We start from the raw sequence: 72,089 nt of genomic DNA, 5'->3' as shown, positions 1-72,089 counted from the left end.
TCTTGCACAAATAGTACACTAGTAGTTTCACTTAATTTTATGATTGAGCTTTCTCATAACCAATCAATAAGTAACTTATCACATAAACTTAATCATGATCAATTTAAACATGAATGACCTATCATGAGCATAATATTTTTGAGTAAGAAATATGAAAATATTTTTCTTAAACCAAAGAAAATTGGAACTTGAATAAGAGAAAGTATGAATTCTTTAAAGTTTTTGTGTGGAAAAGATGGGTTAAGGTATGGGGTATTTTAGGAGTAGAATAGGTAGTACTTAACTTTTAAAATTAAATAGTTTATACCTTCACCATAAATTAGGAGATTAAACCAAGATTTGTAACCTCCATCATAAATTTGGAAGTTATAGGAAAACAAAACTCTCTCCAATCACTATAAAATCCCGTAGGAAAATATGGTTCAAAATTTTTATTTTTTTTTGGTTTTGTGAAATTTTTTGGCTAGGATTTAATACCAAAAGCTTAACAAATTCAATTTTGATGCCATATTTCTGCCAAAATAATTTAAAACCAGTGAAATACTAAACTTTGCTTAAAATATTTATTTTAGAAAATAAATAAATAATTATTTAAATAAATACTAAAAAAATATGGAGTATTACATTCGATTACGCTGAAATCAAAGCAGTATAGCACAACAATAAACTTATGATAACAATAACAAATTACATGATTAACAAAGCATGATAAGAAGAAGGGATTACCTTTGGCTTGTGTTCCCTTGTTACTCATGTTGGTTTGTTTTCTACTCCTCCTAGTTTATGTTGTTGTCTTTTTGTTTAGGGGAGAATGATGAAAATTTTTGGAGCTTCTAGATCTATGGTTACTTTTGGGAGTTAGGTAGAAGTTGATACAAGATATTATGAGTTAATCATAGGAGTTTTCCCACTAAATCAGAGATTTTGAATTATTGAAAGATAATGAGCATCTGACTTCATTGTAGACTGTTTGGTTATTGTACAAATATTTAACGGTTTATTTTTTATGTGTGTTTTTATTTGATTTTTTAATTTTAAGTAGTTAGGCGAATTCGATTTTAATGACTGATCTCTGATTTTTTTTTTCAATCTCTTATTTTATTAAATGTTATTTGCTTAATTTTTTAGGGGTAAAATAGGAGTTTTTATATATTCTAGTGTTGTCACCTCTCTTGACATATAGAATAGAGATAGATGTATTCTATATGTGAAGAGGATAGGACACCAAACTATTAACATTCCTATTTTACACTCACTAATTTAACCAAATTACAATTCTGAAGTAAATTTTTTAAAAAAACACACATATAAGAAACTAACTAATTCATTTAAAAACCAAAACAAAAAAAAACCACAAATGTTAACCACCAAAATATGGTAGTTCCCTACTCCTTCATTTCCACTGCTTTCTCCTTTCAATCATCGCAAATTCTCCCATCCATAATTTGAAAAACACACCAAACTACCTACAACACAAAATAGAATACAATACTTAATCCAAGACCAGGTAATTACGTAGCATAAAGAAAGTGATTCAATGAAATATACATAGAACGTTATTCATTTTTTTTGGTGTGAAATTTGTGCATGGTATTGTCACAAGCCAAAGAACGAAAAAAAGAATTGATTACTAGATACATCATTCAATCGCAAGGTAAAATCTTAATTCTCTCACTTGCAACTGAAACACCGGTGAGAAGGTTAGTGTCTAATTGCAAATTGTTTTCTCACTACTATCGAATTGTAAACCAAAAGTCATTTCAAGCATCAAACTATGAAAATTCGAGCATTTTAAGCATGAAACTATAAAGATAAGCTTAAAAAGTTAAGAACTTCAACAAAATGGTAGATTGAAAAACACGATTTTTTCCTTACATCTGAAGATTGGTATTTATTATTATTGAATATTTAATCAAAGGGGTAAAGATTTCACTGTCTCAAGCAAAAAAAATTATGAAAAAAATATTTTTCTTTCTTTTGAAAAATAAAGAAATAAATTATTGAAAAAGATTGGATGGGATGGTGACTTCATTTTTGTAACATATTAAAGTAACAGCTAAACAACAGTAAAAAAAAAAAAAGGGAAAAAACCAACTGTGACTGACCTTATAAAAAGTCGCCAATCTCGATAAATCATCAAAATTTAAGAAAAGCCCAGATTTTGAACAATGACATTTGCGGAAAGTATGCTGCTTTGTTTCATTAATAGCTGAGTATTTGGTGTTTGGGGTTTCAGAAATTAGAAAGACGAAAAATTGGGGTTTTCTTCGGTGGGGTGATATGAGGGGCTGATGTTAGGTGTGATTAATGAGAAAACCGGATATCCCACTCCAAGGCACGAAAACTACGCTTTCCTATTAGTTTAATTTCGCCCCTCTAGGATCACCGGGTTACCACGAAATAACTAATGAGATACAATGGAGAGAACAATCCACTTAGATGATCTTCTAAGTGAATCAATAAGAACTTGTGTTTAGAGTTTGTGAAGAACACTCAAAAGAAGTTTGCAAAGTTTCTCTTACGCAAAGCAAGAAGATTAGAGAGTATTGAAAATTCTAATTTTATTCTAACCCCCTCCTCATAGGAATCACAAAGGTTATATAGAAATTATACCCTTCATAGACTAGAGTGGTTACTTTCAATACCCTCATTTTAATCACTGATTAAGCACCTTTAATCCACTGATTTAAGGACCCTAAAAGTCATTAAATGAAAACGTACACATCACAACGGTTTAAAACCGTCAAAGCATCTTTTCACGTTCCAAGGCAGAAGACATGTCGCGACTCGCGAAGAAGCTCACGAGTCGCGAGGCCCAGGTCGCGACCCGCGACCGGTCTTCTATTTTCATTTCCTTGTTTTCAACGTGCCTTTGCCACTTTGTGTACTCTAATCTTTTGAATACTAGACCTCCTCCTCTTCTAGTATAAGACCATATGAGCATAATAAACCCATTACCCTATAAATGTTCCGACAATCCTCCTCCCATTTATAGGGTAATGTTGAAAAGTTTTCAACTTGCTATAAATCACAAACACCCATGTTCATGCATCATGGAAATATCTAACGATTGAATTCCCATTTAGTAAAAGTAATCTTTACAATAATTTAGATCATAATGATAGACAAAGCTTTGAATCATATAACCACTACAAATTATTGAAGATACTAATTACACATGAACATGATGAACTTGGTTCTTTTAACCTCCAACACCTATGAAGCCTTGGTGTTTATATCCATTCATAAGCGTTCCAAGTCAAGCCTTATGGAGTTTTTAGGGTTTTTATTTGCTAGAAACTAAGAAATATATTATAAACTATGAGATTTGTTTAGTACGTAATTTTAAATACGTTGTATATATTTTCAGAAGAGTTGTTAGATTTTAAAAGTGCTGTAATTTCAGAAAAGAAGTATTTTTGGAGTTTTTAAGGATTTTTAATTGCTAGAATAGTAGTACTATACTAGGAATTAAAAATAACTTAAGTTTGGAACATAAAAACGATTTTTAAAACGTGTTTTAAGGGGTTTTGATCGTTTTAAAGCTGCTGTAATTTTTGGTTCAAGTTATTAATGTTAGTTACTTTATTTTCTAGGCGGAGATTACGTTGTAGGAGACTTTTAATGATTTAAAAGTGGCCTATAGGCTAGTATATACAAAGTACGTACATTACTACGTGCTATGTGGTTTAGAAACATGTTCTAAGGATTATTAAAATATATAGGGACCTATTTGTTCATATATGTGATTGCTGGAATTTATTTGACATGTTATATGCCTGTGTGCAACATGTGATCTAGAAGTGATTATGTTATCAAATTATAATGTTTGTATGGAATTATTGATGCAAGCATATTAAGTAAGTTTATTTATTAATTCGTGTACGAATTCATATAAGTTAAAGTGAATCATGTAATGCATGTATTCTTTGAGTATTATTTATTATCTTATGAGGATCGTGGACGTTATTTGGTAAGTTACAAGTTATACCTATATAAAAGTAAAGTATATTGTTGGCTAGGTTCAACAAGTAAGTGAGTAAGGAATAGAAAGGAATTAAGTAGTCTTGGATTGTAAGTTGTGATCACTTGTTAATCCAAAGGTAAAAGAAGTTATGTTATGAATGTTTGTTTATAAATTATATGTTACTTGTCTGTAAGTGTCAACACAAGTATTAACATTTAAATAACGTAAAGTGTAATGAGAATAAGTTATAGGCTTTAGACTGGTGCACGTCTAGAGTTGGACACTAAGGGTTGGAGTACATGGTGGTAGCCTATCGCTTTTCTAGGAATGGATTGATCACCATCCCTCTTTCAGTTCAAAGGTTCCCCGATATCGCAGGTCATTTCTAGAATACGTGGTAGCTCCCGTATTTCATATTATTAGATAAGTCAACTCGTCCAATAACTATTCCATTTAAAGGAAGAAATAAGGTTTAGAGTCTAGTTTAGTAAAAGGTGTCTGCAAGTTATTATCTGCTTATATTATTATTTATCCTTGTATGTTATTTATGTAGTATCATGTTTAAGATTATTTATGTCTGATATGTAGTGCTCAGCTTTGCTGATTACGTGCTTGTTTGTGTGTGTGATCATGGCATTGCCTTATTGATCTTGTGACGATCCTTCTGGTGAGAAGAGTCGATATTGCATTGACATTACAGGTTCGCAGATGTGCATCACATTGGGAATCTGGAGTGGAGAGGCTATTTATATATCTAGCATCGTTTAAGTTCTGTTTTCGTAGGAACATCTTTATTTCAGTTTGTGATTTGTTTAAGTTGGTGTGTTTAAGTTTCAAACACTTGTCTTTTATTTAGTGAGTTTTAATAAAGTTGGTTTTTAGTAAATTGTTTTCCGCTGCAAAATTCTGAATAAGCCGATACGTTATCACACGGGCGATAATGCCTGGGTAATTCTCTATGTTTTATATTATAAAGTTATTTCTAGAAAGAGAGAATTATCGGGGTGTTACAACTAGATAAGTACTATCCTCTTTGAATTTGAGATCTAACGTTGTATTAGACATCAAATAGAGTTTATTTTCCTTCACCATAGGTTAATCAATAGGCTTAAGACTTATCCCTTTGTTCATTTTGTTCACTAGTTCCCTTGACAACAGTTTAGTAAATGTATCCGCCAAGTTCAAACTAGACCGAACAAAATTAATAGTTATACAACTATTCCTTATCATTTCCCGCACATATCTATGTCTAACTCCAATGTGCCTTAACTTGCCAGTGTAGACTTCGCTATAAACTTTAGCTATGGTTGAGCACTATCACAATGGATAGCAAGAGGTGACATAGGTTTGACCCATAAGTCAACCTCGCTCAACACATTCCTTAGCCATTCCGCTTCTTGGCAACAAGAAGCCAAAGCAATGAATTCCGATGCCATAGTGGAATCCGTTATACATGTTTGCTTCTTGGATGCCCATGAAATAGCACCTCCTCCAAGAAGAAACACCCAACCACTAGTGGATGAATAATCTTCCTTATTGGAAATCCAACTAGCATCCGAGTAGCCTTCTAAGATAGAAGGTTCTCTTTTGTAAGTTATGACATAGTCCAAGGTCTTATTCAAGTACCTTAACACTCTTCTCAATGCTTGCAAATGCAACATACTAGGATAACTAGTATACCTACTGAGCTTGCCAATAGCAAAAGCTATATCCGGCCGAGTGCTAGTCATAGCATACATCAAGCTTCCAATTAAGCTTGCATACTCCAATTGTGAAATAGGAGTACCACTACTCGGAACCAAGTGAATACTAGGATCCATGGGAGTAGCAAAATGAGTCGAATTTGACTCATTAAACCTCTTGACCACCTTCTCAATATAATGAGATTGTGATAAAGAAATCGACCATTTCCCTCTCATTATTCTAATACCTAGAATAACATCTGCTTCACCCAAATCTTTCATGGAGAAGTTAGAAGAGAGAAAGACTTCGGTTTTTTCCACTTGTTCCAAATCAGTCCCAAAAATAAGCATATCATCAACATATAAGCAAATTATAACTCCTTTACCATTATTATCAAATTTGCTATATACAAAGTGGTATCTGGGAGCTTTAGGTTATTTAAGACTTATAGGCGCCTAACTAGCTAGCTAGCTTATTAGTTATTTAAAGGAAACCTTAGAATTGCTCCTACTTATTCATTTCGAAAACTTAGATATAGAGTACATTTTTTTTAGGCTGAAACTTTTTTTTTACCGGAAATTTTTTTTCGGAAAGCCTAGAGTTCGAAATTTTTTGACCTTTCGAAAAATCAGAGGGTCCGAAATTATTTTTTTTCGGAAACCATAAAAGCTTCGGAAATTATTTTTTTTCGAATATTAAGTCCGAATTTTTTTTATTTGTGAAGTCGAAAGTTTTTTTCTTCGAAAATTCATAGGTTCGAAATTGTTCTTTTATTTTTTTTATTATTCGATTTTTTTTTCAGGCACTTAAGTAATATTATTTATAAAAGTGTCTGCATTATTTTTCATGCCTTTAAAGTTATATTATTGCATTGTGAGAATGGGTAGTATAGGAAGGGCATATAGGATAGCAACATTATATGCCTGCATCAGGAAGTTAGTTCAGCATCATTATTATTTTCTTCCCTGCAAATAGTGCATATTGTCATTTCTTCATGTGATGATGCATTATACTATTATACTTTCCTGTTATGATGCATGAACATTATTTTTCCTTCCTGCTAACTGTTTACATTTTCTTGCCTGCAAAGTATTATATGTTCAGGCCTTTGTTTTTTTTACCCCTATTATCTTGTGGGAACACGTTAGAGAGAGTGCTAAACCACTATGGTTTATTGTGTTGTAGCTCTTCAATCATGTCTGCTAATGTAGGAAGCTATTTTAACCCCATAATCTTGAGCGACGACGAAGGCGATGAGTTTCAGGCACCTAACGACCATAGAGAGTATACAAATCTACACGGGACGATGCGATGCATCTTAAGAAGAGGTTTGCCTAGTGATGATGAGATGATATTAGAAATGGACCATGCTCGAGGCACCACTAGGGAAGATATCTACCATGCTTACTTCAGGTATGAATCGGAGACTGAACCTGAAGAGGATGAGGATACCATACCCATTAGAAGATCAAAGATATAGAGGAAATTCATTGACTATGATGAGGATGGGGAAGAAGAGGACTTTGAGGATGCTACATTCCTGCCTGATCAGTATAAGGAAGCCGAGGATAAAGATAGCAATGTAGTGCCATAGGTTATACATATACCTATGTTTTCTTTTTTATACAGATATACATAGAATATTAGTCATAGGAATAATGTTGGAGGTGTGCCAACAAGGACAAAGGTGTTTTATAGAGTTATTATTTTAGAAAAATATAGATACTATTATGTTATTTTTACTTTATAAAATTTTTCCCTTTTATGGGAGAATAAAGATATTATTTAGCTTATTTGAGTGAGTAAGAATTTATTTTGGGCACGTGATGGGAATATTTTTTTTATTTAAATTTTCATTATGTGATCATATTTTTTTTACTTGCTCAATTCTACTTCATGTTAATATGAATATATTTTACGTGAACAGTTATGTGATTATTAGAGAACACTTCATGTTGAAACTTAGTGGAATTATTTGTTGATGCGATCTTTAATGATCAAATCAAATGTTGCCTTATTAGATGACTATGTAAGTTATACTGGAACCTAAGTAGAGTTATATTACTTTCAGGTCCCAGAGTAGAATGGCCAACAATACTGATTTAGCTGCTGCTATTCGCCTCTTGGCGGAGAAACTGACTTAGGAAAAGGTTGAACGTCAGAGACTGCTGGAGAAATGTTCGAAAGATTGGCCAAAGTGAAACCACCCTACTTTAAGGGACAATCTGACCCTACCTTCTTAAAGAATTGGATTAGGGAATTCGAAAAGCTGTTCGAGGTAGTGAACTGCCCTGCTAATATGAGAGTAGGTCAGGCTGTGTTATATCTAAAGGATGAGGCTGACCTATGGTGGAGATAAAATGGTGCCAGATTGAGTGCTGTTGAGGGATTCAATTGGGAAGCCTTTGTTGTTGTTTTGAGGGGAAAGTTTTACCTTGCCTTCATGAGAAAACAAAAAGCTCAAGAGTTCATCAACCTTAGAATGGGTAGTATGACTAGTTCTGAGTACTATAGCAAATTCATAGCCCTGTCTAGGTTTGCACCAGAAGTTGTAGCCACTAAGGAGCTTAAGGCTCAGAGTTTTGAGCAAGGGTTAACTGATGAAATTCAATTGGGACTAGGAGGTGAGACCTTTACATCCTTAGATGTGGTGTATGGGAGAGCTTCACATATCTATGGGTTGCAATCAAGGAGAGATAAGAAGAATGGGATAGTTGGTGAGAAGAGGAAGGATGTTAATGCTGGGGGAAACCAGGGGAATTTCAAGAAAAACCGAAATGTAATGGGAATTTCCAAGGGAGAACATAACCAGGATAGTCGCAAGGGAAACCTGAAGAGTGCATCACTACAAGTTTGTGACAAAACCATCCTGGGAAAGATTGTAAGGGAGTTAGTGACTGTAACTATTGCAGAAGAAGGGCCATAGGGAGTAGAGTGCTTTCTCCAAGCACGGTAAAGATTGAAGACTCAAGGAATGGTAACAGGTTAGATCAGGTCAACCAGTTAGGGAACCAGGGTCCTAAGCCTGGAGGTCAGCAGAATAACCAAGGAGCTATAGTAAGCCTGCGAGTAAGAATCCTAACCAGAATAAACCTGCAGGAATGATGTTCGTGATGAGTCGTAACAAAGCTGAGAAGTCTGCTGATGTGGTTACTGGTAATTTCTCTATTCATTAGTCTTTGTTAAAGCTATTTGATTTGGGGGCACTTATTCTTTTATATCGTCTTCTGTCCTAAAGAGTCTGGGGTTAGTAGAAATTCGAATCAATTGACTTTCTATTAGTATTCCTACTGGGAAGTTAAAGTGTACAAGCTTCAAAAACCTGCCTTTGAAGATGGAGGTTTTTCCATCTGACTTATTGAGAAGACCTAGATGTGATTCTTGGGATGAACTGGTTGAGTCTTTACAAGGCAACATTGATTGTGAGTTCAAAAGGTAGTGTTGAGAAACCTTCGGGAAAATTGACCTCCTATAGACGTTTGGGAAACCTAAGAAGTTTGGAGTTATCTCTGCTATGCAAGTGCAGAAGTTGATGAGAAAGGGGTGTGAGCTATTTTCTGTAGCGTGCAAGATGTGAGTAAGGAAGCTGAGTTAAAACTTGAGGATGTTCCGATAGTAAATGAGTTTATGGAGTATTTCCGAGTGAAATTTCAGGTATGCCGCCTGCAAGAGCTGTTGAGTTTACCATAGACTTAGTTCCTGGAACTGCACCTATATCTAAGGCACCTTATAGAATGGCACCTCCTGAGATGAGTGAGTTAAAGACGCAATTGCAAGACTTTTGGATAAAGGTTATATCAGCCATAGTGCATCCCTTGGGGAGCTCCTGTTGTTTGAAGAAAAAGGATGGGAGTATGAGGTTATGTATCGACTATAGGGAGTTGAACAATGTTACCATCAAGAACAAGTACCCTTTGCCTAGAATAGATGACCTATTCGACCAATTGAATGGAGCGAGTGTGTTCTCGAAGATTGACTTACGTTCGGATATCATCAATTGAGGGTAGCGATAAGGATGTACCTAAGACTGCCTTTAGAACGGTTATGGTCACTACGAGTTCACTGTAATGCCATTTGGGTTAACCAATGCTCCTGATATTTATGGACTTGATGAATAGGATCTTTCATGAGTTTTGGATAAGTTCGTAGTGGTTTTCATTGATGACATTTTGATATATTCGAGGAATGAAACGAGCATGATGAACATTTAGGTTATTTTGGAGACTTTGAGAAGAATCAACTATATGCCAAGTTCTCTAAGTGTGAGTTTCGTTTGGAGAAAGTAGCATTTTTGGGTCATTTTGTGTCTAAGGAAGGAGTCTCAGTAGATCCTGCTAAGATTCAAGCTGTGAGTGAGTGGCCAACTCCAAAGAGTGTGTCAGACATTAGGAGTTTCTTGGGTTAGCTGGCTATTATAGGAGATTTGTGAGAGATTTCTCAAGATAGCAAGACCTATGACAATTTGATGAAAAAGGAGTCAAGTTTGAGTGGAATGAGAAGTGTGAGGAAGCTTTTCAGATCTTGAAGGATCGTTTAACCCTGCACCTGTTTTAACCCTCCTGATGGAATGAGGGTTTGAGGTATATAGTGATGCTTCGAAAAATGGTTTGGGTTGTGTGTTCAACAGAATGGTAAGGTAATAGCTTATGCGTCGCGTCAATTGAAACCTTATGAGGCTAATTACCCTACCCATGATCTAGAGTTAGCTGCCATGTGTTTGCATTGAAAATTTGGAGACATTATCTTTATGGAGCAACTTTAAGATATTTACAGACCATAAGAGCTTTGAAGTACATTTTACCCAAAAAGACTTGAATATGAGGCAGAGAAGATGGCTAGAGTTGATTAAGGATTATGATCTAGACATCCAGTATCATGAGGGGAAAGCAAATGTGGTGGCTGACCCTTAGTAGGAAATCGAGTCATAGCTTGAGTGTTTGATAGTCCCTGAGGAGTTGTGTCGAGATATGCAAAGGTTGAGCCTAGAAATTTTAAATCCTGGGGAAAGTGAGGCTAGACTTAGTAATCTTTCTTTGGGGTGTCGTTTTCGACGAGATTATTGAGGGTCAAGTTGGGATGAGCACCTAGCAAGATCAAGGAGAAAATGAAGCAAGGAAAGGAAGTAGACTTCAAGATTCATGATGATGGGAGTCTAAGGTTTAAAGGGAGGTGGTGTGTACCACAGAAGTGCAATGACCTTAAGAGACGTCTTATGGACGAGGGGCTAATACTCCATATTCTGTGCACCCTGGGGGTGACAAGTTGTATAAAGACCTTAAGGTATCTATTGGTGGCCAAACATGAAGAAGAGGTAGCTGAATATGTGTCTAAGTGCTAACCTGTCAGAAGTGAAGATAGACCATAAGAGACCCATGGGGAAAGTTCAATCGTTAGAGGTCCCTGGATGGAAGTGGGATTCTATTTCTATGGACTTTGTGACTGCCTTACCAAGACGAGAGTGGAAATGAACCATTTGGGTTATTGTGGATAGACTGACCAAGTCCGTGTGTTCATACCTATTAAGGAGACATGGAAAAAGAAGCAACTCGCTAAGACCTATATCAAGCATGTGTGAGATTGCATGGAGTTCCAAAGGACATTATTTCGACGTGACTCTAGATTTCTATCAAGTTTTGGAAAAAGGTCCAATTAAACCTTGGGACAACATTGAAAATGAGTACGCCTTTCACCCTGCGACCGATGGTCAGACTGAGAGGACTAATCGACTATGGAGGATGTTGAGAGCTGTGCATTGATTTTCAAGGAAGTTGGGAGGACCAATTAGATTTGATTGAGTTTTCTTACAACAATAGTTACATGCGAGTATAAAGATGGCACCTTTGAGGCATTATATGGACGGAAATGTAGAAGTCCCATTTGCTGGAATGACTTTAGTGAAAATATATCTTGGGGACTGAATTTATTGAGGAGACCGTCAAGAATGTCGATAATTCAGGCTCGAATTCAAGCTGCGCAAGATAGGCAGAAAAGTTATGCAGATTTAAAACGCGCGAAGATGAGTTTGCTGTAGGTGATAAAGTATTCTTGAAAGTATCACCCACTAAAGGCGTTATGAGATTTGGGAAAAAGGGCAAGCTAAGTGCTAAATATGTAGGCCCATATGAGATTTTGGAGCGCATTGGGAAAGTAGCTTATAGATTGGCATTGCCAATGGAGTTTGAAAAGATGCATGATGTTTCATATCTCCCAACTTAAGCGCTATATCCCTGATGAGCGTCATGTGTTAGAGCCTGAAAGAGTTCAGATAGATAGTAGCCTCACATATGAGGAAAGACCTGTCAAGATTCTCGACAGGAAAGTGCGTAGTACACGCATAAAGATGTTCATTGTCAAAGTTCTTTGGTCTAACCACGAGTCAGAAGAGGCAACGTGGGAAGCCGAAGATGATATGAAGAAAAAGTATCCAGACCTATTCCTTGAGGTGAGTTACGAGGGCGTAACTCGTTTTCTTTAAGGGGGTAGAATGCGATAAATTTCGCGCTTTTGTCTATTTTTATGAGATTTTCATCATTGTATGCCTATGGGGCAATTTGCACATGTTAGTGCAAAAGAAGTAGAGTCTCCGCATAAAAAAGTGTTCATAAGTAACACAAGTGTTTTAAAAATGGGAAAGTGCAAGAGGCACTACCTTTCTTCAAAAATTTTCGAAATGATGAGTTCAAATTTTGAAAGTACGAGGTTTTGTGTAAGTTTCGGGACGAAACTTCTTTTAAGGGGGTAGACTGTAATCCCCCACAATTTTAAAGAATTTTATAAATATATTAAGTATTTATAGTTATATTTAAATCCAAATGAGTTTGGAAAATGATTTGACTTTTAAAAAGGGTTGACTATTTTAAAAGTCAATGTAAATTATTTTTCATAGCTTAATAAAATTGAAATATTTTAATTAAGCATGTTTTAATAAAATTTTAATATTAAAAGTATATTGAAAAGAAGTTTAATGGAATCGAAACCAAAAGGATAAAAAGGAAAAGTCATTTGATGACTAAAGTCTTAAATTCCATCTTATTAGTCATCAAGTTTCATTAATTATAATCTCTTTTCCTAACCCATAAAGGAAGCCTTTAATAAATATCCTAAAAACCCAAATTATTTCACCCTACACATTATTTTCTCTCAATCTCACTCATTCTCTCCCTCACTCTTCGATTTTCTCTCTCCCTTCGTGGCTGTTCTTCGCTTTCTTCTCAAAATTGTTTCTTCTTCTTCAAGTAACGTTTCTTGTTCAACAAGAAACGTCACAAACCTTCTCAAAACAAGAACGCTGCCGCGTTCCCGTTGCTGCTGCTGTGCTGCGGCGCAGTCTTCTTCCATTGTTTGGTTGTTTTCTTTCTTCCTTCCTAAGATTCCATTAAAGACTAGTTTTTATGTTATTTTATTATTATTATCATGTTTACTAATTAAATTACTGTTTTATTTTATTTAATTTCGTTATTATGTATATAAAAAGAAATTTAGTTTATATATAAGTTTATTTTATTTTAATCATGAAATAAGAGTTTTTAGGGTTTTTATTGCAGAAACTAAAGAATATTTATAAACTATGAGATTTGTTTAGTACGTAATTTTAAATACGTTGTATATATTTTCAGAAGAGTTATTAGATTTTAAAAGTGCTGTAATTTCAGAAAAGAAGTATTTATGGAGTTTTTAAGGATTTTTAATTGCTAGAATAGTAGTACTATACTAGGAATTAAAATAACTTAAGTTTGAACTTAAAAACGATTTTTAAAACGTGTTTTAAGGGGTTTTGATCGTTTTAAAGCTGCTGTAATTTTTGTTCAAGTTATTAATTAGTTACTTTATTTTCTAGGCGGAGATTACGTTGTAGGAGACTTTTAACGATTTAAAAGTGGCCTACAGGCTAGTATATACAAGGTACGTACATTACTACGTGTTATGTGGTTTAGAAACATGTTCTAAGGAGTATTTAAATATATAGGAACCTATTTGTTCATATATATGATTGCTGGAATTTATTTGACATGTTATATGCCTGTGTGCAACATGTGATCTAGAATGATTATTATCAGATTATAATGTTTGTATGGAATATTGATGCAAGCATGTTAAGTTAATTTATTTAGTAATTCATGTACGAATTAATATAAGTTAAAGTGAATCATGTAATGCATGTATTCTTTGAGTATTATTTATTATCTTATGAGGGCCGTGGACCTTATTTGGTAAGTTACAAGTTATACTATATAAAGGTAAAGTTTATTGTTGGCTAGGTTCAACAAGTAAGTGAGTAAAGAATAGAAAGGAATTAAGTAGTCTTGGATTGTAAGTTGTGATCACTTGGTAATCCAAAGATAAAAGAAGTTCTGTTATGAATGTTTGTTCGTAAATTATGTGTTACTTGTCTGTAAGTGTCAACATAAGTATTAACATGTAAATAACGTAAAGTGTAACGAGAATAAGTTATAGGCTTTAGACGGGTGCACGTCTAGAGTTGGACACTAAGGGTTGGAGTACATGGTGGTAACCCATGGCTTTTCTAGGAATGGATTATCACCATCCCTCTTTCAGTTCAAAGGTTCCTCGATATCGCAGGTCATTTCTGGAATACGTGGTAGCTCCCTATTATTAGATAAGTCAACTCGTCCAATAACTATTCCATTTAAAGGAAGAAATAAGGTTTATAGTCTAGTTCAGTAAAAGTTGTCTGCAAGTTATTATCTGCTTATATTATTATTTATCCTTGTATGTTATTTATGTAGTAACATATTTAAGATTATTTATGTCTGATATGTAGTGCTCAGCTTTGCTGATTACGTGCTTGTTTGTGTGTGTGATCATGGCATTGCCTTATTGATCCTGTGATGATCCTTGTGGTGAGAAGAGTCGATATTGCATTGACATTACAGTTTCACAGATGTGCATCACATTGGGAATCTGAAGTGGAGAGGCTATTTATATATCTAGCATCGTTTAAGTTCTGTTTTCGTAGGAACATCTTTATTTCAGTTTGTGGTTTGTTTAAGTTGGTGTGTTTAAATTTCAAACACTTGTCTTTTATTTAGTGAGTTTTAATAAAGTTGGTTTTTAGTAAATTATTTTCCGCTGCAAAATTCTGAATAAGCCGATACGTTATCACACGGGCGATAATGCCTGGGTAATTCTCTATGTTTTATATTATAAAGTTATTTCTAGAAAGAGAGAATTATAGGGGTGTTACAACTAGAGAAGTACTATCCTCTTTGAATTTGAGATCTAACGTTGTATTAGACATCAAATAGAGTTTATTTTCCTTCACCATAGGTTATCAATAGGCTTAAGACCATCCCTTTGTTCATTTTGTTCACTAGTTCCCTTGACAACGGTTTTGTAAACGTATCCGCCAAGTTCAAACTAGACCGAACAAAATTAATAGTTATACAACTATTCCTTATCATTTCCCGCACATAGCTATGTCTAACTCCAATGTGCCTTGATTTCCATTGTAGACTTCACTATATGCTTTAGCTATGGTTGATGCACTATCACAATGGATAGCAAGAGGTGACATTGGTTTACCCATAAGTCCACCTCACTCAACACATTCCTTAGCCATTCCGCTTCTTGGCAACAAGAAGCCAAAGCAATGAATTCCGATGCCATAGTGGAATCCGTTATACATGTTTGCTTCTTGGATGCCCATGAAATGGCACCTCCTCCAAGAAGAAACACCCAACCACTAGTGGATGAATAATCTTCCTTATTCGAAATCCAACTAGCATCCGAGTAACCTTCTAAGATAGAAGGTTCCTTTTGTAGTTATGACATAATCCAAGGTCTTATTCAAGTACCTTAACACTCTTCTCAATGCTTGCCAATGCAACATACTAGGATTACTAGTATACCTACTGAGCTTGCCAATAGCAAAGAGCTATATCCGGCCGAGTGCTAGTCATAGCATACATCAAGCTTCCAATTAAGCTTGCATACTCCAATTGTGAAATTGGAGTACCACTACTCGGAACCAAGTGAATACTAGGATCCATAGGAGTAGCAAAATGAGTCGAATTTGACTCATTATACCTCTTGACCACTTTCTCAATATAATGAGATTGTGATAAAGAAAACGACCCTTTCCCTCTTATTATTCTAATACCTAGAATAACATCCGCTTCACCCAAATCTTTCATGGAGAAGCTAGAGAGAGAAAGACTTTGGTTTTTCCACTTGTTCCAAATCAGTCCCAAAAATAAGCATATCATCAACATATAAGCAAATTATAACTCCTTTACCGTTATTATCAAATTTGCTATATACACACTTATCGGACTGATTTATTTTGAACCCACTAGAACACAACTTCATCAAATTTTTGATGCCATTGCTTAGGTGCTTGTTTAAGACCATACAAAGATCTAACTAATTTGCAAACTTTAGTTTCTTTACCTTTGACCACAAACCCTTCAGGTTGATTCATGTCCTCCAATTCACTATTAAGAAAAGCAGTTTTTACATCCATTTGGTGAATTACTAGACCATGAATCGCAGCTAATGCTATCAATAGTCTAATAGTAGCTATTCTAGCTACTGGAGCATAAGTATCAAAGTAATCGATACCATATCTTTGCCTAAAACCTTGGACCACTAATCGGCCTTATGTTTTAGTATGGTTCCATCGATTTTCTTTTTCCTTACAAAAATCCATTTACAACCTAGGGTTTGCAACCGGGAGGTAAATTAGCTAAAATCCAAGTTGATTACCCATTATTGAATCCATTTCATCATTCACTGCCTCTTTCCAGAAAGCAGAATCATGAGACTTCATAGCCTCATCAAAGGTCCTAGGATCCTCCTCCATATTGTAACAATATGAAATTTGAGTCGAAATTGACTCTCTTGACCCTTACTATTAATTCTTTTACTTTTCCTAATTTCGGGTGTCGTAGTATCATGATCATTAGAAATGTCATCCACAACATTGGAACTAGTACTAGGTATCATGTCCTTTGGTCTTAGAATCGATGAGAATCTAGTCTCATCAAATATTGCATCCCTTGACTCTATCACGGAATGAATAGAGACAAAGTCATTGGGCTCAATGACATAAAACCTATAGGCTTTGCTATGTACCGCATAGCCTATAAAAATGCAATCAATTCCTTTTTCACCTAAAGTTTTCCTTTTAGGTTCCGTCAATTTGACAATTGCCCTACAACCCCATACCTTAAGGTAATTGAGATTAGGCTTTTTATTACACCAAAGTTCATAAGGGTAGTCTTATTCCTTTTATTAGGAACTCGATTTAAATATAACATGCAGTTAAAATTGCATACCCCAAAAACCGTCATTAAGACCCGAATTAGAAAGCATATGTATTAACCATTTCTTTTAGGACCCTATTTTTCCTTTCCGCTATACCATTACTTTGAGGTGAGTATGGGGCGGTTGTTTCATGAATTACACCAATGGAACTAAAATAACTTGGATTATATATTCACCACCCCTATCCGTTCGAAGTCTTTTAACTTTTGATTAAGTTGAGTTCCACTTCGTTTTAAAGGTCTTAAACTTTTCTAGTGCTTCATCTTTAGTAAATAATAAATATATGTAACAAAACCTTGAAAAATCATCAATAAAAGTTACAATATATTTTTATTTCCAAAGAAGGTGAACTATGAAAGTCACACAAGTCACTATGCACCAATTAAGCAATACCGTTTGTCTAGTCACACTAGGATAAGGATTTTTTGTAATTTTATTTAGCAGAGTTACACTTCTCTAACTTTAAATCGAAAGGAGGTATCAACCCATTTTAGACATGTCATATAATATATATATTCACATGACATAAACGATTGTGCCATAGAGAAGAAACATCAAGCATGTAAATAGAACTAGTACAATTTTATTATCAATACTAAATTTAAACATTCCATTACAAAAGAAACCTTGTCCAACAAAAATACCACCCTTGGAAATACAAATTATCCGACTCAAAAACAACTTTAAAACCATACTTATTCAAAGACCTCCGACACAAGATTCTTCCTAACTTCCGGTACATAACAACATCCCGGAGAGTTAAAGTCTTTCCCGAGGTTAACAACAATTCTACTTGGCCTATCCTCTAGCCTTTACCGTAGAATCATTCCCCATATACAAGATTGACCATCATCCAAATCTTTCAAAGACTTGAAGAATCCTTTTATTGCACACATGTCTAGAGGCTCCCGAATCTATCCACCAAGAATCATCAACCTGCACACACATAATTTCAGAAATCATAGCAACAAAATGCATTTCTTCAATTACATTTACATGTGCATTTTACCTTGGTTTTGAACAACACTAGTTGTTCTTTGTCTTCTTCTTGTTGTTAGAAGGACAATCCCTCTTAAGATGAGGACCATTGCATATCCAACAATGAGGGTCTTCCTCTTCTTGTTTGCAACATTGTTTTGTTTATTGTTGTTGTTGGATTTCTTGGTCTTACTAGACCCACCAACCTCTATCAAATTCACGGTAGACTTAGGAATACTAGGAGTAGTATCCTTAACCCATCTTGACCCGGATCCCCTCTTCAATACGAAGATGAGTTCCTAATTGCTCCATGGACATGTCTTCCTTTTTATGTTTTAAAAATTTTTGTATCTTTCCAAGAATTTGGTAATTTGTCATGATTGAGGCAACGCAATTGCCTCATCCATCACCATACCATGTGATCTTATTTGGTTCAAAATGATGAACTCATGGAATTGCTCTAAATAGGCCGATCATTAGTCATTTTAAAGAATTAAAATTACTAACAAGAATTTCTTACTTGAAGCATTTTCCGAAATGTACTTGGCCTCAAGAGCATCCCAAAGTTCCTTTGCACTCTCCACTTTTGGTAGAGATGAACAAGGTCGGTAAGAGAGTTGAGAATGACCATGGCAAATGTAGTCATCATTCTCCCACTTTATCCTCTTCCTGTAGTGTCAAAGCTCTTCCTCTCCATCCCGGGAGTGGTGGCATGGGTGGAAAGAACATACACCACATTCAAGGTGGTCAACAAGAATGCATCTTCTTTTGCCACCTCCTATACCACCCCCTTAACTTATCCAATTTTGGAAGTTCATAGTCATGTCCTGAGTGATTGAGCCATACCCGAAAAGAAAGAAAATTAAACTAATAGATTGTTAGGTGTGATCAATGAGAGAACCGGATATCCCACTCCAAGGCACGAAAAATACGCTTTCCTATTAGTTTAATTTAGCCCCTCTAGGATCACCGGGTTACCACGAAATGACTAATGAGATACAATGGAGAGAACAATCCACTCAGATTATCTTCTAAGTGAATCAATAAGAACTTATGTTTAGAGTTTGTGAAGAACACTCAAAAGAATTTTGTAAAGTTTCTCTTAAGCAAAGCAAGAAGATTAGAGAGTATTGAAAATTCTGATTTTCTTTTAACCCCCTCCTCATAGGAATCACAAAGGTTATATAAAAATTATACCCTTCATAGACTAGAGTGGTTACTTTCATAACCCCTATTTTAACCACTGATTAAGGACCTTTAATCCACTGATTAAAGGACCCTAAAAGTCATTAAAATGAAAACACACACATCACAATGGTTTAAAACCGTCAAAGCATCTTTTCATGTTCCAAGGCAGACACGTCGCGACTCGCGAGGCCCAGGTCGCGACCGGCGACGCCCCCAGTTGATGGTCGAAGAGAGGAGATCTTTCGAGACTTACGGTTACCGACAAAATAGAATAAGCAAGTTGGTTGAATTGGGGATGTTACATAGGGGGGTGGTTGTTGTGATGGGACCTGTGGTCGATGTAAGGGAAAAGTTCACCGAAAAAAAGAAGGGGGAAGAGAGAGGTCAGAGGCGTACGAATTCTATTGAACTAATTGGTATAACTTTGCTCGCTTTTTTGTATGGGTATGAGAATCGGGCTGGAGTATAGAGTTGGGTTGGGGTATAGAAATGCATGGGTATGAGAGTTGGTTTGGGGGTATGAGGACTGAGGAGTATATAGGTTGTAATGCGTATGAATATATATATTGCGATGAGTATGAGTATATATATTGCGATGAGTATGAGTATATAAGTTTAAATTGAGATAAATTGTGATACTATATTTGTAATAGGATATTAAGTTATCTTTTGATACTGATGAAAAGACTAACTTCATCTTTATTCTATATGTGAAGAGAGGCAGGACACCAAAATATTAAAACCCCTTTTTACCCTCACTAAATTAACCAAATTACAACAAAAACATTCCAAGAAAAAAAAAACTACACTAAGCTAGTAACCATGCCATTTACAATGCAATTTGTAACTTTCCAAATTACACATTTACAAGGCAGTTTTAGAAAATATTGCCAGTTGCCTTCTCACTTATTCCTCTTCTCCATTCTTCCTATTCTCCCGTCCATTAGAATCTCCCATTCATTACTTCGAACAAAATGTGAGACCAATATTAAGTAATTACAAATCATAAAACTTGGTTTTTTGTTTTTAATCCTTATACAATATCAAATAATAATTTAATTTTTAGTTTGATTCTATACGTATTTCAACCACATAATCACAAAAGGAGCAAAAGGATAGTCTCAAGTTCAACTAGCAAAGCAAGCAAACATGTATCTTTTAAACTACATAATTGAGCCACATTAAAAATTAAATGTTTCAACTTAATTGTGTTATGATTACAAAATTCAAGCGATTTAGATCAATGTGAATCTTAAAAAGTCATTTTTTTTTGTTTGATGGTCAAAATTTGATGCTATCCAAATCCGTAATGAAATAACTTTATACTTTTGAAAAGTTTTATTTTAAGCAAAGAAAGTGAACTTTGCAATGGAGATTTAAAAAGTTAAAACTTATATATATTTCGGCTTCATTAAACAGTTTTAATTGAGTATTTTTGAGGTGATAGATGGAATCATACTTATATCCTTCATCATTAGAGTTGCTCTAAGGGAATCAAGTTACAATTTTTTAAAGGAATCAAATGTCAAAATTTCCTGGGAATCAAAAATAAAATCTCACAATATTAATCAAAAATAAAAAAGTGGTATTTTCTCATTCAAAAAAAAAACAAATGAGAGGATTTCAAACTCACCACTAAGTAGGGATGGCAATGGGTCCTGGACCCGATCCAGACCCGCTAGGACCCGACCCATTTATAAGGGTCTGGGTCCAGAAATTTTAGACCCAATGGGTCCGGGTCGGGTCTGGGTCCCAAAGAGCATGGGTCGGGTCTGGGTCCGGGTCCACATATGCTAGACCCAGACCCGCCCCGCGGACCCATTTACATATTACAAATTTTTGTTTTACCTAAACTCTAAAATTTTAAGAGTTTTGATTTTGTGAACTCGTTAGTATTGCAACTCCACTAAGACATGTAACTTTATAAGTTGTAACATTTTAATATTTTATAAGTTAATTCATAAAACTTTATTTAGAGAATGTTTTAACCATGGATACAAGAACATGTATATATATATATATATATATATATATATATACAATAATTTTTAATTACATATATTCAAAAATGTGATGAAAACTTAAAACTAAGAAGGACCCATTTAGGACCCAGTAAGGACCCATGGACCCGCTAGACCCAGCGGATCTGGGTCTGGGTCTGAAAAATCTAGACCTAACGGGTTTGGGACGGGTCTGGGTCTGTGAAAAATAAACGGGTCTGGGTCAGGGTCCAGGTGGACCCGCCCCAGACCCGCCCCATTGCCATCCCTACCTCCAAGACTACCATTGAAATTTGCGATGAGCAAAATTGAACTTCAATTCCTGCCATCGAACATCGGATTTTAATTCGCTTGGTGTGGTTGATAAGTCATTTATATATATAGTTTTTAGGTGCATTTAGGTTGCATTTTAGAGCATTTAGTTTCATATTTAGGTTCATTGTTGCATTATATTCTTAAGTTGTGCTTTTCTACTCCTATTCGGTATGTTTTCTTGTTTTTGATGATTTTCAGGCATTGAGAACGTATTTGGAGTATGATTAGCTAAGCTTGAGGATTAGGAGCACTTGGAAAGGAGTTACAATGCATAAGGATCGTATGGATATGTCATAGTACGAGTTTGAGCAAAAACGAAGCGGAAAATTATTAGAAGAAATGTGAAAAAGAGTCACGTCTACTCTTATGATCATAACTTCTGATGTTATTCTTAAAATCGAGAAATTCCAGCAGATTTGGAAACTAGACTTGAAGAGCTTTCCAACGATAGGTGGCACGCCCCGAGGAGACTTCTAGTCAAGGAGTTATGCCTTTCGGAAGATTGCACTGTTTCTGCTGGAATCTGCCACGCGTACGCGCGGATCACTAATCCGCCTATTAATGATTTATTTAAGACTTTCCTTATCTTGTAAATTACTTTCCTAGTGATATTAGGTTAAAAGATATTATTTAGATTAGTTTTGATTCTTTCTCTCTCCTCTCCCTCTTTCACGTTATTTTCATCTTCTTAGGTTTTAGTTCTATCTCCTCTCTTCCTCTCTAGTTTTAGTTGTAAACCCTAATTTTTATTCTTCATTAATTCATGATTTCTTTTAGTTTCTTTCATTGATTTCTTTGATTATGTTTTCTTTCATAGTTTTAGATTTCATTATTTATTTCATGATAGAGTAGTTTTTATATCTAGGGTTTTGGGAATCCATGTTTATATGTTATGATTTGATTGATATTTATTCATGGTTTGATTAGTTATTGATTTCTCTAATTGATTAGTATTTTATTGTTAATCTTGTAATCTGATCAATTGTTTGATTAAATATTGCTAATATCAAGTCATAGATCGAGAGATAGTACTTTTTAGAAGCTTACCTACAATTAGCAAATCTGACTATGTTGAGCGACCGTACTAGCATATGTTGATTTGAGAGCGTTAGTGCCTGACCAAGGATTAACCTGTGCTCTAGATATATGATTAATTGAATTGTGATAATATTTTGATAGTTTATAAGTATAAACATGGTGAACCATTGCCCTAGATCTTTTTAGTTTGATTTTCGTAGTTTGATTAGTTTAGAACTTTAATTCAATTATTCTTGATCTTGTTTAGTTTCTCCATATCTTAGAAGCTAGATTAAAACGACCATCTCTCTGTGGATTCGACCCTACTTACCCTACTACATTGTTAGAAGATTTTGCAGGAATTACTTTTGACGGGTGTACGACAGCCTATCAGTGGTGGTCTTTTTACTACGACGGAGATGACGATCCTTGATGTGGTGGTAAAGAGAGAGTATGAGTGATGGGTTGAGTTCATGTAGAGAGAAAGACACTAGTAGAATAATTGCTTATTATGCGGTGATATTGCTGCGGTTTTACCCATACGCAGCAATATATCACGTTAAATATATATATATATATATATATAATAATATTATAATATATATATATTATAATATATATATAATATATATATATATATATATATAATTATATATATATATATATATATAATAAACGTATTGCTGTGGTTTCGGCCTAAAACCGCAGCAATATGGTATCAACAGTTATTTTTTCAAAAAAAATTGACTATTTGACCAGACATATTGCTGCGGTTTTTGACAAAAACCGCAGCAATATACTAAAATAATATTAAAAAATAATAATTTAATATATTGTTGCGGTTATTTAAAGGAACCGCAGCAATATCATTAAAAACAAAGTATAAAAGACATGAGTAAGGGTTTTTTTCCTCACTTACTTTCCTCTCTCACCCGTCTCTTTTCCTCTCATCTCTCTCGGCTCTCTCGGATCTCTCATCTCTCTTCATCTCTTCCTCTCAATTAACCGTCTGGCGTTCCTCTCAACCGGCCTCGACCCACCATCATTCCTCACTTTCCTCTCTTACACGCCGTTCTTCTTCGTCGGCCCACCGCCCCTATCAGTCTTCGAAGTGAGATTGAGGTAGAAAATTATGAGGGGAATGTGGAATGAAGGGAGAGAGAGAGGGGAGTGAGTGTTTGAGTGATTAGATAAAGGCTAAGTGAGTAATTAAAATATGGGTTAAAAAACATCAAAATAAAGTTAAGTTGGGAGTGGGAAAAATATTTGCTAAAATGTAAAAAGTAATAGTATAGATTAAAAGTAAACAGTATAAAAGGAAAAAGTAATATGTAGATTAAAAAAAAACTAAGGAAGTCTTAAGCTTTTATTTTATTAGGTAGCTTTATCTCATAATAGTAATAGTAATTACAAACAAATTCCTGGTTAGTATATTCATACAACTCGATTATTTTCATCTGAAACTTATTGAGAACTAAACTATAATAATGAGCTCCTTAAATTTTTAAATAGATTATAAATGGATGACACAACTATAAAAATTCTCTACTATATAAAATTCATGATTTATAATTAGGTAAAATTATATTAAAAAGCTTAAAAATTGCATTCAAATGTATAAAAATAAAAGGCAAACAAAACAAAGGTCGAAATCAAGTATAAATAAAAGACGTTAAATCCTTATAAGATTGACTTTTTATAAGATTATTTTTTAATCATTGCTAAAGAAATTTAAAGTAATTTTATTAGCTCTTAAAAGTTAGGAAAAATTATTTTAAATAAGTCAACCTTCGCGTGGTCTTCCGATTTCAAGTTTAACTTTTGATTATTCCTGTTCAAGTTCACCTAACATTAGTATTAACCGTAATCAAGGTTTATGACTACTTACCTGCACAATAGGTAATTAAAAAAGGTGGTTGGAAGTATGACTTTTATTAAAGTCATCCAAAATTAACAATACCCACCCAAATAACATTACGCACCCAAAAACCCACCCACATAACTATACCCACCCAAAAAAACGAAAACCCCCAAAAAACAAAAGAATTGCTTTTTCTCTCCTCCATTTTATTTCATCACTGAAACAACAAGAGGGAAGTGCGAAATTTTTTGAAGGAAATTGCTGAAATTTGCAAAGGGAATTGTGAAGGAGAATCTACATCGAATTGCGAAAGGGTGAGGTTCCCATCATCCTCAAATTGTAAGTGTGTTCAATTCCTTCTTCCAGGTTTTTTTTCGATTTTAACATTTTAGGGTTTTGGGATTTAATCTTGATTGATGGCTTATAATGTTGCTCAGATGTTTAAATTTAGATAATAGTTTTACCTGACATGTTTAATTTAGGTTAACTCTTTATTAAATTCATCTTTCATGATTATTAGGTTGCAATGTCAGATAGTTTGTTCAAAAATATAACTTTACATTTCTGGCATGAAGGGAAATTCATCAAAGCTAATACTGGGGAGGTGATATACCTAGGGGGTAAAGGCAAAACCTTTCAAGAAAATCCAGATGAATTATGTTATTCGGGGTCCATGAGATGGCTACTAATGATGATATAGAGGGGGTTTGGTATCTTAGGTCAGGAGAAGTTATGATGGTTGGGTTGACAAAAATTGAGGGTGATGCTCAGGTGTTTAAAACTGGGGAGTTAGCCATTAAAAATAGGTCAATTGACTTATATATGCCGCATAAAGGCAATGATGTGTGCATTTTGAAGAATATTCCTGGTCCCCAAACAAGTAAGAATATTATTTCTTCCACCCGAAAACCCAAAAGTACAATTCCCAAACCAATTCCTGTTCCCAAACCAATTTCTGTTTCCTAACCAACTAAAAAAACAAATTAACACCAAGAAGGGGTCCAGCTCCTCCTAAGACTGATTTGCCAACTAAACCTAGGTTGAGGAGTGATGATGTGTGCATTTTGTTGGATTTTGGCACCCCATCTTTGACTGACACCTCACCTAAAGTAGATAAAGCTCTAGAACCTATTGAAGACCCATTTACTGCTCTTCCTAACCCTAAAAGGCCACAAAAATACCACAAAAAATCATGACTCAATCCTTAGCCACAAAACCACCTTTGAACAATGATTTTTTGGAAAAATATGAGTGGATTGACCCTAGACCCAATGACAGTCCATTGAGGTTGGATGAGCTGATAGACCATTACAGTGATGCATTTGAGGATTCATTATATGAACCAGATAAAGGGGGTTCAAGTGGGAAGGTGGTTGGAGAGGAAGAACAAACTGGGGATGCAGATTTGAGTGAGGGAGAGAATAGTGAAGATGTAGATCTAAGTAAGGGATATGAGGAGGATTTTGGGGCAGAAGATGAAGAGGAACCTATGTTAGAAGAGTCTGATTGCAGTGATGAAGAATATCACATTGCTAGGGAGAGAGTGAGGAGTACTAACAACAAGTTGTTACATATAGCTAACCAACTAAAAAAAAAAGCTGTTGAAGGCACATTAAATGCCCAATCAAATCCTACAAATGGGAGATCTACTGTGATAGGGGAGTGTGGTTATGAGAGTGAGTACTTTGACAATGATTAGGACCTAAACATACCTCCTGAGAGTGGTGATGAGGCAGAGGGAAGTGTTAGACCTAGGAGAGGAGTGTTAGTTAGTCCTCAAATAGATTTTAGCTAGTTTGAGTGGAAGCTAGGCCAAAGGTTTGCAACCAGGGATGATTTAAGCAGGCAGTGGCTAAGTACTCTATTTTGCAAGGAAGAAACCTCACTTTTTAGATAAGCAACAGGTCAAGGAGGCAGGAACTTGGGATGAGGTGTGTAAAAGGGTTTTAATTTTACTTGTATGGGTCTTGGCATTCATTAAAAGCAAGTTTTTTAGTGAGGAAGGTGGTGGGAGTGCATAAGTGTCACAGAAACATGAAGAAGAATAGACAGTTAAGGCTACATGGGTAGCTAAGGAAATACTGGAGGTTTTCAAGGCTAGGCCCCATTAGCCAGCCAAGGACATACAAGAAACAATCAAGAGAGCTTATATGGTGCTGGTGACGAAGAGTTTTGCCTACAAAGTGAAGTATCATGCCTACAAGCTACTTCATGGGTCAATGCAAGATCATTACCTCAAGTTAGGGAGGTACATAGAAGCAATCAAGAAATCAAGCAAACAAGCCCAGATACAATCTTGGATTTGGTGGTTGACACAAGTAAGAAGTCAAATCCACCTACATTCTAGAGACTTTTCATTTGCTATGAGGGTTTGACCATGGGGTGGAAGGAAGGGTGTAGAAGGATCATATGCATTGATGCTGCATTTTTGAAGATATTCCTTGGTGGTCAGATCTTGCCTGCAGCAGGGAGGGATGCCAATGAGCAAATGTTCCCAATTGCTTGGGCTGCAGTTGAGGGAGAAAATAATTCATCTTGGGTCTGGTTCATCACTCACCTCCAGAGTTGCCTTGACTTGGGAGATGGTAGTGGATTGACCATTTTTAGCGATGAGCATCTTGTAAGCATCTAAACCCTCCCTCTTTATGTTATTACTGTATTATGTGAATGTCAATTGCACACTAATGTTATATAGCATCTGTTATTGATTAGCATTTGTTATTGCACACTAATGTTGCCATGACCACTAATGTTGTTGCACATGAGTGATGATAAGCATCTGTTATTGCACATTAATATTAACTTTCCTACTAATACTAATTTGCCTTGCTTGCCTATGTGCTTTTGCTATTTAGGATATACTACATGATGTGGCCACTGTGTTGCCAAAGGCAGAGCATAGGCATTGTGCTCGCCATGTCTTTGCACAATGGCATAAGCATTTTAGGGGAGATGACATGAAGTTGAAATTCTGGAGCATAGCTAAATCTTATAGCATGGCTGGCTACAATGACTCATTAGATGAATTAGAGAAAGAAAATGTTGATGCCGCAGCTTCTTTTAAGGCATATAACCCAGCTTGCTTTTGTAGGGCTTTCATGAGCGATGATATTAGATCTGATGCAATAACTAATAACATGGCAGAAACATTTAATGGTTATATAGTCAATGCTAGGACCAAACACCTAATTTACATGTTGGAGGATATTAGGGTTGCCCTAATGCAAAGGCTAGTGACCAAAGTACATGAAATGGAGAAGTGTAATTCAGTGTTATGCCCCAGGATACAAGCTATGTTGGATAAGGAGAAGGAAAAAGCTTCATTGTGTGATGTTATCCTCTCAACAGATTTCATTTTCAATGTTAAGTACTATCTTGATCAATTGATAGTAAACCTTGAGGCTAGAACATGTACCTGCAAGAAATGGGACAAATTAGGTGTACCTTGTAGCCATGCTATGGCCTGTATTGAGTTCCTTAACAAAGAAGCAGAAATTTATGTTGATGAGTGTTACAGAAAAGAGGTTTACCTGAGAACCTATGCTGCTGCCATACCACCTATTGAGGGTGAAAGACATTGGCCTCGGGTGGAGTGTAAGTTGGATCCACCTCCAATTAAGTTGGGGCCAGGGAGGCCTAGAAGGAATAGGATCAGAGGCACATATGAGGATCCCAAGAGGCCTAGACAATAACAAGGCATGTAATGGAAATGACATGCACCTTATGTAGGGAAAAGCGACACAATAAGAGGGGTTGTCCTAAAAAGGATACTGCACAGCCACTTGAACCACCAGTTAAGAAACAAAGAGGAAGACCAACCAAAAAACCTACTTCAGCTCCTACAGAAACATCTACATCCCACCATTCAGTCACTGCACAACCTACACAACTAGGCAGGGGTGGGAGGATGATATTAGGTGGAATAGGAGCTAGAGGGTCTACAACTGGAAGGGGCAGGGGTGGTGGCTCTAGTGCAAGAGGGGCTACATTGCAAGAGGCAGAGGGAGAGGAAGAAATCAGGTATATCAACTTTCATTTTGTCCTTAATTCATTAATTGCACTAACTCTTTTTTTTTGGCAGGTACCAGTAGGTGTAGGTATATTGATTATGGATGATGGAGCCCAGATCATTAACCCAACTAGATCAAGAGGGGGTGGAAGAGGCAGGACTGGTGAAGGAGGCAGAGGTGAAGGGAGAGGCAGAAGCAGGGGTGAAGTTGGTGGAAGAGGCAGAGAATGCACCTATTTAAGCCAAGGATCCTAAGTTGTTGACCCAACACAATAGAGTTGTTGTTGTGTGGACAAAGTTCCAATTTTTTGGAGTGAAATGTACTTGTTCTACATTAATTTTGTGTAATGAAGCTTTTTGAACTTGCAATTGTTGCAATTAGTTAGGGATGAGACAAATTTGGTCAGTTATGCTCTAAATGCTTCTTAATTTTGAGAATGCTATGAATTTGCAATTGTTGCAATTATTTTAAACTCATGTAAGTACTAGCTTCTTGCTGGAAATTGAAGAACACTTTTGAAGCAAATTTGAAGCACTGAAATACTGTTGTCTATTTATATATACACAGAAAATTTGAACTAAGTTTCTCTTATTAATACCATCTCAAAGTGAGCACAATATTACACCTAACATACATCCTCTAACATCCATCCATCCAGCAACCTAACAAACATATTATCACCGCACAACACAATGAAAGCCAATTTTAGATTATTCTCATTTGTGGCACTTTGCACCAAGATACAACGCAATTGAACATTTTCTTTCTTCAACCCAGAAATTTCTAATTCCAAGCTATATATGCTTCTTTGTTTGCAATTTCATGATTTTGTTGTCCTTAAATGTCTGAACAATCTCCAATTCAACTATTTTCGTATCCTTCTCAAAAATCTGAAATTGAAGATCTTCATGGGAGTGCTATCATCAATGATTTTGAACATTTCACATTTGGTATCCTATGAAACAACAAATGTGAATTAGATTCCCAATTGAAAAATTAGGGAAAAATTAAGAAGCCCACAAATTGACAAAATTAGGAAAAAAAGTTGGGACAAATTGCACTTACTAGCCATAAAGGACAACCATAGAATTTGGAACCAACAATAGGCCCATTCTTCACTGTTTGAACCACTGGATTGTTCCCACACTTGCATTTAACTTGAGCCATCCTCCTGGAATTGGTGGAACATCCTGAGCCAAAGGAAGCTTGCTTCCTTCCTGGCATAATTTCGAGAAAAACAAAAGGAGGAAAGAGAAAAAAAAATGGAGGGCAGATTTTTGTCACCAAAATGGAGAAATGGAGAAAAAGGAAGAAGAAAGGAAAAAGAAAAGGAGAGAGAAGATGTTTAGTTAAAAGATGGAGAAAGGAGAGAGAAAGAGTAGCCGCCCCCTTTCCCCTCTCTCTCTTTTTCTCTCTAAACCCTAGCCTCTCTTACCCTTTCTTCATCAGTTTGGGGGCTGCCATGGATGTTTTCATCCATGGTAAACCCCTCTCCCTCTTTTGTTTTCAGTTTTTATTTTTGTTGAATAAATTAGTATCTCTTTATGGGATTTTTTTAGTACTCTCTGCTGTGGAGATCTCCTTCTCTCCTATGGGAGTTATGAGTATGATTTTTTTGTTTTTAGGTATGAGAAATTGTTCTCATTGGTTGAAGTTCGAGATTCGACATGAAAGTATTGGAATCTCGGATGCGGTAAACATGGCTCGATCAAGATTGTTCTTCCCAAACTATGTCAGAATGATAGACTTCCTCATCAATAGCTGTTTGATTCAGCAAATCCAAGGGGGCTGCGCTGTATTGCTCGATTTGGTTCATTGTAGTTTTTTCGAAGGCGAATTTGATTTAACCTTGTTTGATTGTATCTTGTTTTTCTTTATTATCTATTGTAGATGCCGTTTGGCCTTCAATTAGTGAAATTTCTCTTTCAAAAAAGGAGAGAGGAAGAGTAATAAAAAAGGGGGAAAAAAATAAAGCCAACGGTCATTGACTCATCAACAAGTTTATTGGATACAACTTGTATTTCCAGTTTAAGTAGTTATAAACCTTGATTATAGTTAATACTAATGTTAATCAAAAGTTAAACTTGAAATTGAAAGAAACATGCAAAAGGTTAATATATTTAAAACAATTTTTCCAAAAAGTTATAGGTAGTCAAACTTTGAAAATGATTTCTGCATATAAGGCTCTATAAATTCAAGTGAACGTATGGTTGCCGAATAAACGGCCAGGCCTGATAAGAAGAGTGACAAAAGCCCGGTGATTCGTTGCCGGAGTTAATATTAGCACCGCCACCTGTTAAAACAAAGTTGCGCTTTGTTTCTCATCTCCTTCCTGTCAACAGCTAAGGATTCATCAATTATCTTGGGGTAAAAAAGATTGAACAAAATTGATATACAAATGAGGTTTTAGAGTGTCTTGCCTCTTAAATTCATCAATAATTTTCAAGTATTGGATCGTTTGAGTGATGCCCAGCACTGATTTTGTCTCACAGAAGTTCAGTTTCAGATTAATTTCACTTCCATGTAAGTTTGTTCACTATTCTTTGCGTTCTTCTTGTTGGATTTCTGATTTTCCTGCTCAAAATGTGTCAGAATCTGAAGATGAAAATGGTAGTTGTGTTGAATCTGCTATTAATAAAGATATCTTTAATGCACCCCCAAAAATGGGTTCTTACCAGTTGGGTGATTCCACCTTTTATATGCTCATTGAAACTTATGCTAAGTCGGGGAAAATTAGTTCATTAGATGGGGTTTTGAGTAGAATGAAGCGCGAATGCCGGGTTATTAGGGAAGGGGATTTCATTTTAATGTTTAAGGCTTATAGGAAAGCGCGTTTGCCGGAAAAGGCTATGGATTTGTTTATGAGAATGGTGGAGGAATTCGACTGTAAGCCGACTGTTCGATCGTTTAACTCGGTTTTAAATGTTATGATTCAAGCGGGTTTATTTGAGAAAGGGTTGAACTTTTATGATAGTGTTATTGGAAGAGAGAATATAATTCCGAACATTTTGACTTTCAATTTGGTTATTAAGGCTTTGTGCAAGTTGGGAAAGGTTGATAAGGCTGTAGAATTGTTTAGAGAAATGCCGCCTCAGCAATGCGACCCTGATGTTTTTACATATCATACATTGATGGATGGATTATGCAAGAATGATAGAATTGATGAAGCAGTTTTATTGTTGGATGAGATGCAGATAGACGGGTGCAGTCCTACTCAGATGACATTTAATGTATTGATTAGTGGACTTTGTAAGAAGGGTAACATGGCGCGAGCTGCTAAACTTGTTGAGAACATGCTCTTGAAAGGCTGTATGCCCAATGAGGTGACTTACAACACCCTTATTCATGGGCTATGCTTGGGAGGGAAGTTGGATAAGGCATTGAGTCTCTTGAACCACATGGTATCAAACAAGTGCCTGCCTAATGAGGTCACATATGGAACTCTTGTTAATGGACTTGTAAAGCAAGGAAGAGCTGTTGATGGAACTGCATTATTGTTGTCTATGGAAGAGAGGGGATTTAAAGCAAATGTATATGTTTATTCCTCTCTTCTTAGTGGGTTGTTTAAGGAAGGAAGGCCAGAAGAGGCAATGAGACTGTGGAAGGACGTGATAGGAAAAGGGTTAAGTCCTAATGTTGTCCTGTATAGTGTTCTGGTTGATGGTTTGTGTCGTGTTGGTAGACCTAATGATGCCAAAGAAGTTTTATTGGAGATGGTCCATAAGGGCCTTACCCCTAATGCGTTTACATATAGCTCCTTGATCAAAGGTTATTTTAGGACAGGTAACAGCCAAGAGGCACTTCGTGCATGGAAAGAGATAGAAGGCAGTAATTCTATTCATAACGTGGTTTGTTACAGTGTACTTATCAATGGTTTGTGTGAGGAAGGGAAGCTTAAGGATGCTATGGCTGTTTGGAGTCAGATGTTGGGCAGAGGATTAGAACCTGATACCATTGCTTATAGTTCATTGATTCATGGGTTCTGCAAGGCTGGGTTGCCTGAGCAGGGACTGAAAGTTTTTAATGAAATGCTTTTTCAAGGGGTTGAATCCCGACCAGATGTGGTAACTTATAATATACTTTTTAATGGTTTATGCAACAATGATAAAATCTATATGGCTATTGATCTTCTGAATGGGATGTTGGATCATGATTGTGATCCTGATGTACATACCTGTGATATATTTCTGAGGGCTTTAAGAGACAAGATGAACCCACCTGAAGATGGGAAAGCGTTCCTTGATGTCCTTGTTTTACGATTATGCAAGAAGCAAAGAGCATTGGCTGCTTCCAATATCCTGCAATTGATGCTGCAGAAATTTTTGCCACCTGAAGCCTCTGCATGGAAAGGAGTTCTAGAGCTCTGTTGCAAACGCAGGAAGATTATATTGACACTGGACAAGTGTAGGAGTAAATTGTTCTGCTGATTGCAATGGTGAGACTTCAATTAAAATTTTACTTTTACTGTTATTGAATCTATTCAGCTACCACTAATCTCCCCCTTTTTTGCTGGTCTAAATGGGCTGATAATAATTTCAGTTGTTTTAGTTCAATTTTGGTATTTTTAAAATTAAATTAGGTCTTTAAATCAAGAATTGGATTTTGACCATCACCACTAGTCCTATAAAGGCACTTTCAGAAAATAGGTCTAACTTTTATTGTCCTTGAAGCTTTAAGGTCGTATCGGCACCAGCAAAAAAAAGTTCATGGATCTAGAAAACAACTTGAGCTGGAAATTTTCTTGAAGTTCATTGATCATCACTATATGACGTATAACAACCAAAATTAGTAGTTGCGGCAATGTCCTAATACGCCTTGAAAATGCAACAGAAAAGAAATTAAATTTCCGAACAGACTTGTTGAGTTGTCCGAATATTCCAAGGAAAGAATTCAATTACCATTCCTACATCAACTATCCCACCCCAAACCAGCTCATCTCTCGTCGATAAGCAGAAAGGTAATATAAGCTTACCTAAAGTCCAACATAAACAAATTGTGTAAAGAAGAGAGAATGTGTGTAAACACACGCATTCATGGTTTCCGGCATTGTCCAACTACATCTCAAAACACATGCAGCCTCCTCCGACACCTCATAACTCACTCCCCATGCTAAAGCAGTAACTACGAAAGCAATGAAGTGACTTTTGAAGCAAACTCATTTGCAGAGAATCGCTAACTTAAAATCTGGACAATAACAATTCATTGTCTTTAAAATTATCAAGTGCTTCCATATCGTGCTCTCTTTTGGAAAGGGTTAGAAAGATAGTATATGATTCACAAGTATACTGTGATTTGTGATTATTTAGGAAAGGGAATCCTCATATGTGATGGAGTATGGTACCTTAAAGTGCAAATTTCCTAGACCCCTAGATAAAAAATCCAAAAATCACTTATATTATTGCATATGAAAGTTGATATTGCTTGGAAGTGTAAGTTTTCTTAATAACATGTCGAAAATGCTTCATAAAAAAGCTTTAGCACCTAGATTCTTATCTCTTGTGATGAGGTTGCTCTAACTACCATACATGTTAATATTGCAAACTACTTTCTGTCCATAATAAAGTTCCCGTTTCTTCCTAACTACTTGTCCCAAATAAAGATCCTTTTTCGCCAATTGGTAAGGTCCCCATAATAAAATTATATACTTTCTCCGTTCCGTTTTAAATGAAACGTTTGCTTTTTCACGCAACCCAACGCGCTTCTTTAGTCATTAATATCTTTAGCTATGTAAACGTAAAAAATATAAAAAAGTTATAATTTGATAGTATACATCGAGACGAATCTAACAAAATCTCACTTGACTATGTTTTTCTTTATATAATAGCGATAAATTGGAGTTAAAATTGATTAGTGAATAGTGTCATTTCATCCAATGTTTCATTTAAAACAGAACGGAGGAAGTATTATCTTTTCATTGGGTTCACACTTTCTCTTCTACAACTAAAATTTATACTTTTAAAGTCAATAGCTATGATATTTTAATGTAAAGAAATTTTAAAGACCCACCACCAACTACTTCCTAAACATGTGTGGATCGGAGAAATGGGACTTTGTGATGGGACAGAGAGTACAAGGATGCTAAGTGAAGGCAATAGAAGTTCTCAACATCCAAATTTAAAGGTATATTAGGAGGTATATGTTAAACTAGACTCTAGGGATGGTGTATAATAATTCTTTGAGATAGCTGAAATACGACAAGTTGAACTAGCATTTTTGCTATCAAATCATATATCCTCTACAATAGACCAAAGCACATGATTTCACTCGATTCACATGTGAACCTCTATTCTATTTCATAAAGTGATGAGTAAAAGAAGTCACAAAAAAATATATTTAGTGAATTCGCAACACTCTATTACATTACTACCTTTGGTTTCTGATGAAAATTCAACAGTAGATGGAAGGAATACTTTGGTCCATTGATCAATGAAAATCAAATGGGTGGTGTTGTAAGAGACATCTCCTTGAAGGAGCGGGAAGTCAACCAGGGTTATGTGAGGAAAATTCAGAAAATGAAGGTAGTAAAGTCACTCAAAGAGAAGAAAATTGAGGAAAGTAATTCGTAAAATTTGTGAAAAATGTCGACTGAGCCGCAAACGGGGATGAATTATATTAATTTATTCTAACCCAAAACATAAACAACGAATTGGTCCACGACAGACTCGAGACTTCATAAATTCAGGGACTTGAGAATGGAACAAAAGGCGGGGTGACTCGCTCGTCTCCCAAATAGAGATGCAGCCGTGTTGAAGAGACAATTATCTCACAAGCAAACGGATTTGCACGATGTTCTTTCCACTTTGCAGCAATAATAAATGAATTAACTTGGTGTATACCAGATGACTTACCATGATGTATGTTGTTTGCGAGAGATATTATGTTGGTATACAAGACTTGACATGGGTTTTTGATAAATTTGTGTGATGGAAGCAAAAACTAGAATCTCAAAGGTCTAGGCTAAGGTGGAGCGAAACTGAGTACATGGAGTACATTTCAAGTGATGAGAAGAAATTAAGTGAGAATGAAGTAACATTGGATGGTAAGAAGTTGCAAATAATAAGTAATCATTTTAAGTTTCCTAGGTTATTCTAGGACCAAGATGTGGTTCCCAGGACATAATTTGAATGGAGAAGAGCAACTAAGATATTGTGTAATTAAAGTGTGCCCTTAAAGTTAGAAGGGAAAATTCTATAGATCTGCTGACTCAAGTTATTATATGAGTCGAAGGGTTGGAAATTAGGAAGGGTCATGTGAACAATATTGGGGCAATAAAGATGCGGTGTCGGGTTTGAATTTAGAACTAAGATATTATAAAGAAAGTTAGAATGGCTTATATTAAGGATATGGTTAGGGAAAATCTATTACTTTGGTTTGAGCATGTGAGATATCTACTAGAGGATACACCACTAGGTGTAGTAGAGAGTTGGGACTGGAGATTCTAAAAGAAATTGAGGCGGGGATAAAGATGACTTGGTTGGAAGGCGTGAAGAATGATATGAAGAAATTGGGTTTGCAAGAACATATTTAATGATATATGACCCTTGACTGGAAAATGGAGGCAAATGATCTATGTGGATGAACACTAGAGATAAAGTCTTGGTTCATTTAGCCGACTCCATCCTATTGGCATTAAAATTTGTCGTTGTGGTTTAAGCTGAAATTATTATTTTTGATGAGTAATGCCTTTAATTTTTAGTTCTTCTCAGTTATTTGGGCTGTGTCTTGGAGTTTAAACTTAACAGTCATCTTTTCAGGCTTTCATAGTTACCTTCAGCAGCACATGAGCAGTCGTCAACTCGTCATACCATCTTTGCCGTCTGTGCTGGTCACTTAAAGTTAAAGATTCAGCTCTATTTCTCTTAAATGTTATGTGTTTGTATTTCTCTCTCTAATTTGAGTGGCTTTATAGTTCTATATATGCAGATCTTATGCTACTATATAGCTTCCCATCCTTCCCTTTATTTCATGATTCCACATCATGCTCTACGTGCACATTTAGTGCTGCATCTTTACTTCCCTTCCCGCCTTCATAAATTATCTTCTTGCACCTTATTAGCTATACAGGTTAATCGAAGTTTAATGATCCATTTTTTTTTTTTTTTTTTGTTTTTTTTAGAGAAAGAGTAATACTCATTGAAGTAAATAAATTCTCAAAATATGATGTGCTCCCCTCAAGCTACATCCATGCTGTGTGTCCTTACCAGCATTTTTGTTCTTCTTTATGAATGTGAGCGCGCTGGTTTTTATAGATCATGAAGGTTTTTTCATTGATCCATAATCTATTAGTACTTTAGAGGCAGAGAGGTTCTTGAGTGAGGACAATCCTAACTCTATGATACTAGTCTTCTTTTCAAAAAGCTACTGAACTTGATGTGCATGCCTTCCGATAGTTTCTCCAGCAATTGCTGTTTGTGAAATCCAGTTCACTGGTTATGGTTCATTTTAAGTCAGCAATTTCTTAGTAGTAGGCTTCATCTTTAGGCTTTAGCCGTGATATGTGTTGTTTCAGACTTGCCTTTAGACATTTGTTATTGAGAAAACGTTGTTGAACTACTACTATTGATTACATTATCAAAGTGAGCTTATCTAAAATTTCAGATTTTAGAAGTAATTCTGGTTTTAAAAAGGTATTATTGTTATAAATGTCTTTTCCTTAAGATAATTTGGGGTTCTTGAAAATGCAAGGCTATAAATATAGCTTCCACTCAGCACTGTGTAATTGAAGTAGTTTAATAGTTTTTTCTTTTTTGTTGCAAGATCTCCACCATTTAGTGGGAGAATAAGGGTGTATTTGCAAGACTTGGCATGGGTTGGCTTTAGCTTTTACCTCGTGACTTCAAATTTAGGACAGGATGATGTGAGGTTTGGTTAAGGGGTGGGGATAACACTATCAGAACTTCAATCTAGTAGATTATAGATTCTAAACCTTGTTGACAACAGGAAAAAGTTATTTCTTCTAGCTAATTGTAGTCACTGTTTTATGGATTAGCAAAGATAGGGAGGATTAGTATTGTGCAGGTGAGCCATGTGTTGCAGTTAGCTTTTGGTCGACCTTGTAGGGGTTGTACCTCACTTCCTTGTTCTAGCTCTATTTTCATATATCTGGTGAAAGGAGCTTCAAATTTTCATTATTATAATTAAAACAGGAAATGGAATCTCAAATGCGGTTGCAATCGCAATAATGGTCCTGAACCACTTTTGGAGGTATTGTGGATGGGTTTCGGCTACCACGGCCTAGTATCACAGTTGAGGGGTGCCCAAAAACTCTATAATGCTGTCACGATGAGGTTTCGCGGCCAATTATTATTTTCCTATTAATGCCTAGAAGCAAGTTAGCTGTTTGTAATATGTATGGTGTCAAGCACCAACTAGGTGAAGGATTGTGACTGATTTTTTTTTGCATATGATCAAATGAAATGTTTGTTTTAGTTAATTGTAATTCAGAGTTGAAGAATTCTCTTTATGTTGACTGTTTCAGTTTTCTTGAGTAGACTAGGCTGGTAATCAACATGATAAATTGATTTATTGTGTGTGTATATGACTTTTATTCTGTTCTTGTCCATGCTTGATTGCCAGATGAGTTATAGCCTATAAGTTATTTAGGATGCGTTCTCTTTAATAGAGTTTCAAACTTATCTGAATGCAGTAACCCTGAATTTAGTTTATTAGAACTTATTGGGCCTGAACTTAATTTAATTTATCTGAAGTTATTGTAGGCTGTACCTCTAGATTTAACTTGGATAGCCATTAATGGCCCTAAACTTAACTTATCGGAATCGATTGGCCCCAAAATTACTTATCTGCACCCTCTATCCCCAAACTCGACTTGTCCCAAGTTATTTATCCTTAAATAAGTGAAACTTAGGTGGGCAGTACAGGGCCTTAGGGTGGTAGTTCGTTTTTCATCATTCTAATTGAGGCTTGCTCAACATACAAATACATCCTGTTCTCCTTGGCAGTTGGTTAGATCATAGATAAATTAGCTAGATGTTGTGTCGTCAAACTTTTTAGTTAGTATTAATTGTGGGTGGAGAAAAGAAAAAGATTTAAAGACTACCTTCTTCATATCTACACTTGGTGGAAAAAAGGTTAATTACTTACCTGCTGCTTTAGCATATTTTAGTGAGAACGCTCAAGGATGCTGGAGGTTTCAGGTACAATTGTCTCACTGAAAGGAATGCCTTAAGGCAAAAGCAAGGACAGCTCTATGCTAAATTTTTATTTTCCAGTTTTTGATCAAAACCCTAGAATCTGACGAGTTCTTTAATTTGAAAATTTGAACCTTATATGCTCTTGTGGGTTTATGAATAGATTCTTTTACAGGACTCGTGCCTTCTAAGTTAAAAATTAAATAAAACTAGAACAGGCTCCTTGAACTTCTAATCTATAAAGATCTGTGCTGTATATTACTGATCTTGCTTGAATAATGTGTTTGTAGATAAATGTGGCTGATTCAGATGCATTGATATGCCAGCTGGATCTTGGGAAATATTAGTCGAATCAGTTTGGACAAAGGTGGACATTCTCATGTTATGTTGCTTCAGGTTCATCTGAAGGAATATATTGCCACATGCAGCCGTTCATCCAATTGCTTTTCCAATCACTGATGTAATTGAGATATCTGGACCTCAATGATCTGGAGGTATTTATTTGGATTCTTTCACCCTCTCCCCTAAACAATCAAGTGTGAGATCCGTTACTTTGAGTGTTCTCCTGGAGGCTTATATCATATTGTGTAATTCATCTGAATCTGACAATAATGTATGTTGCCAGCAGTTTTTCACCCCTGGTATCTCCTGTTGGATTTATGTGTTCATTAACTTGACTTGACAGGTCAATATATGCTGGACTAATGGAAGTGCTGTTTGTTCCCTATATGCTATCTCAATTCACCTGCATGTTGACCATCTTTACCCCGTGGCGCTTTCTTTGATCAACAGCTAGAGTTGTTCTCATTACTTGGGTTGTTCTCTCAGCCTTTGGTGAATGCCTGTGGTTTAAGTTTTGATCATATACAACTATACCAGCATTTTTTCAGGCATTCCATAATTTACAATGACGAGCAATCTCCAGCCGAGTGATTGGCGTCAGATCTTGAGTATCCTGTCGAAGGAGCCTTAGGTTGCTCAAAAATCCTAATGTCAATGATTTTAAGTGATTACATTGGTAATTGTTGAACTTCCAGCTCTGCTTTGGCTTTGTGCAAGCTCTTATATCTCATTCCTGTTAATCTAATTAAATTTAATCATATAAAGCATAGTATTTCAGAGACACAGCTTTAAGACCATAGAAATCTGCAAATCATTGCTTCTGGAGGACATGCTATGAATTTATGAAGAGGGCTGAGAACTTCAATATGATAGAGAGGCTTGATGTGAATTTATTGCTGCTTGTATTCTTGATTTTTCTTGTATATCGAGCTTTGACACATTCTACATATATGTGGTGCTAAGGCGTAAGACCCATAAAATATCTATAGTTCCTCCGTTAATGAAATGTAGGGGGGAAGGCATGGGGATTAAGAAGAGGAGAGAGATAGATAGAAATAAAAATAGGGATCCATATGATACGGAGAGAGATAGAGATAAAATAAAGGGTTTTGCTGTCGCCCTAGTTTAACTTACTATCGTCTTGTATTTTATACTATTATACACCTTTGCTTTCCTCCTTTCCTTTTCCTTTCCTTATTTCATTTCTCCCCACCCCAGCCACAGAGTCCCCCTCACTTGCATCCTCTACCACCATCGGGGCGGCCACCACCACCAGCCACACAACAATCCGTCGAAGACAACAAAATTCAGGTGGGATTTTTCTCTCTCCGTTAAGACAACAAAATTCAGGTGGGATTTTTCTCTCTCTCCGTTAAGACAACAATCCATCACAAAACAATCCCTTTACCTCCTTCCTCTTTCCATTCCTCCCTTCCTTCCACTAACAGAAAAGCTTCTTAATGGAAAAAATGGTGAAATTCAACAGGCGCCTGCAACTTTCGCTCCAACCTATCGTTGGAGGACTTGTCAAACGCGTGACCATAGGTTGGGAAGTCTGTCATTTTCACCAAACCACAGTTTGGAGCGAAAATTCACCAAACCATAGTTTGGAGCGAAAATTTTAGGCGCCCCAACCTATGGTCAGGTGTCAGAACTTCCGTTTGGCCGTAGGTAGGGTCGGCATTTTAAAAAAAAACTTTTTTTCTAGTGAGAGTTCTGATCTACGGCGAGGGTTCTGATTTCTGGCGAGTTGGCTGGTTTTGATGATAATGGTGTTGGTCTGGTGGTGGCTGGGACTGGTGCTGATCCGGTGGGGTGGAGGAGGTCTTCTGGATGGATAGTGAAAGGAAGGGAGGAAAAAGGAAGCAGGAAGGAGGAAGGAGGTAAAGGAAAAGTCACAAACAAAACAAATAATGAAAACAAAAAAAAAGGAGAGGGAGGGAATGGAAAATATACATAAAAGAGGAATGGGAGGGAATAGAAAAAATACATAAAGGGTGGGCCCTTTATGTATTTGGGGTTGTACTAGAAAAAGCTAGGGCATATATAGTCATTCAGTAAATAAGTGCTAAATAAAGTAACATTTCATTTATTTTGAAACGGCCTATATTGGTAAGTGTTTCATTTATTTTAGAACGGAGGAAGTATGTTAATATTGTTCATGTTTCGTGATGTAAAAATCTTCTACACCTACTATCTAGATGGAATTACCTGTGCTGCTGTTGATAATGGCATTGTTACTGCTTCACAGGTGAGGCAGTGTTGGTTATTCTGATTGCTGACTAATTCTCTGACTTCTACACACTCCATGCTTTCTATACTACCAGTTTTATTAGCATATCCTTTCCTCCAATTGTTGGTGCTTCAATTCAAATGGTATGACATTGTTATAACTGGGATGGAAATGTATAAACTTTGCTTTAAGATTGGATCCATCAACTGAAAGAGATGAATTTATTTTGCTTGATGGAGAGAGCTTGAACTCAATCCCTGTTATATTCACGAACTTGGGCAGACTTTTTTTTTTTTTTTTTTTGACATCATTGAGCAGACTGTTTTACTAGAACTACACTGCACAAATCAGAGCTCTCTGTTGTTGATATGCATAGCAGAAACATGGTGCATATTCAGATTCAGGCCTCTACTTTTTTTCGAGAGAATTTAGTCCTCTACTTTGTTGGGAATAATATGTTAATTCATCTCCCTGTTAAGGCTGAGAAATGAAAGCTAGAATTTGCTTGAACGTTTGCAGGAATAGATTTTCCTTAGCACAAAAGTCAACTGATGGATAGATTTGTTCTTTATGTGTGTTCTGAAACGTTGAAATGTAGCTCTTGACTTTCTATGTTGCAGGTAGCATATACTGGACTAGTTAACGGCAGTATGGGGTCATGACAAGTCTGCTAGAATGAAGATGGAAGTGTAGAGAAGTTTCTGTTCAACTTGGTCTGCTGTGGCTGCAATATCATCAACATCACAGAGATTCTCTTGTAGAGATACCATTGTCTGCAAGACTGCAATGTTGCAAGTCTTTTGCTCGTCCTGTCTTACTGTGGAAGATTTGGATTCCGAAAAACAAGAAGAAATAAAAGAAGAAAAAAAGTAGTTAATCTTTGACACCCCTGTATGTATAACTGCTTGGAAGCTGGTATGAAATACTATCTTTCTGCAAATGGAGTTGATGTAAATTGTGAAGCATCAGTAGTTAAACTTCTGCTGTAGTTGCAGTGATGTTTAAATCATATAAAACAATTTCCGCTAGTGTTTATTCTCATGGGTTTCATTGTCCCATCGAAGATGATGCAATTTACGAAAATGCTGAAAAATCTCAACTTGGGATGTAATTTCTGTGCACTGATAGATCTCGAAAGATTGTGAATGGCAAGATGCATAGCAGATAAGGTAGTAAATTTTTCGTAAGTTTCAGTTTTTTGTTGTTAGTCTTTTGATAAATGGTATAAAAAACTTTGTTGACAAGTATAGAAATAGCACCATTGAATGAATCGGTTCACATCTGAGAGTTTTAGTCAAAAGCCAGATTAATTATGGCTTTCTTTCATGAATGATTCACAACATTGAAATGTGGCTTCGTATTAAATGCAGGCCAGCTATATGTGAATGAAGATTCCTTCATTAAGACACATCTCTATCTTTATCATCCAAAAGAACTAGTCATTAAAGTTTAGGGATATCATGAAGAAAAAAAAAATTCGAATTAAATTCTATGAGAAAGTCAGCTCTACTTTTTTTTCTTCTTCAATCTTCGTGGCCCATTAGGCATTATGTAATTTTATAGTTCATTCTCTTGACTCAACAAGCAAGAAAAACAAACATATAAGAAAACAAGTGTAGAAAAATCTTCTCACTAAAACCGTGAGCATCTCTCTCTAAAATATCGAGAGAATGAATCCTTAAAAAAAGGAAAAATTGTCAAGAATAAGTCAACGTTTGCGTTGACCGCTTTTAACAAGTCAACCTTCATTTATTCCAGTAGCAAATAAAGCTTGTACATGAATTAGCTTTTAACAAGTTTTTTTTAAATGGTAACCTGCAATAGTAGGTCCCAATAGGTAATTAAAGATCCGTTAGGTTTATTGCAATTAATTTTTAAAATTTTTCCCACTTGTTATAAAACCCACCCAACTGCTTCTTAATTCCTCCCTCTTTGATACTCTGCTTCTTCTTCCCTTCTTCCTCCTTTTCGTTTTTTTTCCTCTGTTATCTGATCTCAACTGACATTACTCCTCAAATGAACAACAAAGCTATCATTTTTATAAGCCATACTCAAATTTTCATCAGAAATGATAAACCCATTTGTTAAATTAACAAAGTTTACAGGTTGTTCAGGTCATAAGTAAAAAAACTCGTTAAAAGCTAATTTATGTACAAGCTTTACTTGCTACTGGAATAAACGAAGGTTGACTTGTTAAAAGCGGTCAACGCAAAGGTTGACTTATTCTTGACAATTTTTCCTAAAAAAAAAAAAGAAAAAGAAAATAGGAAATCATTGCTATGCTTAGAATTTAGAAAACAAACCACAAATAGGCAAACTTTGCTGTGCTTAGAAGCTTAGAAAACAAACCACAAAAATCACAAAACACTTTCATCCGAATATTCAGGATTTTCTCAACCTCTCAGTTATCCTCTCCCCCCCATCTTCTCTGACCAAAATGTCTTCCACATATAATGTCAACTTAGTACAAGAACCGAACCAATCAATCGGAAGAATGGGTCCCAAATTCTTAGCTCAAGACGGAGATGTGGTACCCGAGAACAGCTTACTTCTAAATGCGGTGGTGGGAAAGGTAAAAGACATCAGAGACTTTCAAGAAAACACCATTAGGGATTGGGTTCAGTTTAAGTGGACTACGCACGACGAAATTTCAGTCAAAAAAATAGGGAAGCTGTTCTTCTTTTTCTGCCTAGATGTAAGAAACAAAGAGAACCTGGCGGCCCTGGGGTCAGCATGCTTTGATGGTGCACTGGTTGTGTTCACTACTTGCGTAGCGTCAGCCTCATTTGACCACTACAAATTCCTCCATGCTTCTGTATGGGTTAAAGTAGAAGGCCTCCCACTCATGTACAACAAAACTCACGTAGCAAGAAGGGTGCTACAAAAGATAGGTCGAGTTCTATATTTCGACAACAAATCAACAACACCAGGATTTAAGGATTATTTACGAGCCAAAGTTGTGATTCCAGTCAATAACCCATTAATCCCTGGGTTTTTCTTCGATCATCAGAACGGGGAACCTGACTGGGTTCATTTTAGGTACGAGGGAGTCTTCGTGTTCTGTACAAAATGCGGGAGGATAGGCCACAGACAAGCAAGATGCAGAATGCCGATGAACATTGCAAAGGAACATATCGATATAGTCATGCACAATATCAGTCAGGGAGGAGTCCAAACTCATGTCTCCCCTACGTTCTTCCCACTTTACTCCAATAAAATTATAGGCCTAAAGAGATTAGAAAGAAATAGAACAACGGAGGTAAACTTAGTTCAATATTCCTGGGACAGGGACGAAGAAGGAGATACTCCATCGGAGATGACTATAGATGAAGAGGAAGAAGATCCGCAAAACCAGTCCTCTTCATCTGATTCAAGGGACTCAGGCGATCAAGACGATAGGGATTCTAGTACGCACAACACCACCGAACCTACCAACTACCAGACACAAACACAGGTTCAAAATGAGCATCAGAACACTCAAGAATCAATCCTGGGAAAGAGAAAAGTAAGGCAATTTGAAGCCCAAACAGAGTCCTCACACAACAAGAAACAAAAAATCGATCACAGCATTAATTCAGAAAAAAGGAAAATAATCCAAGCCAAGGAAAAGCAAGGCGGAGTACGATCCAAACTCCAAAGATCGGAAAACCAAGGCCCACCTGAGAAACGTGTAGGAACGCGCTTACAAAGGAGAGTTAAAAATCCATGCACAGGTAAGTATTTAAGAGTTCATTTAAGAAAATCAGAGGAAGGATTTAGCAGCTAAGTTTTTTTATCTTTAGACCTCAATATTAATTCCTACAACCTCCCTATTTACTACCATGCATCAGATTACTCAAATACCCCCCTTTTTCGCCCCAAAGCAAGGACACCCTTGTAATTTTCCCCACAAAACCCACCTTTGTCAACGAAAGAATAGAGAATATCTGCAGAAATCTACTACTCTCTCTCATGGTACTTGAGTACCATATTCACTCGCTTAAACTCCCACTTCATTTATTTATATACCTTATCACCCACAGTTATTTAAACCACCCCTTTACCAAAAAAAGCCAAAAATTCACCATCTCCAACCCCCTTTTTTCACGGAAGAAAACAAAAATGGCTTCTGACCTACCTCCAAAGAATCTTCAAAATGGTGCTCTCTATTTCACCCCCCTGCAGGACCACGAGATAGATATTCCAAACCACTTTGACTCCGAAAACTCTCCACCTTTATCTTCTGACTTTCCAAAAGTCCACCTTTGTGAGAATGACAGATTATACATTCCGTCGGATCCATTTGATGACCCATTTATCCCATTTGGGTCCATCAACTACCTTGAGTTCAACAACATTGTCAGCTCTTCTCATCTCTCCCAAGAGTCTGATCAAACTTCCTTAGGTTCAAACGAAGAAAAATTTTCTGTGGTCAAACAAGCTCTCTTTTGAGCCGTGGGATGAATTGGGCAAGGTTGTCAAGGAGTTCATTGCTAGAAATCAAGCCCATCACAAGGAAAAACTAGCCTATCTCTTTCCTAATGCCTAGGAGGAGCAGGTCACTTCTATTTGGGCCTCCAAATACCTTTCTCCTCAAAAAGCCAGCCCCTCAAAGACTTTAACCCAGATCCATATCCCCAATCCTCCACCAAATTCACCAGACTCCTTTAATACCTTCTTCTCAGCTCTGTCTGAGTTTACAGAAGAGCTTTCTAGTGATTCAATGGGTGCGAAAGAAGACTTGAACAAAAATCCCCCTCAAACCATCAACCCTCCAACAAAATTCAAAATACAAGAAGATCCTTACTACCCATACTTCCCAAAAAAAACCGTGAAGAGAAGGAGAGCGGAGAGTGAACGAGTTCATAACTGGGCACCATGTGGTTTCTTAGCGCTAAGTATTGCTGAAAACTCTTCGAGTGAAACTGGAAAACTCCCAGATCTCAATCTTCCCCCACCAGCAAAAGTGTTCAAGGAGTACTATCAGGATAGTAAGAGAAAGAGAATTCAGAAGGATAACAAGGGAAAGGGGATTCTCATATTTGGATTAGGGCAAGAGGACACTATCGATTCCACATCTGACAATGGCGCGGCTGGCCCAAGACAGCCTCCATGGATCAAATGAACATCCTCAGTTGGAACTGTAGAGGATTGAGTTCAAGTTCCTCCCCTCTGCACTCGTTCATCTCGAATTTGTCTACTACTAGTACTTTAGATTTTATATTTCTGGCTGAAACTAAATGTAATGTAACAGAACTTGAACCAAATTTCAATAGGTGGGGGTTCAAAGGTTGTACGGGGTTTAATTCTGATAACTCTAGTGGAGGCCTGTTTCTGTGTTGGCCTGGGAGTTTGGTTGTTTCTGTTATTTTCTCCTTTAAAAACTTCATAGCTTGTAAAATAGTGCTTAACTCTGGTTATGAAAGTTATATCGGCTTTGTTTACAGTTCCCCTGTTCTACACGAAAGGCAGCTTGTTTGGGACTCCATTTCTGCGATTCTCACTAATAATGACGGTAGTTGGCTGTTGATAGAAGACTACAATCAGATTGAAAAAGAAAACCATAAGTTAGGAGGTAATAACCGAATAAATGGAATAAAGAGGTTCGGCAAGAACCCCTCCGCTCAGGACATCGACCACAATGATCCCATCTTTGAGAACTTGCCTTGCTTATCAGCTGACCACATAGAAATTTTATTCCGTCCTTTCACGGAAGATGAGATCCGTTCTGCTGCTTTCAGCCCTAAGCCTCTCAAATCTCCGGGGCCGGATGGAATACCCCCCATTTTCTTCCAACTCAACTGGGAAAAAGTAGGGCAAAGCACTTGCCATTCAGTGCTGTCTTTTCTCAATAGTGGTCACCTCCTCAAAGAACTAAACAAAACCTTCATTACTCTTATCCCCAAAACGGAAAGGCCAGAGACAGTAGGGAGTTTCAGACCAATAAGCTTGTGTAACACTACCTACAAAATCATCTCTAAAACTCTAGTAGGAAGGTTGAAACTCATTTTAGGAGATTTGGTAGGGGAATTCCAAAACGCATTCATTCCCGGTAGACAAATGGTGGATAACAGTCTCATTGCACATGAGGTCATGGATTGGATCAGAAAAAGAAAGAAAGGGACCCTTTACGCAGGTGTTATGAAGATTGATCTAAGTAAAGCCTACAATAGAATCAGGTGGGATTTTGTAACTGCTGTCCTAACCAAGATGAAATTCCCTCCTACTTGGATAAATTGGATTCAAGAATGCCTATCAACATCAACTTTTTCAATCCTAGTTAATGGCGAACCGACACAGTTTTTCAAGCCCGAAATTGGATTAAGACAGGGGGATCCTTTGTCATCTTATCTTTTCATCCTTTGCATGGAGGTTCTCTCCACAAACTTGATAGCGGCTTAAGAGGAGAAAACTATTCATGGTATCAAAATCGCAAGGTCAGCTCCCTCTATCTCTCACTTGTTTTCCGCCGATGATGCCCTATTTTTCTTCAAAGCAATCCCTCGTGTCTGCTGGAAACTCAAGGAGATCCTTTCCGAATTCTGTGAGAAGTCTAGAGATGATCAATTTCGAAAAATCCACCATCATCTTCACCCCCAACACACCTTGAAGATTCGTTTCACTGATGAGGAAACCTCTGGGAATGAGGAGTTCCTCCACGATTGGGAAGTACCTAGGTTGTCCAATAAAAGTCGATGGGAGAAATACAACAGCTTTCCAGCCAAGAGTTACCAATATACAAGAAAAGATCCATTCCTAGAAGTTTATCCACCTTTCCCCAGCTGCAAAACTCATACTTATCAACACTGTATTATGTTCAATGGCCTCCGACATCCTTTCCATATACCTCCTCCCCTCTAAAACTTCTAAGCAGATTGACTCAACCCTCCTAAAATTCTGGTGGACGTCCTCCATGGATAGAAGGCCTATATATTGGCGGAAGAGAAGCTTGCTGGAGAAACACAAAAAAGACGGGGGGTTGGGGCTCAGAAACACTATGAGTATGAATGAAGCTCTGCTTGTCAGCCAATCCTGGAGAATATATAACTCAAATTCTTCCCTGATCAAGAAACTATACCTAGCCAAATACAAAATGGACCCCCTATCTGCGGGTATAGCAAACAAAATACCAATTAACTCTTCGCTCGCATTCAGAAGCCTTTGCAAAGCTACTTCATTTGTCAGACAAGGCTTCAGGAAAAATAACATAGGAAATGGGAAGGATACACACCTATTCAATGATAAATGGGTCGGAAGCATGAATATCAGCGAGTCGGATCTAAAGAATCAAGCGCCAAACACAATTTCTAAGGTGTCTGGGATCATTACCAATGATCAGTGGAATGCACATATCATCTGGAATACTTTTAAAAGGAAAACTGCAAAAGAAATTCTTGCTTACACTCTCCCTCAAACACCAAGAGAAGACTCTTATTACTGGGGGGAGAACAAGAAAGGGTATTACTCAGTTAGATCAGGTTACAAAGACCTCCAAGCTTCGACAAATCCAGTAATAACCAGCAAGGATGATTTTTGGAAGATCCTATGGCAGCTCAACATTTGCCCAAAATGGAAAATCATTATCTGGAGAGTTATTAACCGAGCAATCCCAACCTCTCTAAACTTAAGAAAAAGGAAAATTTAGGTGGATAAGGAATGCAAATTCTGTCAATCTGAACCAGAATCGTTGGAGCATCTCTTTCGAGATTGTCAATTCTCCAACAGAATATGGATGGTGACAATGGGCATCAAACCTCTAACGGGTGCCCATATAAAAATAGGCGATTGGATCATGAACTTCATCAAAATAATGCGTAAAAAAGATGCGGAGCTTCAGGACGAAAACAAGGAAGATAACGTGGAAACTTTCATCATCACCTTGTGGGCAATTTGGATGCACCGAAACAAAATAATCTTCAAGCTTACAATTCCAAACCCAAGGAGAATCATAGTAATATTCGAGGAATTCAAGCTAAGACAACAACAAGCCAGGACTTGGAGAACTACAGATTTCGAGAATAGGATTCAGCAAAAAAACAAGGCAGATGTTAACTATGCTTGGACAAGAGGGTCGATTAAAGGCAAATCAATTGAGAGTTTCCAAGTTGATGGGGCCTGGAAAAAAAGCAAAGGTAAGGACAATTGGAAGGCGGCGGTGGCCTGGATAAATGAAGGCCAACCAAACAGTTGGGAGGCAGTCCCTGTTCTTGCTACAAAACCGATTCAGGCGGAGGCATTGGCCATACTACGATGTATTAATAGCTTGCATCCGGATTCGAAAGCCATCTTCATCAAAACGGACAGCCAAGAAATCATTTCTGCTCTGAAAGATCCGGGGAAAGCAGACCCAGTCATAAGGAATATTATTGATCAGATAATCCTCATTAGTAACCCTTTAGAATTTTTTTCCTGTATTAAAGTCCAAAGAGAGGGAGTCTCAAAAGCCCACTATCTGGCTACAGAAGCTAGAAAGAAGTAGCTTTGTTTCTACCTCTTTATTACCATTTGTCCAAAAAAAAAAAGAAGAAAAAAAGTAGACTTATGTGACAAGGAAAAAGAGAAAATAAACCTTAGTCCAAGTACAAAAAAGGCATTACTTACTATATTTGATTTTCACTATCGCTTTTTGTTGTCCGGATTTACTAAATACCGTCCGTCTTTTTTCCTTTAAATCCCCCCATACCTTTCCCCTTTCACCCCACTTTTACTCTCTCACCTCATCCAACTTCACCCACTCCTACTTTTTTTTTACAGCAGAACAAACTGACAATAAAAACAGTCTAGTCAAGATTATTATCTACCTTACTCACTACATTGATTTTCACTATCGCTATTTCTCGTTCGTATTTACTAAAAATTGTCCGTATTTTTTCCTTTTAATCCCGCCATACCCCTCCCCTTTCACGCCACTCTTACTCTCTCATCTCATCCAACTTCATCCTACTCTTAGTCTCTCATTTCATCCAACTTCACCCCACTACTTTTTTTTTGACAACAGAACAAACAGACAATAAAAACAGTCTAGACAAGATTACCATTTCTAGCTACTACAACTAGGTTATCTTGAATCGAGTTCCTATCCACCTTCCTAATCTCACAGAACACAAATTTATTACATAGACCATGTAAATCATAAAATTATACTAGCCATCTGAAAAGGAACTTGTTTCGTTATAAGCATGTTTACAAGCATACTTGAGTCTGTAGCCACACTGACGCTGGTATCTCCCCTTTGGTAAGCTTCCTTCAGGCCTCTTAATACAACAAGTCCTTCACATTGAATAGTAGAGTTAGTTCTGACTCAAATCATTTTCTTTGAATTCTTAACCATTTCCAACACTCCAATCCAACCAATTCCAGCTGAAGGATTGTTCTTCCTCACATTCCTTTTCCAAGCACCATCAACCTTTGTCATATATATTCTATCTTGTCACCTTCGAAAGAAGCAATCAAGCTTTATTGAACTCTTCCATCATTAACTCTCTTATTTTTCCTTTCTTTATTATATTTGATTCTCTCATCTTCTTCCTTGATGTAGGTGTCTGCCATATGCAGAACTTCTAATGAATTTGGGTTACAATTACGGAAGACCACATTGTTTCGATGCTTCCACAAGGCCCGCAAATATGAACAAAACTATTTCACTCTATTGCTTTGAGGGCCATCATCTTTCCAAATTTTTTCCATGAAATGTAATTCAGTAATTGATAGGAACCATATTATACGTTTCTACTTGAATTTTTAGCCAGGATCCCCACCAAACTCTCGCACTAATTGAGCAATTTCTCAGTAAGTGCTTAAACAACTCTTTTTCATAGGTAACAGGTTTCATTGACATTAATATTTCTCTCCCTGAGATTATTATTTAAGGCCAGCGCGTTATTTAGAATCCTTCTTAAGAACATTTTCCATTTTGGTTTCATATCCATAGCCCATAATTTTCCCCAAAATTTTCTTTCTATATTTTTATTGAGCTATGAGGACGCTGGGTTTCAATCAGCAGGGAATAAGCATGCTTAGTAGAAATCTCACCAGATTATGTTCTGTTTCATACGTAGTGATCATGTGAATCCCTTTCTGCAATATGAGTAGCCAGGATCCTCTACATCGCTTCCTTAGGAAATATTTTCCAAATGAGAGATATGTTACCAACTTTTTGATGCTAGATTGATTAAATCTTTGACTTCCTGTATACCCAGCTGTTCCAATGAGGGACCTCTTTTCAGCGTGATAGGATTACCTCGAACCCATCTATCTTTAAGGATGTGGTCCCATTTTCATTACCAATCACTTTGCTGAACCCTTCCTTACATTGTTTCACCGCCCAACACATACCACGAACCTCCCGTGAAGCAATCCCCATTTTGTCCCTAGTCAACCCGATGGTTATAGTTGATTCCTTATATTTAAATTTCAGCACTCCAGAAACAAGAAGATCTTCCCTTTTATGCAATCTAGCAGCCTGTTTTGCTAGTGCTATTTCACTAGGAACAATACAAGGGGGGGGGGGGGGGGTGAATTGTATTGGTAGAAATAAACGTAACTTTTTGCGGAATTTCAAACTTAAACAAATAAACAAGCTAAAGGAACACAAGGATTTTTACGAGGAAAAACTTCTTGGGCCAACAAGAAGAAACAACCTCGACCACTAGGGATTTTAAACTCAACTCTTTCACTAATTAGGCCAAACAACTTTGTTACAACCTAATCCTACTCACGAGCCACACCTTGAGTTCCTAAACTCAAGTTCCTGAATATGTTCCCTTAACAGTTGCTCCTCTCAACTTCACTTGAAGTTTTCTCACTTTAACTTGCTTTACTCAAAGCTTCTCTCTTACATAACTTCACTCAAAGTCCCCTTACCCCAAAAACCAAAATACAATTGATCAAGTAAACTTAGTGGAATTAGAGTAAGAAGGCAAAGAACAAATGTTTTATGAGAGAATGAAGGCACTACACTTTACTTAGTTAAACTCACTAAATCACTTAGTCAGACACACTTTGGAACTTAATTAGACACTAGTATTTATAGTGGTAATAACCTAGAACGTGGGATTAAAACATATACTAGTGGTAAAACCATTATCCCATGATGTTCCTTACTTGGAGGAACACATTCCTCAACATCCATGATCTCCATGATCACTGTTAAACGTGGGAGTGTTTTAAGTTACTGCATCCTTAATTTTAGCAACCACTTTAAGCATTACTTGAAAATCTGATTTAATTAAAAACTTTTAATTAATAAACCGAAATAAAATCCTTTTACAAAAATATTATCTTTAAATTATTTCTAAAAACCGAAAAGTATTTTTATTATCTTTGAAAAAAATAAAATCTTTTCCTCAAAAAGATTTTCCTTAAAATCAGATTTTTCCTTAAATAAAATGGTTATCTAGATTCTAGGCATAATTTACTCAACTGACATAAATGTACCGTTTTAATGCTTCATCCTAAGTCTAGTTCCTTTATTATTATTAGTCCTTACTTAATTAGTAGCGCCAGTTCGTCTGTTCCTTTCAAAGGAACAAACGATCATTCTCATTCTAAATTGCCATAGTTCCTTACCATTTTCACTCGTTCCTTTACAATGGAACTAGAAACAAAAAGCCTCGCTTTAGTCTTCTTGCTCCAATGCTGCTCCAGTACAAATATAGAAACATCTTCACTTAGTCTTCAAAATCCAAACTTGATTTTTTCCTTGACTTAGTATTCTCTTTGTTCCTTTCATTGATACCTTGAAATTCACTCACTTAAACAACTTGTTAGTCCGGTACTTAGTTTGCATCTTTGTTCCTTTGTCATCATCAAAACTAGGGGTCAACAATGTCCCCCTTTTTGATGATGACAATAAAGGTACAAACTAAGGGAATAACAAATAACATAAGAGAATGAAAAAGGCAAAATAATAAAATAAGAATGAAAAAGCAGGAGTAAGAATCTTATTTTGATTTTTCATTTACCTCACGTCTTGGATTAAGAATCTTAATTTTGATTTTTCATTTACCTCTTTTTGAAATTTATTTTATTTAGTATAGTAGTTTGTTCCGTAATCTTTTCCCCCCTTTGTCATCGTCAAAAAGATCAAACTCTTCGTGATTTCATGAATAAAGATCAATACCTTGAGACCATTAACAAGCACCATAAAAACGGTTAAGTTAGGATATGCAAAGGGTAGACTAGCTCAAACATCAATCACAGAATACTAGCCATTCCAAGTAAGAAATTATGCACATAAATCACAAACGAAGACAAATATAGCAAAAGTCATGTATTTATAGCACTTGTTCCTTAAAGTACAAAAAGAGACAAAGAAAGAAAAAAAAAAGAAATAAAAGCTGAGAAGTCTTGTTCCTTGAAGAGAAACAAGAACTAGACATTAGGAAGGGAAAGGGAATGGTGTTCCTCAACAACTTCTTCTTCAACCACATCTTCCAACTTCTTCATCACCTCTCCATGGTGCTAATCAACTTGCTGCTTCAAACTCTTAATGGCTTGGGCCATTGTCTCCATGTTCTTTTGTTGCTCAATCACGGTATCACTAAGGACTTTCATTAAACCCAGCATGTTATCAGTTTTAGCATCTAAAGTCCAGTGAAGGTGATTATAAAACTTAATCATGTGCTGTGCATGAAGACAGACTTCATTAACCCAACCACAATCATATGAAGGAACTTGTTCCTCTCCCTTAGAACCGGAGGCAGTACATGGTTTTGGTGGAGGAACTGGGGTGGTTTCTTGTGAAGGACCAGCTCTTCCTGGAAGAGAAACACATGGGGAGGTGGTAGTGTAAACAGGAGGAAGAAAAGGTGGTGGTGGTGGAAGGTCAGTAGATGTAGGGAGAAAGGGTTGGGTGTCAGTCATCTCAACCTTTAACTGTTCAAAGCTAGAAGGAACAGAGAAGGATAAGGGAGAGATGGAAGAGAGGTTAGGGAAAGGCACATATATATATTTGGTGAGGATGGAGAAGTTTGTTCCTTAGGTGAGTTGTGTTCCTTTTCCTCTGTATCAGATAGGACTAAAGGAGAATCCTTATTTGAAAGAACAGGGACAGTTTGAGTAATTTTCAACCTAGTGCTATGTCTAACTCTTTTAGGAACAAGAGGGATAGGCTTTTTAGATGGTTTTGCGCCTCTTTGGTTTCTGTTCCTTTGATTATGTGGGAGTAGGAACCTGTTCCTCTAGTATTACTTCAGCCGGTTCCTCTTCTACTGCCCTAGGCAGTTTCCTCTTGTGAGAGGAACTAGGAGCAATTCTCCCTTGAGTCAATACTCCCTCTTGCACAGAGAGATCTAAACCATGCAAAGTTTTTCATTGAAAATATTACCTTGTTTTATTCCCAATGTTGGCCAACCAGTTGTTTTCACTTTAAAATGAGTAAGAAGAGAAGTAATTAAAGCTCCATAGCCAACATAATGTTTTCAATGCAATGAGTGAGATTTGGATAAAGAGGAAGGAAATTTATTTGAATTTGGTGGTCAAGGCAAAACATGTAGCACATGTCCAAGAGACCCACCTCATTCCTCTTCTCAGTTCGAGGAATGAGTGCTCTCCAAACCAGATTAAACAAAATTTTGTGAACAGGACAAAGAAGGTTGTGATTTATTTTGTTTTGGCCAGCAGTTCCCCCAAAAGATTCAACAATCTTATCTTGCGGGAAATTGGGAAAGGAGACAGTTCTTTCCTTTTAAAATACACATCAGTTCCTTTGCAAGGAACTTCCCAAATTTTTGCCAAAGTTTCTTGAGAAAATTTTATTTTCTTCCCCCTTACTTCAGTAGTACATATTCCATCAGTGTTGATGAAATTTGTACAAAATTCATCCATAGCTAAAGGAACTAAGGCATTGTTAAATGCGGTTTCAAACAGGTATTCCATACCATGTTCCTTTAGTATGTCGGTTAATTCATTGAATTTTACTTCTTTGGCCCACTCCAAATCTACACAAAAACCTAAGACATACCTTGATTCACTTCTTTCCACTCGTTTCTTGGAGGAAGAAGCAACAGTTCCTTTGGAAGGAACAGGTGTAACTTCTTCTTCCCCCTTAGCTTGTTTCTGGGATTCTTCTTCATCATCATCCCCAATTAGTTTTCTTCTTCTCACACTTCTTCTAGGTGATTCCAATTTTTGTTCTTCTTCCACCATGGTTGTTTCTTGAGATTTTTCGATTTCTAGGGTTTTGGATGGAGAAGAGGGGTTTTCCATTTGAGAGGTTTTGGGAGTGTTTGTGTTTGGAAAAGGTGAATTGCGTGAGGTTTTTGCCATTTTGTGAAATGAATGTGGGGTTTTATGGGTTGAAGGGTGTGAAGGAGATGAATAATGGTGAAGTTGAAGCGACTAAGGAAAACAGTTTTGGGATGAAAGAAAGAAGAAGATGCATGTAACAGTAAATGAGGAGTTACACGCGGAAAAAAAAATAAAAAAAGAAAACAAATAAAAGAGAATCATGACGTGGTTAAATCTGATTCCTATATCTTTGGGATTTTCGGATCTTTTTGATTTTTATGGATTTTTAATTTTTGGAAAGAAAATAAACTCTAAGGAACTTGTCTATAGGAACAACTTATGCTAAATATCAATTCTTCATATTATGCATGTTTCTTTAACTTAGGACAAATAAGGGGAGTATTATGTGACATTTGTGAGTTGTTTTATTCCTTTGAATCCATGTTTATGTTTTTAACATCTTAATTTGCAATGGTCTTAGGCAATCAATCACAATCACTTAATTCACATAGAGCAAGACAAATCAATTAGCATGGGGATTGGAATAGGAACAATCTACTTAATTTTATTAAACCTAACTCAAGCCTTAATTTTTCATATCTACTCTTTGTAGAGGCTTAGTTAGTATATCAGCAATTGATTTTCAGTTTGACAAAACTCAAGTTTAATCAAACCTTTTTCCACATTTTCTTTTAGAAAGTGATGTCTGATATGTATATGCTTAACTCTTGAATGATGCACTGGATCTTTTGAAATACTAATGGCACTAGTATTATCACAATAAATAGGAACACAATTAAAGTTTATTCCATAGTCACAAAGCTGTTGTTTTATCCAAAGCATTTTAGAGCAACATGCAGCAGCAGTTATATTTTCTGCTTCAGCAGTGGATAAAGCGACTGTGTTTTGTTTCTTGGTGCTCCAAGAAACTAAACTATGACTAAGAAATTGAACCATACCTGAGGTGCTTTTCCTATTTACAAGATTTCCAGCATAATCAGCATCAGCATATCCTCTTAACTCAAATGTATCACTTCTTGGATAGTAGAGTCCAAGATCATATGTTCCTTTAAGATATCTAAGAATTCTCTTCAAGGTAGTTAGATGAGATTCATTTGGATTAGCTTGAAATCTAGCACACAAACCAACACTAAAAGCTATGTCTGGAGACACAGTTAGATACAAAAGTGAACCAATCATGTCCTCTATATTTTGTTTGATCAACACTTGTTCCTATGGATCTTCATCTAATCTAGTTGAAGTTCCCATAGGAGTGTGATTTATATTTGAGTGTTCTAGGCCATATTTCTTTAACAGTTCCTTTATGTATTTTTGTTGGTGAATAATTATTCCTTTTTCAGTTTGCTTAATTTGTAACCCAAGAAAGAAATTTAACTCACCCATCATACTCATTTCAAATTCATTACTCATGAGATTTGAGAATTCTTTGCATAATGTTTCATTGTTGCTCGAAATGATGTCATCAACATATATTTGAACACTGACATATTACTTGTTCAAATAAAGTTTGAACAAAGTTTTATCCACCTTTCCTTTTTTAAAGTTGTTTTCTAAAAGGAACTTTGATAATCTCTCATACCATGATCTAGGCGCTTGCTTTAACCCATAAAGAGCTTGTCAAGCTTGTAGACATGGTTTGGGAGATCATTGCTTTCAAATCCAGGGGGTTGTTCAACATATACATCTTCATTTAAATAGCCATTTAGAAATGCACACTTAACATCCATTTGATATAATTTAATCCCATATAAGCAGCAAATGCAATTAGTATTCTAATGGCTTCTAGTCTAGCAACAGGAGCAAAGGTTTCTTCATAATTAATTCCTTATTATTGATTATAACTTTTTTACGACAAGTCTAGCTTTGTTCTAAATGTTCCATACTCATCTAGTTTATTTCTAAACAACCATTTTAATCCAATTACCTTTTGTTTAGAAGAAGTAACTAGATGTCATACCTTGATTCTTTCGAACTCATTTAGTTCAGCTTGCATGGCAGTGATCTAATCAGAGTCAGTTAGGGCTTTTCATGATTTCGTGGTTCATCATTATAAGAACGCATGAAATGCACAAAAATTCCTTAACTAGATCTAGTTTGCGTACCTTTGGATATGTCACTTATTATGGTTCCACTGGATGTGATTTTTGATGTCTCCAAGGTTTTGGTTGAAACTCCCTTATAGGAACAGGTTATTCCTCTTGAGCTCCTTGAGTAGATGAGGAGCTTTGATAAGTTATTCCTCTTTCAGCAATGGTAGACTCAGTTCCTTGAACTTGAGGAACAGAAACATCTCCTTCATCTTGAGGAACAGGAACATGAATGTTTTCATTTTCTTCGTTCCTTTCCTCTTTTATTTCTTCTTCTTCAATTAAATCTGTATCTTTATCATTTGGTCGTACCAAGCCAATCTCATAGTCATCAACCTTTCTTATTGTCACCAAACGTCACACTTCCACCTTCATAGGTTGATAGTGAGAGAAAATTAGATTTGTCTCCTGTCATATGCTTAGAACAACCACTATCAAGATACCATGTGTTGTTCCCCCCTCACTCCAACCTGCAAAAAATTAACTAATTGTTAGTTGTAGGAACCCCTTGTTTCGTGGGTTCCTGTTCTTTACTAGGACTTGATTTGATAACCCATTTTTTGTTACTTATCTGCACATTTTTGCCAATCATTTCAGTTTTTAGTTGATATTGATTAATGTAATGACCTACTTTTCCACAGTACATACAAAATTTATCACTAGGTAGATCAACATATTCCTTGTTCTTGTTCCTTTTCTTGTAGTTTTCAAAACCAAGACCTTCTTTTCTTTTAGTCTGTGGTCTCTCAATCCACTTAGGAATATCCATCGTTTTGCCTCTGTTCCTTGCAACAACTAGTTCCTTCTAATGATTATAGATTTGTTCCTTCAAAACAATTTTCTCTTTATTCAAATTTTTGATCTCGGATATATATCCTTTCAAAGGGGTTGATCTAATATCAAAGGAACTCAGAACAGGGACAAATTCCTTTAAGTGTGAAATTTCTAAATTTATTAGATAATTTTCATTTTTCACACTCTCATAATATCCCTTGATTTTTAAATTTTTATCAAACAAATCAAAGAACCTAGTTTCAACATCTGTTCTCATTTTCTTAAGCCACTGTATATGTTCTTTGTAGACTTCAAGAGCTTGTTCAGTTTGTTCATGTTTTTCACGTTCATCTCTACATTCAAGAATTGCATCATAAATATATTTTAGGCCTAGTTGTACAATCTAAGTCTGATTCAATTCCATGTTGGCTTACCTCAACATTTTCTTCATCTTCTTTTTCATCAATGTTTGCCATGAGGCAAAGATTTACAGTTTCTTCAGTTTGTTGTTCTTCTTCCTCTTACGTCTCTGAATCTCCCCAAGCAGCTACCATTACCTTACGAACGTTCGCCTTAGAGAAGGGTGCCTTGGTTTCCTTGTTCCTTTCAGCGAAGCATTGCTTGTTCCTTTCTTTGGTTTTATCATTTTCCCAAAGTGGACATTCCTTGATGAAGTTATCTGTACTACCACATGTATGACAAGCGGCTTTGTTATAAACCTTTTTAGTTTTACCTTTGAAGTTCCTGTTCTTCATGTTCCTATACATCTTTCGAAATTTTCGAATCATGAGAGTTGCTTCCTCTTCTTCTGAGTCAGAGTCATCTTCATCATCTGCTTTGAGGGCAATGAATTTTTATTTGGAGCTTTCACCATACTCAGTATCAAGGTGAAGCTCATGAGTCATAAGTGACCCAGCCAGCTGTTCCAAGTTGAACTTAGTGAAGTCTTTTGTTTCTTGTAGAGCAGTGACCTTAGCAATCGATCTGTCCTTAGGAAGACTCCTAAGAATTTTTCGAACCTGTTCTTCTAATGAAAGAAACTTTCCAAGAGAAGCTAACTCATTAATAATGTTAGTAAAACGAGTAAACATCTCTTGAATGCTTTCCTTAGTCTTCATGGAGAACAGTTCATATTGATTCATTAATAAATCAATTTTAGATCGTTTGACTTCATTAGTTCCTTCGTGAGTTACTTCTAGTAAATCCCATATTTGCTTTGCGGATTTGCATCCCATGATCCTATTATGTTCATGGGGTCCAAGTCCACAATGCAACAGTTTAACAGCCATGACATTTACTTCCATTTTTTTGAAATCAGCTTTGTCATATTCGGAGAAGGGTTTTTAAATTACCTCATTTTTGTCATTAGTAGTTGTGACCTCGAAATCACCAACTTCAATGACTCTCCATACCTGATAGTTTTCAACCTTGATGAATATCTCCATTGGGTTCTTCCAATAGGAATAGAACTTTCCATTAAACATAGGAGGCTTTTGCGTGGAGTAACCTTTCTTAAGTTTCTCGGTTGTATTCATTATTCCTTGGATTTTTTTCTCAATAGGGTTTCCTACTTTTCGTAAGATCTAGCTTTGATACTAATTGTTATTTCACTACGAACAATACAAGGGGGGTGAATTGTATGTGTAGAAATAAACGTAACTGTAACAGCCCGGATTTCCTTGACCAGCTTACAAAGGATTAAGCACAGCGAAAGAGACTCCAGTCGAGATAACTCGGACTATTACCATCACACTCAACGAACTACATCGGAGAGTGTGGGACTCAATTCCCAATTCTATTCAAATTGATTAACTATTACACCAGTGCTCTGATTCTCAAACTTTATTTTCATAAATTTTTACGAAAAATCCGGCAAAGTTTCCTTTAAAAATAGGACAACGCTAAAGCGATAAATGATTTAAAAATGTTTACAAATTCAATTTATAAAATATTTCCAAATCCCAAAGCTCAACAACCTGAACGCTTTCGCGGAGCAACAACCAACAGAGAATAAGGAGCACTAACTAACGATTCTTAAATGAAGAAATAGATTATAGAAAATAAACGATTAACTATTACAAGTGGAGCGTTCTCACTTCAATAACAAATATAATACTGCACCATCTCGTATCAGCTTCAACTTGCAAAAGAATAACTCACGGGTTCAACCTGAAATATTTAAGATACTGCCACCCACCAATTGGCAGGCCACAGAAATGACAAAACAATGTACACACATCAGTAAAGCAAAGTACTAACCCGTAAATAAGCTTAACACATACTTTAGTGACTTTTACTTGAAAACAACTCTCACGCAATCAACATAAGTTCAACAATCATACCAATCAGAGCATGTTTGACAAAAATATTCTTGTTGAACATACATATTAATTCTATCCAATTCCTCGTTTCACAGTACATCACTAATCACAATGACATGTTATTCTCATTTAATCAACCTTTCGACTTACCACGATTTCATAGTAGGAATTTGAGGTCACCAACTTTGATATCAACAATATCTTCATTTCCTTTAGTCGATTTCTTAATGGAAATTCACACTTATGCTTTCATATTCTATCAATCACTTTCTTATATTCTATAAACAACCTCTTATCGGGCAATAAATATCATAACTTTCACTATAATGATTCCTTATCGGAAATCCACATAACAAGATACGATTCTTATCGGGAATCCAACATTAGTATCACTTACCATGATATGCCTCCTTATCAGGAAACCAATATCGATATTCATATTCATATACTGAATAAACATTCATTACTTACCTGATATGATTCCTTATCGGAAATCCAATATCGAAACAACTTTCACAACTTAAGATAACTTTCTTTTAACTAAGGGGAAAGAGAACGTGGCGGAGGAGACAAAGCTTACACTCCGACAGTGGGGGTCGTCACCCAACCATTCGCTTTGCTTTTGGCCAATAACTGCGACTAGTCCGGAGTACATTTTTCAAGCCATCCAAAGGTTTCACATTACCTCATATAAAGCCCGATTATCGCCCCACAGAGCAATGGTAGGTTTCCCTATGGGGCCCCCAAGGTTCATAGTCCATGGGGCACTGTTAGTGTCACCTCGTCCGTCGACTCAGACAAGCTACTTTCCCCTTTAAGATTCCTTTCGATTGTAGTTCATAACTCAATCAGATCATTCCTATAACTCATCCAATAATTTAGTAAATCTTAATAACGATATTTGAATATGAACCAAACTAAGTGATTTCCCTCGTAGATAACCATAATCATTTAACATATAACTCTTATAAATACGTATTTCAAATTGATACATATATACTTTTCAATTTCAGTTCCCATCATAAAGCTTGTGAGCCACAAGGCCCACAACTGGTAGTAAATAATCATATCGATAAAATATCCACAACAATATCATTAGGTCTCTCAGCTACAATTAACTAACGAGAATTACTAAGCCAATTCCACACATTACATGCTTTTGCACATACATAGTTCATACTAATTTTCCTTTTCATATTCATCAATCTATATTCATCTTGTCAATAATATCAATTATCAAGTCTCAACAACAATCACAATATACAGGTCTCTCTCTTAGAATTAACTAAGGAGAGTTAACTTAAAACACACAACTCAAGCTTCATCAATCAAAGGTTTATTAAAGTGACTATATATGGTTCTAGTTATACCATCAACTGAATTTTAATTAACTTGATCAACAATGAACCCATCTAGGAACCATACTCACACCTACATTGATGAGTCCACTCCTTTCCTAATTATAGAATAATTGAATCAAATACCTAAAACTTCTTTAAAGTATATCATTACCCTTGTATTCACTTGTACTAATTCATTTACAGTACTCTATTTATAGTTATTTTACCATATTCCGGTCTAGAAACACCATCTTAGTAGTCTAGTCCACAATTAGTTAAACTTACTCCAATATCCTCCTTATTAGTGATTATTAGTTAATCCCTTTTATAACTTTTTGTGTGAGAAAACTATCTAAGTTATTTTACTTTCAAAGTTTAGCTAATAGATTCTTCTTTATAACACCATTAACGACTCCAATCAAATTATCACTACTACATTAAAAGGCAAAGGCAACACACCAAAATCGTTGCAATAGGGCTAAAAGTCGTTGCAGTAGACCTACTGCAACGGTTTTGTACCGTCGTATTTGTTGGCGTTGCAATAGGTCTACTGCAACGACTTTTAGCCCTATTGCAACGGCTAAATGTGTCGTTTCCTTAGATCATATATCTTTTGCAACGGCTTTGTTAGTGGCAGGTTATGCAACATTATTGGCTACTGCAACGCCTACTCTTTAAGCTATTGCGACGGCTTGAAGCTACTGCAACAGAATTTTTTTTTTTCCCAGTTTTTGGTGATATTGCAACGATTATTAATGTACCTGTTAAAAACCTATAATATTACAGCTCTTGATATATATTAGTAACGATGCAACAAAATGCAAAAATACTCTTGAAATGCCAAAAATAATTGTCATATATATCTGTATCATAATTTCCAAAACTAATTAAACTAAGAGTAAACGAAAATTAACGTACTTAATCAAACCCAACTAAAAATATTTGTTTTAGTACCACAAATTCCTGTTAAGTACACATATAGATCATATTCCTTCTAAATATCGCTCCACTTGATATGTTTTGCTGCTCTCCTGAGTTTCACTAATTAACCAAAGGTTGTCCAGCTCGGTTAGATCCCAACTCTTCAGGAATTTCACCAAGTCTCTCCTGAAAAGCAGATATAGATGTTAATGATTGCCTTAAAAAACAGAATTCAGAAAGTTTCTTCCAAAAAATAAGAAGTAAAAGTATATGGATGTTGATGATTGCCTTAAAAAACAAAAATCAGAAAGTTTCTTCCAAGTACGAGATATCTGTGGCTATTACCATGTATAGTTAAAGAATGAGGCTGATGAATATGCAAAAAAAAAAAAGTGTATAAAAAGTGGTTGTGCATTGGACATCTTAGGCAGTAATAGCACACAACATAAATTTTTGCATTTTCATTCTATATTCTTCATGCGTGCAGTCAGCTATAGTACAATATGTTGTAGGAATTTCAAATATGGCACTTGTGCCTCAGTCTATGGCTATTTAGAACGCAATGTCAGCATAGAAGTTAAGGTAAAATTGAACTTCAGAGAGAAACAGATAGAATGAACAAACAACAGGTTTAGTATTATGATAGGCAGTCAAAGAAAGACTAAAATCCAGCATAATTCAGTGTTCGTTTCTCTAAAGGCGACAATATATGATTGCGGGCAGGTGCGCCTTTGATCTTGAGAACCTTTTAGACGAGGCAGCAGTGAATTTTGTAATGTCACAGCTCAAGAAAATGTTTCCAGATATAACTCTAATCATATAATGCAGCGTTTTAACGTTTCAAGCCAAAATTTAATTGATGTAACAATTTTAAGATACATCAGTTAACTTGGAAAATTTAACAACAGCAGCAATAAAGAGACTTCACTTTCCAACTCATTATCCCCATGCTAAAGACAATACCTATTTTACGTTCATTTTTTTCAGTAATTGGAGAGCTTTCTCAAAGTCATGTAACCCATTACCTTTCTACTTGTCACATGGATTATATGCTTTTTGTGTTGTAGAGAATGAAATCATGAAAAAGTCATGGTTGTAGCATATTCCACAGGTTTAGTTCATAAATATATTCATAGAGAAATAAGACATAAAAACGGTACCTCACAATCTAACAATTGAGGGCCATTAGAAGCTTGCTCATTAGTGTCACTAGTTGTATGTTGATCTCTAGATGCATTATTTGGTTTTGTACCAATTGAAAAATCAGGAATCACAAGCTCTGCTCCTGGATTAGCGGCTTGAATTTGAGAAAGAATGACAGATGCCACGATTGGTGCTAGCTTTTGCACCAATTGAGTCTCCATACTTTGTAAAAACTCATGTGGGAATATGAAACCCGAATTTTTATCCTTTTTTTTCAAATCAGTCTTCGTTACACCTCTTCCATAAAGGCGTACACGATTTTTGCGTACAGGATCTTGTATGACTTCAGAGTAATGATCCTTAGTGTTACCATATTCTTCAAGTTCAACACTTTGTAAAGCATCCATCTTGGCCTATCCAATGAAGATTAAGTTATTACATATACTAAGTTAAGGCAGAAAATATGCAAATAAATAGCATATTAACTCACAATATTGGATATAGAGTTTTCGTTGTTGGTGAGGTATGTCTTTTCAGGATTTCTTTTCCTCGATTCTTTGTAGACCTTTTCTTGTGAAGGCTCTTGCTTATCCGAATCCTCTTGTTGGTTTAGAGATACAAATTAGTAGTTCAATATATAACTTTCTAAGAGTATGAGATGATGGAACAATAAGAACTATAAATCAAGATAATGTGTTGTTACCAACTTATGACGTAACATTGCATATGACTTCGGACCCATAGTATGCATATCATCTAGTGATCCACGATTGCCTTTATTAATTTTTGCTTCTTTTTGTAATAGAAAAAAAAGTTAACATACAATTTCAACAGTAGACGAACAAATTACAAAGAGAATAAAACCATATACCTCGATTAGTGAACAATTCCAGTATTCCAAAAGATCTTTAAATTGGGAATCGGAAACTGTTTTTGGACGATTTTCCCACCTTTTCTCATCAGTTTCATGTGCATAGTAGTGCTTTTGCTTTACCCTACATTTATGACCACGCCAACTTGCATTTATAGATTCGAAAACCCATTTTTTCCCTTGATCGGAACAATGTACTTTTCCTAACCCAACAATGAATGAGCTCAATTAGTAGTATATAAGGTATTCGGTCCAATGAATGAGCTCAATTAGTAGTATATACATGTTTTTAGTTTGATGAATGAGCTTACATAGAAAAGAAACAATGAAAGGAACATACCAAAACATAATCCCATATTTTGTCAAGTGTGGACAAAAGTTTGAATTTTCTATAGTTAAGAGGCGCAAGCTCGGAATCCCTAGCAACTGTACCCAAGAAGAGGCTAAATTCATCAACAACTTCTTTTGTTGGTCCAACTGGTTGGCCGATTGAGTTCAGTACAATAGCTTCACGCTCTTCTCTTGTACGCGAGTGGACCTTTGTTAACGTTGTTGGACCTCGTTCCTTTTTACTCTTACAAGCTATTTAAGGTTAAGGTAGTAGTTTATATAATAAGATAGATATAAAAAAAAATGTCATCTACAGAAGTGTGTGATATATACATTCCTCTATTATTTCATTTGGTTGAGATTCCACTTCTATTTCTTCATTTATTGGTTGTTGCTCCAATTCATGTTCAATTTCATCATTTCTTATTATAGTGGAAGGAATCTGAATTTCCAAGTTTGCTTCATGTGTCATTCCATCGGTAATAGGAGATTCTGTGTCTATGGTGTGTCGCATCTTTTCTAACTGCTTTTGCCGAAACAAGCGAAATGAAGATATAGACCCCGGAATACAATACTCCTTTTCTTGTGTCTTTCCCTTTGGTTGTTGCTTTTGAGGGCGTGAAGCATCCTTTGTCATTTGCTGTTTTACAGGTTGGGCAGTCCCCATAGATTTTCGCCTGTTTTGCTCGACATTTTCAGATTGTGTGTTAGCCTTTGCTTGTTGGTTCCGTTGCCCATTTTTATGCACAAAATCCCTCATAGATAATGGTTGAGATGATGGGTGCTTCACTCCCTCTTTTTCCACCTGAAACCATACAAGAAACATATAATGGCACCAATCTGAGTAAATTATTAAACTTTCGGGCTGCTATAGCTGCTGCCTTTTTCAGAATAGTGGACATATGTGATTTCCTCCTCTCCCTTTTATAGTTGCACTGAAAACAAAACAAATGAGGCAGGATGCAGTTAGCAAAGATGGGTTACTTCTAATTGGGACAGTTAAAAGAAAAGAGTATCAGAATCTGCAGTCACTAGATAAGCAAAATGGGTTACTTCTAATTGGGATAACTTCCATAGTAATATTGAATAACATATACTGTCATCTCACATATTGAGAACAAAATGATAAGCTGCTACTTAACACTAGATAAGCAAAGAACTTTTATGAGATGATGGAATTCATTCGAATCTAAGTAGGACATCTTCCCCCAGACTCACTAACGGACCTTTCAATTTTTTTGAAATTGGACAGAATTTGCAGTCAAGGAGATGAATTTACAATCTAGATCATTAGTACTATTCATATACACAGACCATAGTATTTTCTTTATTGTTATCACGAATAGTGAAAAGACACGGTTGTAAAAGCATCTTTGTTGTGGACAGAAAGAAAAGAGGAAAATTTGGGATGAAAAGAATCAGGAGGCAATTGCCGAAGCTGTAACTAACCTCACAGAATTTGATCAGGTGCTTTCTTGAAACTTTTTCATTGTCATTTGTTCTACAGGGTTCGGTTATTAGTCTCTAGTCTTTACACACCATATGAGCTTCACTTTGTCTTGACATGGCTGGAAAGGCTCTTTTTTCAATAGTTTAAAATTTAATATGCAGTTGCCGATTATATAAACCTGAACCACTCCCTCTTCCCCACCCTCCACAGTCACCCCAATAAAAAAAATCGCAAAATCCTGCTTGGTATGTCTATTTTCTAGTTCCATGCTCTTTATTGTTCCTCCCATGAAAAATAATTTGGAGACTATATTATTTCATTTGCTAGAAATCAAGTGAAGGAACCAATTATGTTAAAGAGCATGGTAAAATCTACTATATGGGTAAATTCCATGTGCAGGATATGTAGCTGCTTCGAGAAGCTAGTGGGGATTGTGAAGCCTCTGACTTCACATTTTCCCATTTGCTATATGAAATTAGACACTTCTATGTTTATTGTGCTTTGTTCTCCATTGTGCGTACGAGTTTTGTGTTTGGGATTAATTAGCTGGTCATAGCTCGTATTACAGAAACATACGAAAGGTTGAAGATCCACACCTGAAAAGGTTGTGTGAAGACCTCCAGAGTAAGATAGACTTCCTACAAAAGCTAGCTAATGTAAGAATTCTCTCTTAGTTTTTTTATTACCACTCTATAAAATTATATTTCCCTTTTGATTTGACATTGGAAGTATCCAGAGCTACGATGACAAAGGACCTGTTCTCGACGTTGTTGTATGGAACGATGGGGAGGTAGGATGCAGTTAGCAAACATTATTTTGTATCCATTTGTCTTTTTGAGGGTTGGGGTATTTCTAGATAAAAGTATAGTTGCCATAAGACTTCAGGAGCAGGAACGAGTGTGGTTATTGGTCCTAATTCACTCCTTGTTTGACATTTCTTCTTTGTATTGATGTTTTACAGACTGGAAAAGCTAAGCATTACGGTTTCATTGAATTCGAGTATCCAGAGGTTATATCACTTCCAATGCTTAAAGTTAATATTTTCAACTGTCACCATTTTTCTAACCTCTTCTTTTACAGGTTGCAAAAATAGTTGCTGACTGTATGCATAATTACCTGTTGCTTGAGCACATGCTGCAAGTACAGTTGATTCCTGCAGAGCGTGTACATCCTAATGAGGCAGACCAGAGTAGGTGTTGAGACAAAAGTGGGAGGAGGAAATTATAATTCTTCATTATACCCAGATAAGTTTCATGGGAAGTGGACTGATAATGAGTTCAGGTTCATTAAAAAGGCCCTACTTCCATTATCAGCAAGTTTGTGCAATATCTTGTCTACTGAGGGAATTTAATTACCCAATTCCAAAGTACACATTAGGTGTTCCCCTTGTGAGGAGGGCCACCTACTGTGTTTTTTTCTTACCTTATTAAAAAAAACCCGAAGAAATAATAATTCTAGTCAGCTCCTACCAACCAGCCAAAACAGGTAACGGCCACTTCATTCTTCACCAAGTATTAGTATGTGTTAGGTTGTTTTAGGTAAGATGAAAAAATTACCAAGGTTAAAGGGAGAGGTGAGGTTTCTTAGTATAGTTTTGTGAGTGGTTTATGACTGGTAACTCATTCTTATTTCTATAGTTCCTAAACATGCCCTAATTTCCTTAATACATCAAGGAGTTTAAAAAGTCCTCCAATGGATTCACATAATCCTAAAATACGGCAAACTGCAGCAGATTATAGAAAAATTTTCAACAGGTCGAAGGCAATATTCATATTACATGCAAAACAGAAGACAAGTAAATGCACTCAACAAACAATGCAGGGTATGTGTCCAGAATGCATCTCCCAGTGACCCTCAAGGAAATAAATTGTGGGACACCTCTGATGAACTTAGCAATGGTGGTGATTGATAAGTTCAGAATGGTGGACTATGGGAATACATAACAACTATGACATGAGTCATTGATTCACACTTGTGCATTTACTTACAGTCTGAAGATAGCATAAAGAGAGGAATTTACACCATTTGGATTTTAATTGTTTGTATAATCAGTGGCTCAGTGCTCCATTGACTATTGTACTAATTGTTGCCTAAAACTTCTAGTGCTTTGATGCCTAGTTGGATCCAACCTACACCACCTTTAAATTGCATATGTTTTGTGCTTATCCATAACTGTTTTGTTAAGTGATATCCTGATAGTGTTGTGTTGCCTAATTGCATCTTTAATCTACACAGATGGGACACCTCAAGCAAACTCAGTTCATAAATTGCAGACAAAATCTACTGCAGGCAAAATCTACTGGATCAGAGCCAATTGGTGCAGTAGAATAATAATCTATGTAACCTGGGATATAGAGGCATAGTGAAAGCAGACTTCTTTTTTTACATAAGCAGAGTCCTGATCCAAAAACATGCTATAAACCATCAGATTCCAAGAAAACAGCTGGACAATCATGTCCTTTATAATGTAGTGGCTATGAGGCTAACCTTTAAGATCCATCTCATTGAAGCAACTTACGAAATCCAAACAGGACTATGCTCTCTTTTAGCTAACTATGAAGTATGAACCTCTAGTCCTATTTTATGCACCAATTCTATCAGGGTATAATACTTATAGGTAGATATATATAAAGCTTGATTAGACTATAGCTAACCACATAATAAGAGAGCATAACCTATTAAGACCACTAGAAAATATGATAATATACAGGTAGAAATTGAGCGGAACAAATATCACATACCTCCATAGTATTTTGCCGCGCATCATTATTAGTTTCGTTCTCCTCGTCATAACCCTCGTAGTCTGATGTGAAGTACTCGTTATCAAATGAAAATATTTCATCATCTCTCCATCCACTGAGAATCTCCTGAGTTTTGTCGAGTAATGACTTGTTTGCCAAACTTCCAAACCCTTTTGCTTTCATTCTTTCTTCGTTAAACCTCACTCTCTCTAAACGTTGCCTCTCATAAGGTGGAATCTGATGTTGTCCAACATTAAGCTTCGCTCTATTCCTTTTCATCTACAAGGGGGGGGGGGGGGAATGAGACAATCAACGTTATTGTATATTTTTGGGCAAAAACAACAGGAACACCAAGCAGTGGGGAAACACTATACTACATGCCATTGTCCAGCATCCAAGGACACAAAGCCAACATGTAATGATTTACAGAAGAAAGAAAATGCTAACACCATCTCTGTCAAGGACATGAAATCTGATGCACATGCACTGACAAAGAAGAAAGAACATGCAAGTACAATCCATAAGGATGCCAAACATACTACTTGTGCAGAGCTGAAGGAGGAAAAGCAGCATATAGCAAATTTTCAATATAAGGATTCTAAGAAACCTGCTGGTGCAGAGATAAAGAAAGAAAAGAAGGACCACCATGCAAAAAGCAACACAACTACTGCATGAAACACATTAGTCAAGAAAGAACACAAGGATGAACCAACTCAGAACTGGTTTTCAAGCATGGCAGATCACTGGAAGGAGAAGATCATTGATGGTATATTACAAAAATAAATAAAAAACTGCAAAGATATATTTTATGAGACGACAAATCATGAATTAAACACATGCATTGTAATTCAATATATACACGAATTCATATCGAATACCAAAGAAAAAGCCATATATAGTACCATCAGAAAGTTCTCTAGGAAGATTTTGAATAGCATAATGCCAACCCTCTTTCAACGGATCCTCAATAAAAAAAACTTGATGTGCTTGAGATGCCAAGATGAACGGTTCTCCTTGTGAAATATTCTTATTCTTATTCACGACATCCATCCCAAAATCATCCTTTTTCGAATGAAACCACACACATCTAAACAAGATAACACTAAAGTGACTATGATAAGATATCTCAATAATATCTTTTAAGGAGCCATGATAGTTCACAGCCCCCATAACAGGATTTTGATCTCTACTACTAGCAAAACTATGCGTTAGAGCTGTTAAGGTGACTCCACTATTTTGAGTTACGCCATTTTTCTCTCGTTTCATGGTGTGGAACCTATAGCCATTAACAGAGTAGCCACTGAACTTCTTAGCAATACGAGATGGTCCTTTTTAAAACCATTTGATATGATCCGTTATTTCTTCCCCTTCTTGAATATTGAGATCAACTTTCTCTCTAAACCACTCCATGAAATTCTTGCTATGAGTATGTGGCTGCTTACAGACAACTTATGTTCACTGTGATTTTATTAAATATGTTAGTCTCTATCATAATTAGCAAGATAAAAAGTTAGAAAAATAATTAGAAAAAATTCTACGTGTTAAGTTATCTTACTCGATGTATCTCTGAACTTCCTCGGAATCACAATTGAATAAGACATATTGATGGACTTGGGCCCGTGTAATGTGATCCATCATAAACCCATAATCCTTCTTCTTTCTATTCCTTCCCTTTCCTCCAATAGGTCGCCCAATATTGGGAAACAATGGATTTGAGATACTAGGATCAACAGCATTATTATCTGAAGGACTCTTTGATCGATTCAAGTATCTTCCACAGAATGCAAGACATTCTTTGGCCAAATATCCTTCAGCCATTGAGCCCTCCGGACGACCCTTGTTCCGAACATCAGATTTTAGCTCTCGGAGGTACCTCTCTATTGCATACATACACCTAATTCCAACTGGATCACCAAGCTTAATTTCTTCCACCAAGTGAATTGGTAAATGAACCATGACATCAAAGAAGGTAGGTGGGAAAATTTCTTCTAACTGACAAAGGGTTTCAACAATCTGAGTTTGCAAATAGTCGAGATCTTGGGGGTCAATAGCTTTCTATGCCCTTAAAAAAGGCACACAACCTTAGCACAACATCTTTGCTCAAAGTTGTCTTGATCGCAACAGGAAGAAAGTAATGCATTAGAAAATGAGCATCATGACTCTTATATCCAGTGATCTTCCTTTCACCAACTTGCACACATCGAGCGATATTTGAAGCATATCCAAGTGGTAGCTTCGCATTTTTAATGACCTGGCAAAACAATCGCTTCACTTCTAATGACATCGAAAAGCATGATTTTGGAAATACTTCCTTACCATCTTCTAGTAATTGAGGATGAAGTTCAGGCATCCAATTTAGGGCTTTCAAATCTTGACGAACATTAGCATGATCTTTGCTCTTTCCAGGTAAATCTAACAGTGTGGCCTGGCAATGATATTATCACATACATTTTTTTTCAATATGCATTACATCAAGATTATGGCGAAGTGAACAATGCTTCCAATATGGAAGTTTAAAAAATATTGGTACCCTTTTCCATGGAACTTCCTTTTCTTGTTTCGTTATCTTTTGCAACTTTCCACATTTATTTCGAAAACCACAAAGTAACTCCTTAGTTTTGATTCCTATTAAACGCACCGGTTGGTCTCTTAGCCCCGTAACTCTAATAAAATATCTCTTATTACGACGGCAGGGGTGGGACAAATCTAAAAAAGTAGGGTGACCCATATAGCAATGCTTGTGGCTTTTGTTGAAGAACAATGATTCAGTTTCATAATGACAAGCAGGGCATGCAAATTTCCCTTTTGTGCTCCAACCAGACAACATTGCATAAGCAGGAAAGTCACTAATGGT

General features: G+C 36.2%; 2 protein-coding genes across 8 annotated transcripts; both read left to right on the top strand.

Annotated features, from left to right (window-relative positions):
* The first annotated feature begins 26,672 nt into the window (after positions 1-26,672).
* On the top strand, positions 26,673-27,987 carry LOC125491922 (uncharacterized). Its single transcript, XM_048633997.1, has 2 exons — positions 26,673-26,915; positions 27,151-27,987. Exons 1-2 carry the CDS (start codon positions 26,673-26,675, stop codon positions 27,985-27,987), a joined length of 1,080 nt encoding a protein of 359 aa, XP_048489954.1.
* Positions 27,988-30,492: 2,505 nt separating this feature from the next.
* Positions 30,493-42,306, top strand: LOC104899218 (pentatricopeptide repeat-containing protein At4g20090). 7 transcript variants are annotated; one of them, XM_048647968.2, is made up of 6 exons: positions 30,493-32,740; positions 37,452-37,592; positions 38,744-38,947; positions 39,139-39,471; positions 41,047-41,171; positions 41,649-42,306. In XM_048647968.2, the coding sequence occupies exon 1, from the start codon at positions 30,771-30,773 to the stop codon at positions 32,730-32,732; it is 1,962 nt and encodes a 653-aa protein (XP_048503925.1). In that variant the 5' UTR covers positions 30,493-30,770; the 3' UTR covers positions 32,733-32,740; positions 37,452-37,592; positions 38,744-38,947; positions 39,139-39,471; positions 41,047-41,171; positions 41,649-42,306. The 7 variants fall into 7 exon arrangements, with proteins under 7 accessions (XP_048503925.1, XP_019106417.2, XP_048503926.1 ...); XM_019250872.3 differs by lacking the exon at positions 37,452-37,592 and adding an exon at positions 36,060-36,140; XM_048647969.2 differs by lacking the exon at positions 37,452-37,592 and having other exon boundaries at positions 30,494-32,740; positions 39,139-39,268.
* Positions 42,307-72,089: the final 29,783 nt, after the last annotated feature.

The sequence above is a fragment of the Beta vulgaris genome, chromosome 7 (genome assembly GCF_026745355.1).
Source record: "Beta vulgaris subsp. vulgaris cultivar EL10 chromosome 7, EL10.2, whole genome shotgun sequence".
Taxonomy (NCBI): Eukaryota; Viridiplantae; Streptophyta; class Magnoliopsida; order Caryophyllales; family Amaranthaceae; genus Beta; species Beta vulgaris.
The sequence above is the reverse complement of the archived record's forward strand: the minus strand, read 5'-3'. Positions and strand labels throughout refer to the sequence as shown.

Coding starts and splice junctions, on each gene's coding strand:
- LOC104899218 (XM_048647968.2), top strand. CDS start 30,771: ATGCCCAGCACTGATTTTGTCTCACAGAAGTTCAGTTTCAGATTAATT.
- LOC125491922 (XM_048633997.1), top strand. CDS start 26,673: ATGGGGTGGAAGGAAGGGTGTAGAAGGATCATATGCATTGATGCTGCA. Junction 26,916..27,150: donor TTTTTAGCGATGAGCATCTT/GTAAGCATCTAA, acceptor TTTGCTATTTAG/GATATACTACATGATGTGGC.